At 30.7% G+C, this 72,089-nt stretch overlaps 1 protein-coding gene across 1 annotated transcript; it reads left to right on the top strand.

Annotated features, from left to right (window-relative positions):
• The first annotated feature begins 28,022 nt into the window (after positions 1–28,022).
• On the top strand, positions 28,023–35,441 carry LOC147801854 (zinc finger BED domain-containing protein 5-like). The gene is made up of 2 exons (XM_087154518.1): positions 28,023–28,466; positions 35,331–35,441. Exons 1-2 carry the CDS (start codon positions 28,023–28,025, stop codon positions 35,439–35,441), a joined length of 555 nt encoding a protein of 184 aa, XP_087010644.1.
• The last annotated feature ends 36,648 nt before the right edge of the window (positions 35,442–72,089 follow it).

A 72,089-nucleotide genomic window follows, 5' to 3' on the forward strand; every position in this document is an offset into this window, starting at 1 on the left:
GTATTTATGTTCACTGGTTTAAAACTAAATTTTTATATTTTAGTTCATTTAACGAGGATCAAATTAAGAAATGCAAATTACATCGTAGACTAATTGAAAAAATAAATTTGAAAACATTTAAAAGAAAGGCGGATATTCACTCACAGGGCCAACTTATTAACTATTCTGTGAAATTTCTGATCGTTATGGAAAAATATTTTTTTCTGCATTAAAGGAAAAAAAGATTTTTTTTGTTGCTATCCTAAAAGAATGATTCTAAAAGGAATCCTGATTTAAGTCCTAGTTGAGGTTTTTACATTCGAGATTTTTACAAAATTTATAATAAAATCTTATAAAATAGTTTCTGATAAATAACAGAAATATTTCTTTCAGAATGATCATCTGAACAAATCTCATTGATATTTTTTAGAATAAAATGTTGTCGATTGTCTTTGCATTAGTGGTGGAAATTAAGAAAATTTATCCACTGGCCATAGAATAAAATTATTTCCAGGTTAGGTTATTAAAGGTTGAAGTTATTACCAAAGGTTCAAATTGTGATGAACTATATTTTGGGTGAACTCAGAAACAAAAACATAATCAAATATCATAACTACATAATATCTTATTATATCGGTTGGTGGTCTACAAATCCTTTATAATAATTTTATAGTAGTTCTAGTCAAATTTTAATAATTTCGAACAAACTAACCACCTTTAATGTATTGTCCTGTAATTAATAACTGGTCAACATTGTTGTTCTTTTAAACAAAGATCAATGAGGAATAAATATAAACTTTTGTGGAATTATAATTAAATTTATAATTGAGTCATAAATTACGAAGAATTTTAAAATTTTAATACTTATTGATTTTCTCTCCAGCTATGTATTCCATCAGAATATCAAGTAGAATCTTTAAATGATGAGCAACCATTTATAATTTTTTAATTTTAAAAGGGAGGCTGTTTTAATCGAAATGTTATTTCAATTTTTTTTTCTTTTTTTAAATTTAGTATTAACTTGATAGACTAAGAATTTTTTTTCCATTCAAGTATTAACATTTAATAAAATTTAAACTTTTGATAAGTTAAATTGACTGAGCTATACGTTCAGAAGTTTTGGAGTTCAATTTTTTGCTTGCAATAAACTATTGAGAGCACTTAAATGCTGAAGAATTATAAAATAAACATCAAATATAGATATTACTTAATATAAATTAATATAAAATGAGCATTAATATAAATCTATAGTTAATTCCATTTATTTCTTGGCTGTCTGTGGTACTTTTTGTCTATGTCTGATCAAGCGTAACACTTCACTATCAGGTCCGTTGCCAGAATTTCTATTAAGTGGGCATCATGTATTTTTTTAAAATTGATATCTCAATTATTATATATGTATAAATGTATATTCAATAATTAATATTATTTTTTCGTTTTGAAAATCTTCTCAGGGATGGGGGGGGGGGTAGCCTCCTTCGATTGCAGGCTACAAATCTTGTGAAGACTTAAAAATTGTCGTATATTCCATTTTAACAGTGAGTTTAAATTGAAAAAAAAAAGAGATCACAAAGCAATATAAATAATAAACTAAACTTAACATTTTCCATGTTTTGATGTAAACTTTAAACTTTTAATCTAAAGAATCTTGTTTAGAAATTGTCCTGAAGAGGAATTGTTTAGAAATTCTTTTCCATGAAAAAATACACTGAAAAGAAGTAAGAGTGAAATTCAAACAATTTAACTCGGCAAAAAATAACATTGTCGAATTCTATTTAAGTGCATGTTATCGTAGCGTTACAAAATCAAACTCCCTCTTGTACTGCAATTTTTATATTTATTATTTTTTTTCACGTAACAAAGAGAAGGTAAAGCCTATTGTTTTAAACGTAAATAAGAAATACTTAAAAAATTTCTTCATTTCCTATGACAGTTATAAGTCTCTCGTTATCCCTCATATTATTTATCATAGATTAGTGTGAGGGATAAAACATCGATTTATACGCCTCCATAAGGCACCTTTGTTAAAATTTAAAAAGTGCTTAATCGATACTTTTCTGATTAAATTTTAGGGATTTTGTTTAGCGGTGCTAGTTTTACCTTACCGTTATTTAACCTTCATAGCGCATGAGCTAACATTAACTTAAAGAAAAATAACTAGTAAGAGTAGAATAAAGAAATATATAAGCAATAGCGTGAAGGGATAGAAAGTATCGTTATCAATATAAATAACGCATGACAAATGCTTCTCATATCTCTTTAATTACATATCTGCTCGGACATTGGAGGGGTGTGTGCGGAATTTTTACATGCCTCTAGCATGTCGGGCAATGTAATTTTTGAGCATGTATGTGTACACTTATTCAAAATTAATGACGTTTTTGATGATTGTCAAACTTAAAGGTTTAAACTTGTATAACTTATTGGAAATTTCTACGGTGAATCTTTTAAAATGTTAATATGCTATTAATAATCTTCTAAGAGAATGTAGCATAAGCCTTACTTCAAAGCTTGTTCTTAATTAACGTAAGTTAATCCATATATATATTTTTTAAGTTAAGGTTCCTCTAAAAATTTCAAGTGCTATCTGTTAGCAATGTTTTGGTAACGCTAATATAATATAAATTATGGAAGAACAAAGTTTGCGTGAAGTTTTTTTGAAAAATGTTGTATTGGGTCAATTATTGAAATATTTTCTTATTCACATTTAGTTCAAAAGTGAATACATCTCCTTGAATTATAATCTAATTTTTTTCGTATGAATCTTTAGCAATATTTAGTATTTTTGTTTTTTATAAGTTCACACACATTTTAAGTATTTATTTTTGTTATTTTAATTGTTCAAGCAGCATTTCGCTTTCATCTAATGATTATTTAAAAATCAAATAGAGGTAATTTAAGGTAAAATTACTTTAAATGAGCGGGAACAATTTTAGAGTTTAGAGTTATCATTAAATATTTGCATTTAATGAAATGTTTCAAATTTTCTACCAATTTACTTTAAAAAGTATTAAAAAATTTACACTTTTTATTTTAAATTTAGGCTTTTTTACTGCATTATTGGTTTCTTTTTAGAACGCTTACAGAATTAATATTTGCTTTTTCTATTCCTTATAGGATATTGATCTAATCATGAATAGTTTATACAAGATTCTTCATTTACATTTAACTTTAAATATAAAAGTATGATCATTATTACAATGAGTTATATATAAATTTCAAATTATATAATTAAAATATTTAAAAGAATATATACTTGAGTAAACCTTTGATGCTTTAGTTATTCAGGTTTTATTATAAAGATTGGAAGTATATATAAAATTGAAAATGTCTGTTCTCTTAGATATAAAGAATTAAAGTATTCAAGTATTTTTTTTTTGTAAATATTTTGTTATTTAAAGTTTCTGTATGTGGTGAGTCGATTTTTTAGGAAAATAAATATTTTATTGGTTTTTATCTGAAATCAGTATTATTACTGGTTTTTTAAATATGCCAAACAATTTCTTTTGTTCATTACCTCTTTTGAAACGTAGTATTAAAAAATCGTCTGTTTAAGGAAACTGCAATGTAAACTTTTTCGAAGTATCTTTAAATGAAGTCAACTGTAGGCCGAAATTTACAATTATTGCTTATTTAATGCTTTCTTTTGTCCTATTTTTTTTTCTTATTTTACGTGCCGGCTTATAAAAGTAATTTAAGAAAAAATTTAATCAATTCTGAAACGCAGTTTTTTTTCCTCGTGTTGAAATCTGTGCGTCAGCGCCGTGACATTTTTGCAAACTTACTTTAGTTTGTCTTTCCACAATGTTCTATTTGAAATAACTTCTTAGCCGGTAAAAGTATCGTTTTATGATGAAATTAACTGATTATTTATCATATAAAAGCTGAAATAACTTGGTAAAATGGGCAAATATAGTTTCAATCTATAAGCTGATCCATCTAATAAAAAAAATGGTTATTTGAAAAAAAATTACGCATAATGTATACAAGCATGCTTTATTTTAAATTTTGGTGTCAAACTTATTTTTTGCTACCATTTATTTAATTAATCGTGCAATATTAAATAATATTATTAAACTTTAAATTTATTCTTTAATCAGTATATGATTAGTATCAGAAATTGAAGAAATAGGAAATAAACAAAAATGAAATATAAAGACAATCACAAAAAGATGATTTTGAAGCTATATCTCTTGACGAACTAAGAAAACATTGTTATCTTTTAGTTTATCATGGCTTACATATTTTTTAAAAAAAGCTTATATTTTGAAGGAATTGAATTTTCGCAAAAAAAAAAGAAAAAAAAAACTGGAATAGCAGCATACAGAATAAATGAAAAAATTCGACATCTATGACCTAGCGAAGAGGTATTAGTATTTTTAAATAGCGCAGAAAATAGATTTATGATTTATGTTTCTGGCTATCGAATTTGATGATGCTATCAATAATTTAAAACACAATCTCTTAAGTTTATTCTTTCGATGTGAGTTCGGGGATCAAAAGCGCTTATATTTTATGCAAATTTTTTTTACAATATTCGTAGCGTTTTCCTGTGCTTTTCTCCCAAATAAACATTTTGTAGCACTTGCTAATTTTATGTATGCTTGAAATTCATCTGATTTTTATTTTTTACTGAAGGAAAATTTATAATAATTTCAGGTATTATAGTTATTTTAAGGATTTTAATTTTTCTTTATAATAATAAGGAAAAATAACAATAAGGAATAATAATAAAGAATAATAATCAAGAAATAAAAATAAGCAGTCATTTTATGTTTCAGTTTCAATGTAAGTTGATTTTTTATTTATGTAATTCCCATTTTTAAAGTAATTTTTTTTAAATTTTTTAAAATTCTTTTGGATTTTTTTACACAGATATAATTACGTACATAAAATATTACTAAAAAAAATACGTTATATTGAAGATTTCTTTAATAACATTTTACAATATAGTAAAAGTTAAATCTTTAAAATATCGCAATGATATTCTTCAATTATGAATCAGGAGAAGTTAATTCCCAGAAGTCGTGAATTACATTAGCATAAGGTTTAAAGATTTTTAATTGACGCGAAGAAATGTTCGCCCTTTCGTTGATCTAGCGCTCTCTAGTATGCACAGAATTTATTAGGAAAGTTTATAACAAGTAATATAGAATAGAAAAAAATGCTGCTTAATGTAGTTTTTTGAAAACTGAAAAATGTCTCAGATTTCAGTAGCGAAATATTTAGATAATTATAAAGAAATAAAATGAATAAATGAGAAACGTAAGTAATAATTTTTTTATTCAAATGTATATTTGTTTCAAACATTAGATACCTTATAATTCCAAAAAGTCTTGAGTTTGCTGACTCAAGTATTGTATTAAACTAATCGAACAATGAAGAAGAATATTCTGAATTCCATTAATAATTGGGGAAAGACAAATATATATTAATATCCATAACATTTTCTCCCAATCTAAAATCTTAAGAACAATTAATATTCTTGGTATACAAAATATTTAAGACTAAGAAAATCATGTCATTTTTTTCTCAATTGTTTCAGATTCGAAATTCTCCGTTTTTAATTCAGCAGGAAAAGCTGTCAAACTTGTATATGAACTTACAATGTCGAGTGTCCAATTCTAAAAATGACTTTGATTCCATCAGCCATTTAAATCGTTGTTTTAAATCGTTTATAGAAAAACAAATCATGCTTGAAGTTTCGTAATGAAAATGTAAAATAACTCGATATGTTCGACTAGACAAGGTCTTTCGTAAGAGAAAGGATATTTTCAGCCACTAGAAGATTTATTTAGTTGCTAATTGATTGCAAACAATTAGAAAAACAGATGAACACCAGGTATTATTCTGGTCTTAACTTGGAAAATCATTCCAGATATGATCTAAATTTTTAACGAAAAACATTTTTTATTGTACTTCATTTGATTAGAATGAGTTCTACCTTGTTACCTATAAAGTTTTAAATTTTAGAAGCATACACGTAATGGTCAAGTTATAAGTATATCAGTAATAAGCGACTTAAAATAGCTAATTTTTGAGCTGTGTAAAATTGTTTTTGATTTCTTTTAGAATTTTTTTTTCGTAACTGACATATTTAAGATTATGCCCATAGTTACTTAAATACATTTTAACGATTGCACAAGATGGATCCCCTGTTTTCCTTTTCCACCACAATGTGTTTCAAATCTAAAGCATAGTTCTTACTACTGTTATATGCTTGATGCATCTTTGTATTAACTTCTTTTAATTAATTGTTCTTTAATTGCTCGTGATTACGATGTCTAGCGATACTCATAGCATGCAAAAATTTAATGAGCAGTTCGTGGAAATTGGATATTCATATTCTTGTTTGCTGCCTGTTTTCAAAATTTTTTTATATGCTTGAGGTATTATGTTAACGGATCAAAGAAATTTTTTTGTTATTCTCACTCAATGATAAAACTAATTATTTCGATGATTGAAAAAACACAGAAAAAAAGGTTTCAAAGAAAACTATCAAAAACTGATGCCAAAGATAATGTTCGTTAAAAATAATTATGTGAAAATTTTTAAACTATTAATATAATAATGCCACTTGTTTTAAATAGACTTTCTTAAATATAATTAGTTTTTTTTTTAAATTTTTAAATTAATTTTATAGTAAAATTATCAAAAAAAAATTATTTGAAAAATTAAACATTTATTCTATGTTCTTTTAAAGAATAAAAAAATAGTGCTCATGACGCTTTAAGCTTTAAGCTTTTTTAAAATTAAAAAATTATACACTAAAAATTTCAGTTCCTTTTTTTTGAAAGACAGAGATTTATAAGATAAGACATGAATTGTATATTTTTACAGTGTATCACTTTAGTTATTTGCTACTTTCAATTACTAGACCAAATTTATTTTATGTTTTTTTAAAGAATGAACAAATAGTGTTTATGTAACTTTTATGTTTTAAGCCTTTTTAAGATTTAATGTATATTTAATATAAAATTAATGTATAATAGATTTAATATAATAACGCTTATTCTCTTATTTATGAGATGAGATTGAATTATATTTTTTGCAGTGCATCATTTTATTTATTTGTTAATTCAAATTACTAGACCACGCAGTTTCCATATATGCTTGCTGAATGCTAAATATATTCGTGTGAACTCTTAAAAAATTTATTTTTGCTCCTGATAAAGACCGATCTAGCGATGCTTATTATATGCATTAATTTTAGTAGGGCATGATAGTTTATTTTTAGAAGTAAATTCGTATTTATTCATTATTTTTTTTTTAAAGATTAAGTTAGGTGGCAAAGATTGGATATCATAATCGTTTTGCTGGCTTCCTCTTTCTGAGATTGTAGAAATTTTCGACGTTGCAAAGGTAAGTATTTAAAGGCAAGACTAGAAAAACGTATTTTCACATTATTTACAGTGAAAGTACATTATTTTAAAAAAAGTATCACTCTCCTAAATAAACATTTCATTAAAAATATCATTTAAAAAATAAAATAAAATATAAAGGACAGATTAGGTTCCACTGCATAATGTCCTTTTAATACAGCAACAAAATTGTCGAAATTGATGTCCAAAATTTTGAAATTGGAAAAAATTTCTTAGTTTTGAAATATTTAAGCGATAAATGCAATTTCTAAATATTGATGATTTGAAGGAACTAGTTTGTTTTTGAAATAACTGCAAATTTATAAATATAATAACTTAAATAACCTGAAGTAGTTATTATAATACATTAAAAGTTTAAAAGACTTAAGATTTTTAAAATCAATCATGCATCCGATGCATTCCAACAAATAATGTTTACATGTTTTATTGATTACATCAATGCAATATTTTTTTTCTCGTTCTTCTCACTCGATCATAGAACTACATATTTTGATAGTTCAAACTGTAAGAAAAAGATTGAAAACTGATGCCAAAGACAAGATTCATTTAACAAGAAATTATCTGAATAATTTTTAAAATATTAATATAATAATGCCTAATTGTTCTAAATTTCATTTTCTTAAATTTAACTTTATTTTTTTAAATATATCTTTTTTTAGCTTTTGAAATTATGTATGAAAAATACATCTGGAAAAAAAAATTTTATGCGAATTTTTTTAAGGAATTAAAAAGTAGTGTTGAGTCACTTTCATGCTTTAAGTTTTTTAAAGCTAAAGAAATAATGCACGCATGCTGTACACTACCAACATATTTTCTGAGAGTCTTGTGAAATAAGATTTGTATTTTTTATTGTGTGGTTTAATTACTAAGTGAAATATGGTTTTAATTTCTTAAATGAAAAAATAAAATAAAAATTCAAGTAAATAATTATTTTAGAACAAAATGTTGATGTATTTTGACTATTTTAAGTTGAAGCAGTGTTATTGATGGTTATTCTTCAAAAAATTTACTTCTTCTCATAGAAAACTTATGAACATTTTGTGAAAAAAATGAACGTTTTAAACTTCATGATCTCTTCCAAATATGCCTTACTTCGAGTTGGGTCATATAGCTGCAGATATTCTGAAAATAACTGTTTTATGTAAAAACTTATCAACATGCGATCCTTATGACGAGGAATTCAGTAAAACCCCTGCAGTTTGACATCATTGAAAGTGCGAAATGACAATAATATGAACTCAAAGAAACACCAAATAGTATTTTTAAACTCTTTGGACAAAACAAGCTTGAAAAGAAAAAGAAACGAATAAAAATTCTGGAAGTCTGATAACACAGTAATAAAGTAACTTATAGATACAATAAGAAAACAGCTTAGTTAACAAGATTAAAGAATACTGATGGCCTAACGATTCAAAAGACTGAGTGATTTAGTGATTGTCTACTGGAAATTTACTTCAGTTATTAAGTGCCTTTGTTGAAAAAGAAAACGAAGACACTAAATTTTTTTATCTTTTAAAAACAGCGAAAACCTTTGAACTGTACCGATCCCTTACGTGTGCAATGCCTAAACAGTTTGGCGACATTTGTTCATTTGTGCCCCAAATTTTGAACAATTACTTTAAAATTTCCAGTTACATTGAAAATTGAGATTGCACATTACCTAGAAATATGCTTGATAATAAAAGGAAACCCTAATTTCCTCCTGGCACCTGAGAATAATAGAAAAAGAATAAATAGGAAAAAGTTTGGAATCTGAGGTTTTAAAAAGGTCGAATAGAGAACGCATCTACACAAATTGTACTGCCAGTGAGAAAATTGAAAAATGTTCCACAAAATATTAGAGGAAGAAAATAGATAAAAAGAATTTAGCATTTCCTCAATTGATCAACAGTTAATGCTGATATAGAAATAAACTGTAACAGTTGTGTAGAATATGAAATGAAGCAGACTATTATATATGAAGAAAACGTACTTGTTCAGTGACTGCGCAATAGCAACTAGAATATGGTGCGAGTGAATTACCTAAGTGCGCAAGTAGAATCTGGACAGTTACGTGATGTTCTTTTGAATAGAATTCCCCATTGTTCCAGGAATTGCACCATAGTAACTAGAATATGGTGCGACAGAATCACTTAAGTGGCAAGTAGAATCTGGACAGTTACATAATGTTCTTCCGAATAGAATTCCCCAATGTTCCAGGAATTGCACCATAGCAACTAGAATATGGTGCGAGTGAATCACTTAAGTGGCAAGTAGAATCTGGAAAGTCACATAATGTTCTTCTGAATAGAATTCCCTGTTGTTCCAGGAATTTCACCATAGCAACTAGAATATGGTGCGAGTGAATCACCTAAGTGACAAGTAGAATCTGGACAGTTACATAATGTTCTTTTGAATAGAATGCCACATGTTCCAGGAATTGTACCATAGCAACTAGAATATGGTGCGAGTGAATCACCTAAGTGACAAGTAGAATCTGGACAGTTACATAATGTTCTTTTGAATAAAATGCCACATGTTCCAGGAATTGTACCATAGCAACTAGAATACGGTACGAGCGAATCACCTAAGTGACAAGTAGAATCTGGACAGTTACATAATGTTCTTTTAAATAGAATGCCACATGTTCCAGGAATTGTACCATAGCAACTAGAATATGGTGCGTGTGAATCACCTAAGTGACAAGTAGAATCTGGACAGTTACATAATGTTCCTTTAAATAGAATGCCACATGTTCCAGGAATTGTACCATAGCAACTAGAATATGGTGCGAGTGAATCACCTAAGTGACAAGTAGAATCTGGACAGTTACATAATGTTCTTTTGAATAAAATGCCACATGTTCCAGGAATTGTACCATAGCAACTAGAATACGGTACGAGCGAATCACCTAAGTGACAAGTAGAATCTGGACAGTTACATAATGTTCTTTTAAATAGAATGCCACATGTTCCAGGAATTGTACCATAGCAACTAGAATATGGTGTGAGTGAATCACCTAAGTGACAAGTAGAATCTGGACAGTTACATAATGTTCTTTTGAATAGAATGCCACATGTTCCAGGAATTGTACCATAGCAACTAGAATATGGTGCGAGTGAATCACCTAAGTGACAAGTAGAATCTGGACAGTTACATAATGTTCTTCCGAATAGAATTCCCCAATGTTCCAGGAATTGCACCATAGCAACTAGAATATGGTGCGAGTGAATCACCTAAGTGACAAGTAGAATCTGGACAGTTACATAATGTTCTTTTGAATAGAATGCCACATGTTCCAGGAATTGTACCATAGCAACTAGAATATGGTGCGAGTGAATCAAATAAGTGACAAGTAGAATCTGGACAGTTACATAATGTTCTTTTGAATAAAATGCCACATGTTCCAGGAATTGTACCATAGCAACTAGAATACGGTACGAGCGAATCACCTAAGTGACAAGTAGAATCTGGACAGTTACATAATGCTCTTTTAAATAGAATGCCACATGTTCCAGGAATTGTACCATAGCAACTAGAATATGGTGCATGTGAATCACCTAAGTGACAAGTAGAATCTGGACAGTTACATAATGTTCTTTTAAATAGAATGCCACATGTTCCAGAAATTGTACCATAGCAACTAGAATATGGTGTGAGTGAATCACCTAAGTGACAAATAGAATCTGGACAGTTACATAATGTCCTTTTGAATAGAATGCCACATGTTACACGAATTGTACCATAGCAACTAGAATATGGTGCGAGTGAATCACCTAAGTGACAAGTAGAATCTGGACAATGGCATACAATATGGCAATGTTTTTTTGAATAGAATGCCACATACTTCAGGAATTGTACCATAGCAACTAGAATATGGTGCGAGTGAATCACTTAAGTGGCAAGTAGAATCTGGACAGTTACATAATGTTCTTCCGAATAGAGTTCCCCATTGTTCCAGGAATTGCTCCATAGAAACTAGAATATGGTGCGAGTGAATCACCTAAGTGACAAGTAAAATATGGACACTACATCATGTTCTTCGGAATAGAATTCCCCATTGTTCTATGAATTGCACCATACCAACTAAAATATGGTGTAACTAAAGAGAATCACCCAAGTGGCAAGTAGAATCTGGACAATTACGAAATGTTCTGCTGAATAGAATCTATTGTTCCAAGAATTGCACCATAGCAAGTAGAATATGATGTAGCTAAAGAGAATCTCCCAAGTGGCAGGTGGGATCTGGACACTTACATAATGTTCTCTTGAATTGAATACCGCACTGTTCTGGGAATTGCACCATAGTGACCAGAATATGGACAATTACTTAATATTTCTCTCAAATAAATACCAGATGGTTTTACCAGAGCTACATCATAGGAATTAGAATATGAATAGTCATTTAATTTTCCTCTAAAATAAGTACAGCGTGTTTCTAAGGGAATCACACCATTACATTTAGAATATGGACAGTTACTTGTTTCATTAAAATAAGTATCGCATAGTTATGCAAGAATTAATCTTTAATACTAGAACTTTAATACAATTACTTATTGTTTCACTAAAATAAACGTCATTTGATTCTACAAGGAGTGAACCATGGCAACTAAACATAGTTAAGAAGAAAACAGATTTTAATTTTTATAAAAAAAGTTTGTGGCGCAGATGGATTTTTGACGCAGCTTTTGAACTTATACTTTAAAATCTCTAATTTTAGAAACCATTGAGAGTAAAAGAAAAACTGCAAGAAGAAATAAGATTTTATGCATTAAAAAGACGGAATTCGGAGCATTCGGAATGGATTAGTTTGATAATCCATCCCACAAACAGAACAGAAGTTGAAGAGAGCAGAAGAAACAAACAGAAGTTGACAGTTAAATTGTCAGTAGTTCCAGTTTTGATTTGTACGAAACAAAATGAAGCGAGAAGATTATATGATACAAAAAGTGATATTGATTATATGATATATAAAGTGATACAAAAATTGATGATGTTCAAAAGTAGGAGCTCAAATTTTGGTTCCGCTATCCAGGACTAATAAACCCTTAGGTTTGCAAATAAAATAAAACCGAAGTTACTAGTCAAATTATTTTTATTGCTTGGAAAATGTGGGGGTTGTATTTTACCATTCATTTTGAACAGTATTTTACCATGCACGTCATCACTGTCCAAGGAGCCTTTTGACAAACTATTGGTCTCAGTTTTTGAATTTTCACTCTGAAATATCCAGTTTAATAAGTCTTAAAAAACATGAATACAAGATTTCTACCCTTAATTCTAGGCCAATATTATAACAACATATCAGACAAAAAATAAATTGGAGGATAACAGATGTACAGATAAACTAGTAGTAAGAATAGCCTGAATTCCTTTGAAAGAAAATAAAGTGATTAATTATCTTTTGATTGGAAAGACAGTGTTCGAACAGTTAAAGTGATTGTATCCATTGGATGAATACGGAATGCACTATAATTTCAGAAACAAAGAAAGAAAAAAAAATATATATTGACCAAATTATTTTAGTCGTTTGAATCTGTAGTTCAATAACGTAGCACCATACTGTATGCCCAATTGTCTATGAGATGTCCAAAAAATTTATCTACAACTAGGGGATATTTCTGCCACAGCTTTAGATTTGGCTCTATAAAATATCCAGCTTTAAAAACAATTGAAATTAGTCAGTCAAAAGATACAATTTTAAATGAAGAATATTTAGAGAAACGATAAGGGATTTATTGTTTCCTTAATAAGTTAGTTGAAGAAAAGTTTATAATTAATAAAACTTTTGCTGAATCCGGCCATGCAGATTCTATCTTTGATAATAAAAGAAAGGGATGCCAATAGTGACTTTATAAATCTTGTCTCAAACAGACCTCCAGTGATTTTATTTAATATTTAAATTGACATTTTAATTATTATTTAAGAAATAAAGCTATTAAATGTCAAAAGTTGGCTTAACCATGTGCTCTGAGAAACAATTTGAGGTGAAAGGCATTCAACAACAGTCTCACCATCCTGATACTGTTTTTGATTGAAAGAGTTCCTATATTGACTTTCTAAATCATCCCAGTGACTTCGTAGGACTAATTTGGAAAATGCCTCAACATTTTATTTCATCTTTAAATAATTAAAACTGCTAAAGCAATGATTTTCACTGAAAAACAGACTGTTGAAGTAAAATTATTTTACAAAGTACTAAAGAGTTCTCTCAAGATTTACTCGATTATGTGATAAAAGCAGCCTTGACCCAACTCCCAGACGTCAAGTGTTTTCCCCATTTTACCGAACTATTGATGTCAAATAACAGAAGCAACGAACTAAATAAAATGGGGTTATTTAAAAAATTAGACTGTTTAAAAAATTACAGAACAATATGCTTTGATTAATTTATTACATTCTCTTTCCTTTAAATGCTTTTAATGTTAAAGTGTTTTCTATGTAAATGTAAGGAATATTTTGTAAATTTTTTAATTGTTATGGAGGCATGTGAGAGTTATTGTTAATTTAAGTACACATTTTTTTGTCATATTTAAAATGTGGTATATATTATGTTTTACTTACTTAGTAGAGAAAACCGTTAATATTATTTTTTTAGTAGCAAACTAATTTAAAAAAATTTTTTTTGACAGATTAATAGAAAATTTTAAAATTTTACATTTAAATTATATACTTATTTTTAATAAAAGAATATCCAATCTATCAAAAGAAAAAATGGGTATAGTTTCTTTTTCTAAATTCTTTTTCTTTTTTTCTTCCTTTTTTTTTCTTCTTTTGTTTAAATTTGCATTTTTATAAAAACATATTGGTTAGAGATAGAGTGGAAATTCTTTTATATTTTGAATGTAATGTTTTTATGTCTATTTACATCCCTTGTTTTTAGTTGGTTCATTCCGTTAAGAAAATCCATTCCACCCCATAAGAAAAAAAAAGATGGGGCATAATTTCTTATTCAAAATTAGTTTTATTTTTTTTATTTTCTTAAATGTGTTTATTTTTTTTTTTAATTTTGTTGACGGACTGAATGGAATTTCTTACATTTTTTTAATGTAATGTTTTTATGTCTATTTACATCCCTTGTTTTTAGTTGGTTCATTCCGTTAAGAAAATCCATTCCACCCCATAAGAAAAAAAAAGATGGGGCATAATTTCTTATTCAAAATTATTTTTATTTTTTTTATTTTCTTAAATGTGTTTATTTTTTTTTTAATTTTGTTGACGGACTGAATGGAATTTCTTACATTTTTTTAATGCAATGTTTTTATGTCTATTTGCATCCCTTGTTTTTAGTTAGTTCATTCCGTTAAGAAAATCCATTCCACCCCATAAGAAAAAAAAAGATGGGGCATAATTTCTTATTCAAAATTTTTTTTATTTTTTTTATTTTCTTAAATGTGTTTATTTTTTTTAAATTTTGTTGACGGACTGAATGGAATTTCTTACATTTTTTTAATGTAATGTTTTTATGTCTATTTACATCCCTTGTTTATAATTTCATAATTGAATTGGCATAATTTCTTATTCAAATTGCTTTTTTTTTTATTTCCTTCAATGTGTTTTTTTTCTCTTTTAAATTTCGTTGACGGATTGAATGGAATCTCTTACAAATTTTAAATGCTTATAAATTTTATATATTATATATATTTATACTTATTGAAGTCATGAAATTTTAGTGATTAATTTTTAGTCTTTTTTTCCCATTTAGTAACCATTTCAATATCATATTTTTGTCATAAGCACAATTACTTTCATATACACCCGTAAATGTTTTAGTTCTTACAATTTGTAATCGAAGAAATTCCATTTCATCCAATGCAATAAAAAAGTGCATTTAAGTTCTTTTTTCTTTTATATTTATTTTACTAACATTTATAAAATATTAATAGTAGCCGTATTCCATTTTATTTAAGTATGCTATTATTTTGATTTTTTTTAAATTTGAAATGCTCTTTAATAAAAAGACGGACCATTTTATTTTCTAAATTTGTTGAACTATCAGTTTTAACTATTTGGTTAATATTTATTACTTTTCTACAATCAACAATTTGGCCTCCATGAAATAAATTCTTCTAATTTCTTTGTAATTTTTATGTTTTCCAGATTGTAATGGTTTGTACACAATCATAATCTAAACATCAGCACAGTTTGCTAAAAAAAATTAAAAGAAAATTAAAGAAAAAAAATAATAATAAAATAATAATAAATGATTTAAAAAAAAAAAAAAAAAGAGGAAAGAAAGAAAAAAAAAAACTTGAACAAAAACTATAAAAAAAAAATTTTACAGAAGGAAAAGCAAACTGTCTATTATTGTATTTTGTATAATATTTTGCATGCATTGTATGTGTCTTCAACCTAAAAAAAGTTTACAGCTTTTATGCCTCTAGTTTTATATTTAGTGTACAGTACTGTGTTGAAAAATTACTTTCATTATTTTATTCTTTACATTTAAAAGATGAAAATATTTTTTTTAAATTTTATACACAATTTCTAGAATTTTTAATATTAAAGTTATTTTGAAGACTTCTAAAATAGTTTTTTAAGTACCTATAATTGTTTTTTACTTTGTGAATGGTTATTTTTTAAGCATTTCACATTTTTCAAACTTATATTGTTAAAAGAAAATTTTGAAAATAGCAGAAATAATATATTTTAAATAAATATTTTGTTTAAAAATGTTCATCTTTGCATCAGTATTTATACTTTTTCTTAACATTTATAATTATTTGAGTGAGTTGTATTGTGTACAGTCCGTGGTAATTTAAACTAATAAATTTTCAGGTAAAAGTTAGATTTTTTTACAAAATAAATTTTTTATATAAATTAGTTGTTTATAATTCTATTAATAAATTTTTTCTTCAAAGAATATCATAAAATTGTCTAGTATTTTTAAATACTCTAATCTACTCTTTCTGAAAAGATTTGATTTGAAACTATAGATTCGAATCAAATAACTTAAATCAATAAATAAAAAAAAACAGTGAATCGAATGCGTGATTGATAAGTGAATTATGTATATTTGGATTTCAGTATTTAAATTTAATGAACAGTACCATTTGATGTTATTAAGAGGATGTTTTTCAAAAGTGGAACCTACTGTAGTCTAATTTTAAGTAATTGTCATGAAATTGATAAAATGCTTTTAAAAGTAGAGGGGGGCTTCGGGTGTGGAAAGAATATGTTATTCCATTTACTGGAAGATTGGAAGCCAATCAAAAAGATTTTGGGGTTGACGTATATCTAACAAATCTGTTTCTTAAAAGTAAATCCTAATAAACCCAATTTGCTAATTCACTTTGACAAAATATTGGAACTATTTTTAGTGCCAACACTCAAAATTAAGCCTTAATGAGCGTACGCTAGACAACGGCAACCTTTATCGCGTTTTGATTATATTAATTTGACAAACATAAATGTCAGGTTCAATTTTGTTGTATAAAAATCAAAAAAACATGAAAACGAAAGAAAAATAAACGAAAAAATGTAAAACAACGTTTTAAAATAATGCATCAAAATATGAAAAAACATCATACTTGATATGCAAACTGCATGGTCGTTACGTTTCTATGTGAAGAATTGCCTTTAAATTTTATTTAGTCGAATTCCTGTTCATGCATAATTATGTTTATTATACAATTTTCTACTTAAAATATTTTAAGTGAAAAATTTATTTATTTATATTAGTTTGAGAAATTGTAATTATTTTTTTATAAAACATATTTTTTGGTTAGATTTTGTAGTTTTCTGTTTAATGTTAAAGTTCTTTTTTTTTTCAAATAGATGGAAATCAAAATTTTTCTTATCATATAAAATCTCCAAATATAATTTTGGTTAAAAAAAGATTTTTTTCTTCTTATTTCTTCATTTGGTTATTACTTTAACTAGTGATATTCATCTGATTAATCTTTTGGTGCTATTGAATCTGAATTGAGAAATTCTGGCAAACTAAGCAAACTAAAATTTAATTGAAACTGAGAATTTTGTTTTAATCAATCATGGCATCTTTGCGTAGGTTTTTTCTACTTGCTTTTGAACTATTTAAACCTACTTTAAATTTTTAAAATATTCTGAAATTTGGGGAAATTGCCACAAAAAAAATTTTCTGAACTAAGGTTTCTCTAGCCACTAAGATGTTTCTTCTGAAATATTTTTAACGCCAGGTACATTATAGTATTATGCTTAAATGTGGTTCGAATTACTTAAATGAAAAAAATTCCAAGAAAATAATTTTTTGGGAATAAAATGTTGATATATGTTAACTATTATAAGTAGAAGCAGAGGTATTGTTTGTTATTCTTAACAAAAATGTTATTTTTCTCAATGAAAATTAATGAACGTTTTGTGAAAGCTGAAACCTTAGACGATCACCCCCAAATATGCCATGCTTAAATCAAACAGCTTTAAATTAACTTCGAGTTGGGTTATGAAGCTGCAGATATTGTGAGAATTATAACTGCTTTATGCAACGAGCCATCGATATACATTTCGTATGACGATGAATTCATTAACATCACAGATGAGAACAAGAGAAACTCAAAGCAGCATCAACTCCTAAATCTCTACCAACACAAAAAGTTTCAAGTAAAGAAATACAAAAAATGGTAGTGCCCAAAGAAAGGATCTCAAATTTCAGTTCTTCATCCAGGAATCTTAGTTGTGCAAAGAAAAAAATTGAAAATACTAGTCAAATTATTTTTATCGTTTGACACAAGAGAGCTACCTGCACTTGAATCTTTTAGAACAGTGGTTTACCACTCAGTCATTGACACAAATTATTGACCATCGCTTTTACCATTGAAAAAAAATGTTATCTTTTGATTAGAACAACAAGAAAGATAACAAAAGTTATCTTTTGATTAAAAAGATTGTGTTAATAAAAATAGTGAAATTGTTGATATGTAATCCAAATCAAGTGATGCGTAGAGAATAAACTTTTCAGAAACGAAGAAAAAAGATAGTAAGCAAACTATTTATGTTGTTTGGATCTGTTGTTCAACAATACCGTGTACCTTCACGTCCGAGATGTCCAAGAAATTTATCGACAACGAGAGGATTCTTGCCACAACCTAACGTTTTTCACTCTAGAATATCCTGCTTTGAAATATCATTAGTCAAGAACATTCGAAAAGAGGAAATTCTTGTTTCCTAAATAAGTTGGCGAAAAAATTATGGGCAGTAAAACCCATTCAGATACTGCCTAGATACAAAGGGATTTATGTTGTCTTTCCAAATCCTGTCCTAAGCAAGCCTCCAGTGATATCATGGACAATTGTTCTGCAAAATACTTACTTGAAAAATTTCTTGAGATCTTACTTGATATTTAAAAAATAAAATCTACTGAAGCTAAATAAATATTGACTCAACCATTTTCATCGAAAAACAGATATTTTTTTGTTAAAGACATTTTAAAACTGATGGAAGTGAATCACCCAAGTGACTGCTACATTGTCCCAAGAATTGTACAATATCAACTATAATATGGTGTAACTAAAATGAATCAAACAAGTAGCAGGTGGAATCTGGACAGCTACATAATGTTCCCCTAAATTTAATGGCACATTGTTCCAGAAAATGCTCCATATAAACTAGAATATGGAGTAACTAAAGTGAATCACCCAAGTGGCAAATAGAATCTGGATAGTTCGAATAGAATGCGACATTGTTCCAGCAGTTGTACCATAGAAACTAAAATATGGTGTAACTGAAATGATTCAACCTAGTGGCAAGTAGAAGCAGGACAGTTACATAATGTTCTTCTTAATAGAATGTCACATTGTCCCAGGAATTGTACAATATCAACTATAATATGGTGTAACTAAAATGATTCAACCAAGTGGCAAGTAGAATCTGGATATCAACAGACTTAGATCTATTCAGACATAGAATGCCACATTGTTGTAGAAATTGTACCATATCAGTTACACTAGAATATGATGTAACTAAAGTGAATCATCCAAGAGGCAAGTAGAACCAGGACAGTTAATGTTCCCTTGAACTGAAAGCCACATTGTTCTGGGAATTGCCCTATAGCAACCAGAATATGGTTGACAAGATAGTTTTCTGGCAGGATTTACTCGATTATCTGATAAAAGCAGCTTTGACCCAACTCTTACGTCAATTATCTTCTCCATTTAACCTATCATTTTCCTTCAAATAACTATGTAAACCCATTTTTGGCATAGAATAGAGCTAATGCACTAAATAACATGGGGGTGAAAAAAAAACATTAGACAGCTAACAAACACACAGAACCTCCTTGTTATGGCATCTAGATTTACAAAGCTTGCATGTTATTGTTTATTACATCCATTTCTGTTTTAAATATATTTATGCTCTCCTGTCATATTCTGATTTTGATATTTATTGCTTTTTTTATTCACCAGAAGAATGTTGGCATTATTCTTTTAGTAGCCAATTAGTTTTTTTTTTAAAGCAAAAAAAAAATTTTTTTTTTGACAGATTAATATTTATTTTTATCATTTTACATTTACTTCCTTACTTCGTCCAAAATAAGTCGTCAATCACACCTTAATATCATGTATTTATGAACCAGTTTTAATTATTTTTAAAAACAGAAAATCTGTTTCACCATGTCAAAGAAAAAAAATTTGGCTTAGAGTTTTTTTATTTTAAAGTATTTTTTACTATTTTTATTTCTTTGATTTTGCCTTTTTTTAAAAGAAAAATTATTACAGCCTGAGTTTATATTCTTATATATTTTGAATTTAATGTTTTGTATCTATTTAAATAACTTAATTGTAGTTAGTTCATTCTATTAAAAAACTCCATTTCGCCTCATCGAAAAAAAAAGTGCATGAAGGTTTTTATTCTAAACGATATTTTTTTTAAATATTTAATTTCTTTAAATGTATTTTTTAAAGAATTTCATTGATTAACTGACATATTCTTACACATTACATATTTTGGATACGTTTATACTTATTCACGTCATTAATTTATAGTTATCTCATTTCAATATCTCTCATAATTTTTTTATGCATATATATATGCATTTTTACTATTTTTAATAAAGGAAATTCTTTTTAATTTCATTTGTGTTTAATTTTATAACTTTTTTGAACACCATTGCATTTCGTTTATTCATTTATGCTCTTAGAAGTTTTTTCAACCAAAATGTCAATAATTAAAACACGTTTCATTCTGTTTTCAAAATTTTATGAACTAGGAATTTCAACACCTTTATTTTTAATTATTAACTGTCTACATTGAATAAAGCGATATTGTAATGTTATTGGTATTTTTATGTTTTTCAGATTATAATTGTGTGTAACCAATTATGTCAACAACAAAATGGTTTGCTTAAAAAATGGAAAAAAAGTAATAAAAAAAAAATAAATGGAAATATTACAAAAAATTAAAGAAAGAAAATATAAAAAAATATAAAAAAAAGAAAAAATTTAAAAAAGAAAATATAAAAAAAAGAAAATATTTAAAAAAGAAAATATTTAAAAAAGAAAATATAATAAAAAAAGAAAATATTTAAAAAAGAAAATATAAAAAAAGAAAATATTTAAAAAAAAATATAAAAAAAAGAAAGAAAAAAAATAATAAAAATAAAAGAACATAAAAATAAAAAAAAATGAAATAAAAATAAAAAAAAATTTAAAAAAGCAAACTGTCTTAGAATTTTGTATGATAGTGATTGTTTTAGTGATTTATCTTTTATTTTGCATGCATTGTATTAACTTTCAACTGAAAAAGGAACTGAAATTTTTTTTTATTTTTAGTGTACTGTATTGAAAAGTTACTTTAATTGTCTTATTAGTTATATTTAAACGATGCATCACTTCTAAATTGTTTTGTTAACATTTTCTAATGTTGAAAAATTATTATATTGACTTCTAAAAATTTTTTTTAAGTATTTATTAATTAATAGTGATGGGCTTTTTTTCAAGCATTTTACACGTTATAAACTTTTTTTGTATCGTCAGGTCAAAATTAAAAGTAGTCTTGATTCTGTAACCTTTTTTTTTAAAGTACTTCTTTGCATCAGTATTTGCTTTTTTTCCTCATTATTTACAAATAACTGAGTGAGATACCAATGTATAGAATTCGTAATAATAATTGAAATTGCGAAATTTTCGGTAAAAGTTATATATGTAACGAAGTAAATTTTATATAAATAATAGTGTTGCTTAAAACGAATTTAAATGATTCTAAATCTATGAAAAAATGTTTTTCTCGAAGAATATGATGAAATTGTGAAGCATTTTTAATGCTTTAAACTATTATTTTTTGAAATTTTCATTTGAAACTACAATTGTAAATTCCAATCATGAAATCATCAATGAATCATTTGAATCACAATTAATGATTCAAATTCAGTAATGAAAAAACAATGAATCAAATGGGTGATTGATTAGTGAAATATGTCTAATTAGATCTCAGTATTTAACTTCAATGGATAGTACAATTTTAGGATATTATGATAATATTTTATGAAAGTGGAACCTACTATTTTCTCATTTATAAGTCTTTGTTACTAAAATATAGAGCGGTTTTAAAAGTAGAGTGGAGCTTTAGTTTCGAAGAGAAAAAAACAAACATGATATTCCATTTACTAGAAGACTGGAAACCAATCAAAAAGATTTTTGGATTGACGTGTATTTTAGAAATTTATTCAAGTGTAAAACTTTTTGACACAAATTTTCTACTTCAGTTTGGCAAAATATTACAGCTATTTTTGGTAGCAATACTCAAAATTTTGCTTAAATGAGTGTATGCTAGTCAACGGTGATCTTTATCACGATAAACTATTTATCTGACACATTTAAATATCAAGTTTTTCCAGAGTGAATAAATATATGAATATTTAATTAACTCATTATTTCCATAGTAATTTCTCAACTGAAATACCCGTTCACTAAAGATTTTCCTTCAAAAATGTGTTAGCAAAATTCTTATATCCTTTAACAGAATTCTGAAGTTGGATTGTAAGAATACCCAAATTAGAAAATAATTATAAAACTTTCTGCTTTAAAAATGAAAATAAAAAAAAAACTAAAATAATTAATATGATCAAAGTGCATTGATCTTAAATAGAATGATAGATCTTAAATAGAATGCATAGATCTTAAATTGAAATAGAAGGGGTACATTTTTTTTAATATAATTTTGTGTATGCGTTTAACGTTAAAGATTTTTTATAAAAAAAGAAAATTCTGAAGTTTTTGATTTAGCAAACATAAACTTTTTTGAACAAAGTAAGCTCATTTTTTTTCAAAGTAAATTTCTATTTCTTAATAAAATTTCCAGTCCACGTATTTTAAGACTTCACTAAAAAACTGTTCGGTAATTTCACCCTTTTATCTTAAAAATTCTTATTTTTTTATTTTTGAAAAAAGCATTTCTTTCACGTGTCCTATACGAGTCGGTGGCGGAAAATATTTTTTCTCTTTCTGTTAATAAACCACTTTGGCTTAAAAATTATTTTGGCAACTAAAGTGCAATAAATCGAATAGTCAAGTGAAATTAAATTCAATACAAAATTATAATATAGAATATAGAATTATATTGGACGTAGTAGCCAACGGCATTCTTAAAAACTTTGTGTTAATACTTATTTCCTGCTGTTATATTTATATATATTGAAATTGAAACTTTTATTTTTCATAAGACGTTTCTTTAGTTATTTTGCTTTCGGTAAAAAAGCAAATTTTGATTCTCAACATTTAGACGTCCTTCTTATTTTTAATATCGAACTCAGCTACTCAGTTAAGAAGACGAGAGCAATTGTGTCATTTACTAGAGAGCCTAGAATCGTGATTATTTTTAAAGACACTTTTATGGGCAATGAAAAAATAATGAAATCATGATAAATAATGAATCTTTTATTCCTGCGGGAGGTCTGCATAATAAGTCCTCTCCTAAACTACTCTTAAACCGGTATTTAATCATTTAGATTGAATCTAAGTAATTTAAAACCTGTTTATACAGGTTACTAACGGTTTAATTCGATTTATACCGGTTAATTCATTAGATTGCTGAAACGGATTAAACTGTTTTTTAATATTTTTTTAATAAGTATCAAATTATCTATGAAATGAAGCTGGTTAATATTTCTTAGATGAATTTCAAGCATATTAAAAAATAACTTTATTTCGTTACTTTGAAAGTTGTTTATAAATACAAATTGTGATGAGCAGGAGATTAACTTTTAAAAGATCTGATAAGGGAAAATGTAAAAAATTGATGAAAGATTTGTATAATTGAACAAATATTTTGCTTTAGATTTAATTATAAACTTATTATTGCCAATTTTGAAGCATATAACTTATATGATTTTATAGCTCTGGTAAATATTCATTTTTATGATATAAATGCCCTCAATGCTTAGCAAAAAACACTTCGAATATGCATATTAGTTTTAAAAATTGCTAAGGATTATTTTTTAAAATTTTTCGAGTCAGTAACTTTTTCTAACTTTATTGAATAAAGTTTTTTCTTTTCTTTCAAATTATATAATTGAAGACTAATCATGTACTGTTATAATTTCCATTTTTACTGTCATTTTTTTGTAATTCTTCTATTTTTATGTAAAATTGTACGCAAATGCTTAAATCAACTTTAAAAACATCTTTATTATGAATAGTTCATGAGTATTGACTTTAAATTATTTCTTGGAAAATTTAGTTTTCCAAAGAAAATATTTTTACAACACTTTAATGACAGTTACCTAACTCTGAGAAACATTTGAAGCACTTTTTTAAAATTTAAACTTAAAATTAATATGCAAAAATATTAAAAAATATTTTTGGATTATCCAACTTTTGAAATCAAATATTTTGAACATAAATTATGAGAATGAAATAATAATGGTTACAATTTACAAATTGTGCATAGTACATTTCGGAATAATGGTTTGTTTATGTATTTTATTGTTATCATGATATATTTTTGTTTGCTTACGTGGCAACTTCGATGCATAATTAGTTTTTGCAAAATTAGCTTGTCTTCGATGCATAATTAGTTACTACATAGCTTCATGCCTATTTTTGTGTTATTTAAGAAATAAACAGCGAAAGAATTAAATTTTTCGTGAAAGGATCTTCGTGAATGAATATAAAATGTGTCCCCTAAGAAAATTTTTACTTGAAGGGCCTGGCTTTCTCGAAACGGAATGGATAGAACAGTTGCTAACGTAAACAAAAGCCACATTTCAAAACCCAATTAGGAGCAAGATACCCACCTTACGTCACTCGCAGGCATCGAAATGATCAATGGTTTTAGTTTATTTGTTTATTTTTTTTAATTTTTCATTCAAGAAGCCTTTTAAATGCTTTATTGGTAATATTTCAAAAAAGAGTAACCGGTGTTTTGTTTAAGCGTGCTTCCACTCTTTATAATTCAATTTTTAACCTGGGATTAAAATTGACATATTAACTAATGTAAAAGCATTTTAAACCATTCCTAAGTTAGCCATATTGCCAAAAGAAAAGCGATGTTCTAAATTGATTTTTTTTCCATGCAAATGTGCCTCAATACTGTGAGTTTAATATTTAACAAATAATCATAACAGTTGTTGACTGTCTTTGCTAAAGTTTCAGTTTTGTGTTTTAAAGTAATGGTCGTATTGCTAAAGGAAATAAAAACAACCAGAATTTAATTGTATTTTTTACACATATCCGAGACGTTAAATTTAATTACTATAAGCAACAATGAGCAGTTGAATATTTTTTTAACTGCTGCAAATATGGTAGGAATTTTTAATCGATGATCAGTTAAGCATATTGTCAAAAAGAAACCAATAATCATATAGAGGTTTTTTCTTTATATATATATAGCACAAAAATAAAATAAAATAGAGAATTTTTTTAAAGGAAAAACATAAAGATACTCTTTAGGACGCATTCCTTCACGATGGTGATTAAAATTTGAAAAATTAATGTCCTTAAAGAAATTTTATGCTGCTATAAATAAATCATTCATTAATCAAATTTTTGAAAGAGTGATTTAGAACTCTTGTGAATGAACCAACTACAACTAATGTCAATGAACTGTGAACTACTACTGTGAATGGACAACTTGAGTATAACCACATAGATAGCCCGATGGAGGTGAAAGAAAACCATAAACAATTTTTTTCTTTCTTTTTGATTATTTTTATACAATTAACATAAACAATTGTAATCTGTCATTCCTATTGCAAAGGCAAATTAGACGTATGTAAACATATTTTCAAAAAAGGTTTATCCTGTTTTTAACCAAATACTTCGAAATTCATTGAAATAAATCGCAACTCACTTAATTTGAACAAAATTATGTGTCCGATTCTTGCAAAATTCTTTGCCATACCCGGTTTAGAATTTTATTTTTTTTACTCGCAATTATCCTTATTTTCAAGTCTATGCAATCTGAAAATAATACAAGTGATAGAAAAAAATAAGTTTCATAGTTACGCATTGTTTATATTCAAGTGTTTTAAATGATGATACTCAATATATATTTGTAAATATCTCGAAAAATTGAGTTGTCTACGAATGGCTATTTTGATCTTTAAATCGTAATATATCAAGAAACAAAATTCCTGAAATTTCCAATAAGTTATTCGAAATTTAAAATCCTAAAATTTTAGTAAAGCTGAATTTGCGCTAAGTAAATATGAAATTTTCTAAATTTTGTCAAATTTTTGTTTCTTCCTCTTATCTGAAAAGCTAGAATTTCAGCATAAATAAAGCCTTGATTCGTAAATATTAATTCTACAAAATTGCCTCCATTTTTTTTGCTACTATTAATTCATGTTTCTACTATAATTTCTACGATTTTTTTCTGAATTAAAATCTAGCTTGTGAATAAATACAAAATTCATTGTTTACTCGGATTAATTCAAAAAACTATGTTATTGAGCCATTTCTGCTGCATCGAATGGCACAGATTTTGATTTTTTTCGACTAGAAATCGAGATGATTTTTTTCAGTAATTCAAGCCTATCGAGATTTAGAAACTGTTAAATTTAATCGGGATTGAATTCCGGAATTTAATAACCCTTTTTAATTCACATTTTTACTCTTAATTTCTACTTTCATTTCTCTAGGAGAAATTATCCCGCACACTTGTAGCTCATCCCGCATACTAAACTCTTCTTAGGTTTGTAAGGCTACTGGCCGATATACGCAATTATATTTTATGAATTTAATGATAATCCTAATGTGAATTACGATTTCTGCAAACACGGTTAATTCCTTCCAGTTTTGGTTGTTCTCTGTTTTGTCAGTCTTGGGTTTGTTTGTAAAATCTAGTTTTAAAAAAAATGTGTTATTAATTCAGAATTGATTTAAGTCGCGACTAATCATATTTATATTATAAATTGAGTTAACCGGGTTAGCCTGATTGTTAAAGAACTGTACTCACAATTATGAGAACGGAATCCAGGCGACTGCAGACCCCGTGTATTAAATGGTGACTGGTGCACGTTAAATCTGTCCGGTGACGAAGTCTTCCATGCTCTCTTAACAAACTGAGGGTGCTGGATGACATATGAGTGTAGAATTCTTGGCCATAGAGAGTACCTCCAAAGCCTTAATAGCCCCTAAGACAACAACAACAACAAATGTTAAGTAAACTTTTTTGACGTCATGATTTTCTAATAGAGAATTTGAAAAAAACCCATTTTTAATCATGGACTCAATTCCTTTCTACAGTTATATACAGACAGCCTTTGAAATAACCGATCTCATGACCTTTGGATTGATGGTGTTCTCTAAACCAGGGCTTCTTAAACTGTGGGTCGCGACCCCCAGGGGGGTCGCGAGACTACTGAAAGGGGGTCGCAAAGATCTGATACTTTTCAATCATTATAAATAAAATTTTAAAATTAGTATTCACACTACGTACAAATATAAATACAAATAAAAATCATACAAAATACTATTGTAGTTTTATTATAACTATTTTTTGAAAAAAGTGGCAATGCAAAACTGTTATGTAGGGCCTATAAATGAAAATATGGAAGTAGCATTTAAAATAATAAATACAACGCGCTCCTCGATTTTCAACTGAACGTTCGACATTGATGTCTGGCCGCCGGCGTCAGTGTTTGCAAGATAACTTAGTGATTATAAGTACCCAGACGCCGCGTCGCCTTACAGCTTACACATACAATACGGAAGCATAATAAAGCTAGGCTAGGCGAATCGGCATATTATTTTTATAAAAGAATAATAAAAAAAATTAAATGAAAGCTTCTTTTTCGGCGTCTTTGTGATACGGTGCCTTTGTGCGCTGCACACTTTGAACACGCCATGCGTAGGGGTTGTTGATCTGATCGTAATTTGTTGTCATTGCACTGGTAAAGATTCGAGTGTAGTTATTTTTCTGTTTGTACTTCAGTTTGGACTCAGCTTTGTCTTCGTAGTGACATGTGTGTATTTACTGTGTAATTTTCAGTTGGTGTTTTTAATTATTACGTTAAAGTTCAACTACATTTTGTTTAATTATTTATTATTATTTAACCATCATGGATAAATGGCTAATTAAAATTCCAACTAATAAGTCTGCCACGCCGTCACAACCAAGTTGCAGTGCTTCAAATCCGACTTCTAGCAAAACAAAAAAAAAAGAAAATATGACGAATCATATTTGCAGTATGGCTTCACATGCTCTTCTCACAACAATGAAGAACAACCAGTGTGCTTAATTTGCAAAGAAGTTTTGGCTGCAGAAAGCATGAAACCGTCAAAACTGCAACGACATTTGAATATTAAACATGCAACGTTATCGAAAAAGCCAATAGAATATTTTGAGCGTCTTTTGCAAACATCAAATAAAGAAAAGAACACTTTGGAGAAGTATGTTACTTTGAATGATAAATATCTATTGGCATCGTATGAAGTTTCGTATTTGATAGCAAAAACGAAAAAGCCTTTTACTATTGGAGAGCAACTTTTACTACCTGCAGCTATAAGAATGTCTGAAATTGTTCATGGAAAACAGTATGCTGCTGAAATTAGTAAAATTCCATTATCAAATGACACTGTGTCCAAAAGAATTTCAGACATTAGCAATGATCAATTTCAACAGCTTCTTATGAGGCTTAAAGACAGCTCAAAGTTTGCAATACAACTGGACGAGTCGACAGACATTTCAAAAATGGCACAGTTGTTACTTTTTGTAAGATATATTTATGAGGGAAGCATTCCTGAAGATATACTGTTTTGTCGTCCTCTGGAAGGTCATACTCGTGGAAAAGATATATATAAAAAAGCAAATGAGTTTTTTGAAAAAGAAGGATTAAATTGGAAAAATTGTGTTGGTGTGGGCACGGACGGTGCTGCAGCAATGACCGGACAAGATCTTGGTTTTACAGCATTTGTTAAAGCTGGAAATGATCATATTACATTTACACATTGTATGATTCACCGAGAGGCACTTGTCGTTAAAAAAATTGCACCAGAATTAAACACTGTGTTTTTTGATGCAGTCAAAATCATTAACTTTATTAAAAGTCGAGCACTTAATAGTCGATTGTTTAAAAATTTGTGCATTGATATGGATTCGGATTATACAAGTTTATTGCTACATGCTGAAGTTAGGTGGCTATCAAGAGGTCGAAGTTTGAAACGATTATTAACTTTAAAAGATGAAGTTCTTATATTTCTAACAGAGCAAAATTCTAATTTGGCCGATTATTTTCAAGATAATTTATGGCTTCTCAAGCTATGCTTTTTGGCAGATATTTTTGATAAAATCAATGATATGAATTTATCAATGCAGGTAGTCTGCGTTAATATGTTTATGCTAAAAAATAAACTTGAGGCCTTTGTTAAAAAAATTCTTATATGGAAGAACAGAGTGGAAAGTGGATCGCTCGAAATGTTTCCATTTACTGACGAGTATATAATTAGTAACAATATTTCAAAAAAAGATACTCCTATAACAAAAATTATAGTTAATCATTTGAAGGATATGGAAGTTTACATGCATAGGTATTTTCCCAATGATATCGATACACAACAATGGATTTGCAATCCATTTTCAATTGAAATGGAAGAAATTAATTTTTTAAACTTAAAAGCACAAGAAGAATTTGCCGAATTAGCAAGTGATACTACCTTGCGACTTAGATTTTCTCAAGTGCCTGTGCATGAATTTTGGATAGAAATCAAATCAGAATATCCCCTACTATCGGAAATGGCAATGAACAAATTACTGCCATTTTGTACAACATATTTATGTGAATCAGCCTTTTCCACATTAACTTACATAAAATCAAAATACCGTTCAACTTTAATAAACGTTGAAAATTTATTACGATCTGCACTAACTCAAATTGAGCCTAGATTTAATTATTTGTGTAAAAATAAACAATCACATCCGTCACATTAATATTGTTTGATGTTAATAATATGTTTTTATTAAAAAAATTGTTACAAAAGTTTATTTTTTCTACTGAATATATAGATATAGTTTTATGTTTTCTTATAAAAAAATTGTTACAAAAGTTTATTTTTTCTATTGAATAAATATATATATAGTTTTATGTCATTCTATTTATTGTGTTTTATTACGACCGATATCCCGTCAACGTTTCTTATATATATGTGAAATGAATGGGTACGTATTCTTTAATCCTTATTTTATTTACATTGTAAAATAGTGCGATATTACATCTACATCTACGGTTAATATATATTTCATTATATGGAGGAGGGGGTCGTTTAAAATTTCCTGAGCTTGAAGGGGGTCGCTATATAAAAAAGTTTAAGAAGCCCTGCTCTAAACGATAATTACTAGTGCAATAGTACTTGAACCTGCCAATCAATAAATGAACCTTATTTTGTAAATTGTCGCATTGATTCTCCCACTTGTCAAAAATTACAAAATTAGTTATTTATTACGACTAGTTTCAATTCGGTACTTCTAATTGGTATAGATTTTTTTTTTAAACTTAGAAATGTTATATTCATATGGATAAATTTACCAAAGCTAATAATTTTTATAACTACTAATTCTTTTTTCCCCCGAATGTTTAAAAAAAATATTTTTAAAATGGTTATGTTCTCATGTCTTTTAATTGTTGTTTAATTCTTGAACTTAAAATATATTCATGTTTTTAAAAAAAAAATTACATTCCGGTTATTTTGCTTGAAAATAATTATTTTTAGCAAAATTGCATTCACATTTAAGAAAAAAATATTCGTTTCTGTAAGGTTACATACTTCAAATCTTCAACTCATCAAAAATAACGGCTGTTTATTTTAGAACTGTTGCCATAAAGTCATTAAAAATAAGAAAAATTGATTACAGTAGTTTTGATCGTTGCGCTTATGATTAAAATAAAAACAAGCATAAAAGTTTAAATCGTCTAATGGTTGCTTATCTTCATTTCTGATAGATCTCTTACAAGTGAAAATAATTTCGGAATTGAAAAAAATTATCCTTTAAGATTTTATGCTAAAATATATTTTCAAAAACAGTTTTTTATTTATTCAAATGAGAACAAATCACTCATGATAATATTTTATTTCAAACACGTATAGTTCCTACTATAAAGTTAAATATTGTTTTAATTATTAAACTCTTTCTTTAAAGTCGCCTTCAACGCTTTAATTTAAATGTGAAGGATAGACAAAGTTTTTAGTTGATTATACCGAAAAAAATTGATGGTCAAATATACACCATGTAAAAAATAAAAATAAAAAGACTGGCAATTTTCAAATAGGTTTGAAAATATCTAATTTAGTCTTTCAATATTGATTTTCCAACAGTTACAAATCTATCATTGGATTCGACTCCATAAGCATTTCCATTAATTTGAACCAAGGTTTATCCCCTTAAATATAGCTCTTTATATATGCTCTGTGATCTGTGAGAAAATGGTGCAATTAAAAAATTTTATTGATTGCATCAATTAATTACTTTGAAAATAAGTATTAATGTAATTATGTAACGTCATGCAAATGTATGATATTAAACTACTAAAAATGGAATGGAAGTGTATCATTATTAACTACCAAAAAGAAGACTAAAATAACCGAAAAAACTCATTTCATTGATCTATTTTTTTTTTTAAACTTTCGAAATGGCAAATTTGTGTTACTCAGACTAACCACAGTTTGACAAACATTTCAGTTTAGAATAACTTAGTTTACTCATTTATAAAAATAAAAAAAAAACTCACTATAAGGGAAAGGCAGTTTAAAAAAAATTTAGATTTTTATGCCAGATAAGGATAATTTCTCTTTAAATTGAATAAACTTTATGAGTCAGAAAAATATCTTCAGTATTAAAATAATAAGTTCATTGTTTTAATTATTGTTTATGAAAATAATGAATGGGTAGGACTTTCATTAACGTCATTCTTTTTTGAATCATTCTTTTAACATCACCTTTTTTTGAAAAAAATTTTAAGTCGATGCCTACTTTGTACAAATGTATCACTATATAAAACTATTAAATTTTCATTTCGTTCTTTATTTTTATTCAGAAAAATTTGATAAGATTTCTAAAATGTTATTTCAAATGTGCTGTTATTTTTTACACACTAGGTAACCTAGTAATGAAATTTTGCTTATTGAAATTTGTTAAAACAGCTATATATCTTATACAATGAAAATCAACATAGAATTTAAACACTCTTATAGTAAAATGCTTTGTAAATGTTTAAATTGAAGGACTTTTTTTTTTAAAAAAAAGTATAGGTTTATTTAAGTCAACAAACCTGGAATTGTAATGAAGCATTTATAATTTTGTATGCAAGTGAACTAGCTTGAATAAATCTCAAATTAGTAGAAATATTTTTACAAAATATGTCTTTAGATTTGAGCTAATAGTTGTATTATCAATTAAACTAATTCGAAAAGTCAATTCGAAAAGTCAATTCGAAAAAGCTTAGCAGAACTTTTCAGAAACTATATTCAATCTAGTTCGGGGGAGGGGATAAAATAAAAACTTACAATAATAAATTTTAAGAAGCAGCTATGATAATTTTTTTTAAAACTTTCTCTTGCAAATTTTCCTGTTAAATGTTCTCACTTTTTAATTAAGTTTAATTTTCATAAATTGCTACATTGCCCAATGATGGAACGAGTACTAATATTTTATGTTACACCAAAGTGTGTCAGATTTGAAAGAAAACTGATTTCGTTAAAACTGATTTCGTTCTTAAAACTGCATTTTAATTTAAATTTTCCCTTTCGTCATTTTGATTTAATAGAAAGCCTTTTTTTTATCAGTATAGTTATAAAGAGGTGATTAATTAATCAGTATTAATTGATATGATGGATATTTGTTTGAAATTACAATCGAATTTATTTTTGGGTTTATTTCTAACAGTAGTGAAAATATTTAAAATATCGGGTTGGAGTAAAATTAATTTTGATTTGCCATTGTTGTTTGATTTGTAAATACTTGCTATAGTATTTACAATGGTTTTGAGCTTTAATTATCGAAATGTATAGCTTAAATATTGAAAATTTTGATCCCAAAAAAATTGAGCAGTTAATTAAAAATTAAATCAATCTATCTTTATCATTTCAATCCTAATGTATAACAGAACTATTATAGAATGTCTTTGCGAAATAAAATTCAAATTCTTGTTTGTTTTTAACATTAATCAAATTCCTTTATTTAAACATTATGTAATGTCACTAGGTATGCAACTATTTATATTTCTGAAGATTTTTTACACAAATATTTGCATTCAATCGTATCGTGAACGCTTCCCATTTTTAGTCTTCGGATTCAAAATTTTAAAATCAAAATCATTTTTTTCTTTCAATTTAAACAAGTTTTAATACATTTTTAACCAATTAGTACTTCTACGTCTTTTTTAGAGACTGTTCTAAAAATGAATTAATAGCAAACAGAAATGATGTATTTTGCGGTATAAATTTGAGTTAAACTATTTGTAAGTCATTCATAAATAGTTGTATAATCAGTATAATTAATATAGTCATTTTATTTTCGAAAGTCTACATTATCAACTGAAAGTATAAAGGTTTTATCTGAGTCGATAATAGTTTTTAACTTAAGCGTGCCTTGGATGTTGAAGCAAGTACATTCTCGAAAAGTTACATATAATGTTCCCCAAAGTCAAACGTCATACTATTCTGACTCTAAATGTAGATTTTTTTACATTTCTGTACATTTATACATTGTACATTTTTGAAAAGTTACGTATAATGTTCCCCAAAGATGAACGCCATACCTTTCTGACTCTAAATGTAAATTTTTTTGTATTGTTTTTTTCAATATATTGGTTTTGGGAGAACTCCTTGGATTCCCCACTCTCTTAACTACACCGCCAAGTTATTTTTTGACAATGTACGAAAAGCGAAAATTCAGTTATTTATTAATATTTATGCAAAAAATTTTTTTTTTATTTACCTAAGCAATTATTTCAAGCAGAAATATTTTTAAAATAATGTTAATAGATTTATCATATTATTGAAAAATTAAGGCATACATTATATTGAGTCGCAATGGCTGAGTGGTTAAAAACTTAACTGTCATTGTGAAGGAATGAGGTTCGATCCCCAGCGGCTGCTTGCAGTACGCCCAACTTCAGATCGATGGATATAAGCTTGCCTCGAAATTAAAGGCAGCCTGAGTGCTAAGCTAATCGCATTGCCTTAGTCATGCTGTAGGTTATTTAATTGCTGAGCCTTAACCTTCATGACTCCCCCCCCCCCTATCCGAAAGTTGGTGCTTGCAGATTTGTTTTGAGAGAATTTTTTAAAAAAGCGCATAATTAATAAGTAATATATGTGAGCATCAGTCAATTTAATTATAATGTTTCAGCTTTTGTAAACATTTATAAGTTTATGATAATTGTTAACGTAGAACAATTTAATTTAAATCATTGACTGCTATATGAAAATAAATTTCATTGCAGTTTAGCAGAAATTTTTATTCACTCAAATAAAATTATTTAACTTTAACGCAAGGGAAAAAAAAATTTTTTTTAAGCATAAAAACTTGCCTAAATTTTGTTTCGCTTTATTAGTTTAAAACCTTTTCATTTTTTCTCACTTCAAACGAGTAAGGGGTTAAAATCAATGTCGAAATTTCTCAACCATGCAATATTGCATTGGATATTTATCTTCCCTTGCAAGTTGTACCTAAAGGTTTACTAACTCAACGAGTATCTTTGTTCTTGATTCGAAATTATTAGGTTATGATATTGCTAGGTCGGAAAAAGAACTATAAAAATGACAGAGAGATTTGCTGAATTGCTTTAACTTTTGCAAATATTATTTTAAGAGTGGTAGTTGTTTTTTATTTAATTTTTTAAAAAAAATTTTACTTAGGGAAAAAATTTATGGCTTAAAATTATTGCGCAAGAAAAATGTCAGTCCTTAATTTAGATTTAATTTTAATACCGCAGGTTATGGTGTTTTATTATTTATAAAAAATGAAAAATTCTAAGCCTCAAAATTAGATACTACTTCAGTTTACACGATAAATCAACCTCTAAAAGCCATTTTCTTTCCAATCCAAATTGTTTATTAGTACAAAGTATGAGAATCGCCATGGTTAACAGGATAGCGGTGGTTGCAAGTTAATTAAAAAGAACACGAACAACAATGGTTTCAAAAATAAAATTATGGAGAAGTTACTGCTTATGTGAGAAAGGGGTAATTGCAGCAACAGTGGATCTCAAAAATGTCCGAAATAACTTTTGAGTTAAATCCAACGTAAGGATGTGGTGGAATGATGTGGGGAAAATCTAATTGAGGTATGTTTCATGGAGAATTATTGCTTGTGTCGAATGCATGAGAAAAATAAGAAGGGTTTCTAACATGGAATTGAGAATGTCCTTGAAAAATTTCATTTCTCTAACAATGAATGAAGTTATGGAGTTACACGGTCTACTCAATGAACTCAAAATAATATTTAGACTTTAAATGCAATATAAATTTACCTTTTTCTTTACTTTTCCTTAAAATTCATTAAATTTAAAATTCATGGTTGTTTTCAAAAAGAAGTGAACAAAGCAAATCTAAAAGTGAAGATGTTTTTGTGTTTTTGCAGGAGCGGACCGTTTTCACTGCGCGCGAATTCAGCGATGCGGATGAGAACCTGATTGGTGAAATACATTTACCCATAAAAACTCACCAATCAGGTTCTTGTTCTCATCCATGATTTTTTCCGCATGCAATGAGAATGGCTATAAAATGGGGAATATCCGTCAATGCGGAATATCGGAGGTTAGGCGTTTGGACGCACTACCAACACCTACTAGAACACTACTCGATGGTACATCATCGAAGAGATTTCAACTCTAAAGTAACTCTACGACAGTGAGATTTCTCGATGGTGTTTTCATGAAGTAGTATTTTCATGCGTATGACCTGCGATGTTTCACTTGTATAGAGGGGGGGGGGCTATGGTAATTCCAATTTCATCCTAATTCATTGTATACAGGTGAGCACATCAGATAGTTTTATATTTTTTTCTTGCCAAAACACAAAAATTGTCTTTCTATTAGATTTGATTTCTTATTCATGCGTAATATTAAATTAAGGGAAGGTCAAATTTTAAATTTATTTATAATTTTCCTGTTTACTTCCTGTTGCACATTTCACTCACTAACTTTTGCATTTCTCACTTTCTTTTTTAAATTTCACTTTCCTTTGCATGTTTCCTATTTTTTTAAATATTGATTTTTTTTTCATGAATATTTTATTTTGTAATATTCCGAGTTATTTTATGACATGTTTTTTCTTAAAATTTTTAATTTAGGTATTTAATTTTATAAATTTTTTTATCCTTTTTTCTCATTTTTAAACCTTAATTGTCTTTTTGCAGTTTCTTTGTAGATTTTATTTATTTTCATTAATTTAGTTCTATATATACATTATTTCATTTCACTTATTATTTTTTTCATGAGTTGTGAAACTAAACAATGCTTGTCATTTTCTTGAAAAGGCACAATCAATTTGCTGTCTCTTATAAAATTTAACGAAGAAATTATTTTTTTACTGAAGTTTTAATGTGATTTTCTAATATTTTCAATTATATTTTAATGGATTACAGGTATTTATGTGTATTTTCTCATTTAAAGCTTAAGTCTTACGAAACTCTAGACCGGTTAATACAATGTTCAAATGTTAAATTTTTACTATGCGTTTAATTAAATAAGAGCATGTGATGAATTCTATTAGCGACGAATTATGCTCACGATAGTTTTTACTAAATCTCACATCACGATTTAACAAGTTTTTATGATAAGGTAACTATAAAACATTGAAATTTTGAATCGAACTCAGAAGACAAATTTCGGAGAGAGGAACACTAAAAACAACTGTAAGTGACACTCAGGAGTGTCACGGAATTCATGATCTGTATTTTATTAGGGTTATTGATTTTTAAGTAATTTGGCTTTGGATGCAGTAACAAAATTGGAATTCTAACCTGTTACATATTTAAAACTAGAGTTCATTATCGAGACTTAAAAGTTATATATTTAAAACTACAGTTGACATATATTAAATTTATTCTGGTTATATTGAATTTTTATGGTATATTAAACTTTCTGGTTAAAAATAAAACTACCTCAAAAATTCTTTTCCCCAGGGGATTTGTTTAAATCTACAATACGGTTTTTTTTGTTGTTGTAAAATATTTCTTTTTTTAATTTATATTTCGAACTGTTTTCAAATACCTTGAGTTCTTGAAAGAAAAAAACTCACATATTTATTTACGAATTAAAAGTAATTTTTAAAATTTAAAAAAAAACTGGAATGAAAGTATTTCTGATTTTTAAAATTTTTTATAAATTTGTAACTTTAAAGATTTCTGAATTCAAAAAAAATGTGTCATAAAAAAAAAGATTTGATATGTATAAATAAGAATTGTAGATTTAAGCAAATACGGAGCTTCACGCACCCGGGTGCCCCAGTGACGTCCATCTTCTTTTATGTTTGCATTTTCTGGCATTAATCTTGATTGATGTCATTTGTAACTTTTTTCTACGTATTTTCTTGCAAATAATTGAAATTTTGCTATTTTTCAATTTTTTTAAAGAATAATTCTTAAACATGCAACTCAAAAAATTTTGAGGGCTAAGTTGCTAAAACATGCTGTTCGATTATAGATAACTTCCTTCATATACTTTCGAAATTGATTTACGTAATTTTTAGATCTCTATAACAATATTTTTTTGCATGAAAAGGAAGATGGACGGTATTTTATCTCTTTAAGACAAAGTGTGACTGAGTATTTCATTTTAAATAGTTTTTTGAGTTAGTTTTTACTAAGGGAAAATTAGATTACAAAAGATGACAGTCGCATTCTTAAAAGTAACTGCATCAATCCATTAAAAAATTGTTATACAGACTTGTTAAAATTTTTTTTTAAATATCTTAATTTTTGTATGAAATATAGGTATGTTCATTTTGGGTGTCTGAAAAGATAAAAATTAAGAGAGTTGCTTCATTATCCAATTTTACTTATTTAAAAAGAACAATTCAGCAGATCAGTTTTGTTTAAAAATATTTTTGATGTGAGAACGTTTAATGTTTTTAAAAAGGATAAAAATAAATATGTGCTGTTTTTTCCAATGTACTTTAATTTTTAGAACTTTCTACTGCATTTACTAAACTGTTTCATTATTGTTTTTTTTATGTATGGGAATTCAAATACCTTTGGAAGGAATTCTAATACATAACTTCTTTTTTTCTCAAAAATATTTAATTATTAATATTTCAAGAGTATGTGTTTTAATGAGTGGTGGCTTATTTGTTCAGCCAAACAACATAGAGCCAATTCATCTGAAAATTGTGCCTCATAATTTTTGTGTTTTGGGTAAAGTAAGTATTTTCATATCAGAAGAGAGCATTGAATGTTGCCCGAAAACAAAATTTATTACACTTGTTTTTGTTTTTTTTTTTAATAATCGAAAGTTTCTGTGTATTTAAAGAACTTTGTAATGGAAGTATGGCAATCAGTTCACGTGTTCTTAAACACACTTAAAATTTCTGACCGGCTTAATCTGCTCCAGAGGAAAATATCTTTGTTTGAACTGAAGTAAAAACTCATCGTGTACGTTGAGACAAAATTATGAACCATATACTATTCATTAATGTACATTATTTAAAAAAAATATTTAGGTAATGAAATTCCCTTCTTCTTTTAAGAAAATAATTTGTTCCACTTGGAAGCGGAAAATAAAAAAAGAGCTTCTTTAAGTACAGAAACTTTCTATTAATAATTTTTAAATTTATGTATTTATATATTGTGAACATGTAAAAGTATGGATTTTTGTGAACTTTCAAATATACTGATGTAATGTTTCAAAACGTTTTCAACTTATAAAATTTAGGGTTCTTTGACTATTGGATCCAACAAAGCAACATAAAATTAATATTTAATGATAAACATAAAACTTATTTATTTCATAATAAGTTTAAAATAATTGCATTTTCCGTGAGAAAAAATGAGTTGATTAAGAGGTAGTTTCTTAATCACAATTTTTTTGTTAGTCACCCTCTGGCCGGTGTGACGGTAAATTTTACTTTACATTTATAATGCTCATTTTTTTTTGGAAAAAAGTCTAATCTGTTTTTTTTTCTAAAATGCGGGATTCTCTAAAATTTAAAAAAAAAATTCTTTAGATTATTGAGTATGATAATTGAATGATTATTCGATCATCACATTTAATACACAACAAAACCATTTACAGGGTGCGTAGCGTTTTTAAAAAGTGATTAAAGGTGCTTATTTTTGATTTACGTTTTTTAAAAGCCCTTATTTGTGTTTTTTTTATTTGTGATGTAAAAAGTGTTTAATTTTCTATCTTTTAAAAAGAGATGTTTACTTTGACGTATCGATTGTTGTTTTAAATTACAAAAAATGCATTATTTTCGCAATTTTCTCTGCAATATTTATCAGAAACTAATTATATTACCATGATTATGTCAAGTTTTTGAAAATGTTTTTGAATTTTACTGATTTTATGTTTATAAATTAAGTGCTTTAAACGATTGAAAAAATTATTTTTGTTACTGCGCAAATCCTAATTATGATTTTTTTGGAAGGTGATTAAAGATAATTTTGAGTGCCTGAAAAATACGTAAATGGTGCTTAATTTTTGATTGAAAAACTGGCTACGCACCCTGCATTTAGATATATTTTATTCAGCTAAGTATTTCCTCATACCATTTTAAATATTGTTCACGAAATTTTGTTTCATGTTATTTATAACTAAACTACGAGTACCTTACCTTTTGCATGTGCGAAAGGAGATCATTCTCACTCTAATTTTAAAAGAAGGTTGAGCTCCTTCGTTATTTAAATGCATAATTACAGCTTTTGCACTTATGGGAATTTAGATACATGATTAATTTGTCTTATTTCTTTTTGTTTTTTGGTTTTTAAACTTTCAGCTCAAAAACTTAAAAGGAAAAAAATATGTGACTCTTTTTTTCAATTAATTCAACTAAAATAATATACGAACTTCAAAAAGATTAGAAAAAAAATAATAAATATTGTTGATGCTATAACCAAGCAATGTGTTACTAAAATTTCTCTATATTTATTATTATAAAATTCTTGTTTTAAATTGATGTGGTTAATGATTTGGCAGAAAATAATTCTATTTTATCCATTTATTGTACATTTTGCCACATTCCAAAATTTAGAAAATAAAATTTTAATGATAGATTTAATTAAATGTAATTTTCCTTCTGGATTTGAAAAAAGCTGATTAAATTATTTCATGGCAAAGCAGAGTATGATTACTTACATCTTGAATCATCTTGTTCTGAAACTCGAGTATTTACAATATTGTGTTAATGTGAATGCATAAATGTAGATGAGTTATGTATATAAGTATACACAATTCATCATATGCATATCTTAATGTGTTATTGATTGGAGAAGAAAGCTTTCTCCAAATTTGTCTAAAAATAATGTTTTAAAATGAAAGTTTCAAAATTATATGGCCCAGATATGCAATATATAGAAGTAATAATTCTAAAACAAATTAATGCACATAAATCTCAAGAGGCTCAACCTGTTTACCTGTTGTAATTTGTACTTAATTGATACATGGTAAAAAAGTTTCTTTGAATAAGGAAATTTAACAATTATGCTTTTAGAAAACTAAAAAATTATCCTCTAAATGGTTAAGGAAAAAAAACAACTATATATTTTGAAACTTTCCATTTATTCTTATATTTTTTCTATTAACAATCGTATATGTTTATTTATGCTTCTACTATGAAGTATTTGTTATATACTTATTATATTCTTTTGTATTTTTATAAGTAGAAAGCATCTGAAAATGTGTTAGTTAGTCTAGCATTCAGTTCAGGGGTTTAAAATTACTCATAGACTGATAAAATCGGATTAGACTGTTCGCGCAAACCACCCCCAACACCCCGAGGCAAACATCCTCTGAAAGACCACCGAAGAGAACCTTGTTCATAAAATGTAATTAATTATTAACGTTGATTAGTTGTCTGTGGGATTTACAAAAATCACCAATATTACTACTTTGTTTTCTTATAAACTAGATGGCTTTGTTATTAGCATGCTATTGCTATTTTAAATGAATAGCTAACAATTGAGTTTGGCTCTATCCAAGACAGAAAAAATATTAAGTTTTTCTCAATCTTTCGAGATAATATAAAACAGGAAAAGCATTTTAAAATTTAATAATTTTGAATCTAATTTGAATTTTTTTAAATTGTAAAGATTTTACTTTTTTTTCTAAGAGAACATGGTTACAAAAAAATTTAATTAGTCGAATTTTATTTCGTTAGTTTTTCATACATAATGGAAAATCGGTCAATATAAACTATTTACTAACTCTTAAAATAATACGAAATTTAAATGAAATAAGACGTATTACGCACTTTCAGTCTATAAAGTACGTGTCTGCAAAAATAATCAAATAAATAAAAATTTTTAACTCCCCTGCTATATGTTTTTCTAAACTAAATAACGCTTCGCAGAAAAAGTAACAATAATAATATTGAGCGCATTAATAACATTTTGATATCAGAATGTTTTTTTTTTTTAAATCTCTAGAAATATGCAGAATTTTATATTGTTTTATTTAATAGTTTTAGAGTTAGGTAGTAGTGAACACACTTAACGAAAATTTTCCGAAACAGCAGAAATAACTTTATTTTTTCTTAAATATAGAGAGATTTCTGTCCAACGCGTTTATCTTCTTTGCAAAAATTTTCATAGTTTGAATAATTTTAATTGGAAAATTGAATATTTGTAATGAAATCATTTTGCTCTCAGATTGAAAAAAACCACAAGTTTTGAGTTTTCAAAATTTTAATTTTACAATTCGTCAACTAATATCGTAAGTATTTAACTGAATTGAGTTATGAAAGAGAGATATAAATTATCATAGAGACATGCGTTAATTTTGAATTCTAAACATATAGTATTTTTCGTGCGTTTTAATTAAGAAAATAAAGTTTGTTCATCATGAGCATGTATGTTCCAATAAAAAATTGGCTTTATTTTTACTAATAAATCAAATGTTAAAAAATATAATTTAAATCTAATTATAATCCAATTCATATATTTGGAATGGAGGGGTAATGCTTGGTAGCTAAGATTCGAAGGCCAGTTGGAGCTAAATAGTTCGATCTAGAAATTGTTTTATTTAACCAAGATATTCATTGTTCATATAAATCTCAAAAAGTCATAGATGTTCTATTTTCTTTATAAAGGATTTTTTTCCAGAAAAACTGTTAACCATCTGGTTTTACCCAACTAGTAGGGTATTTAAAAACACTAGAATTTCATTCTATTTTGTAAGACAAATCTAAAAATTATGCATGTAATTTACATGTTGTGGGAGTCTAAGTCGTAGTCGAAGGGGAGGGGAAAAGAGGAAAAATTGTCCCATATCGGCTGAGGGCCCATGTAAAATTCTTTACAAAAATATAGTTTTTATTAAGGTTCTTTTTTTTTCAAAAAAAGGAAAGAAAATAGCAAAGATTACCTGTATGAAAATGCAAATTTTATATAAAGGGTATTCAAAAATTCTACAAAATATGAAAATCAGGCTTTTTGTGCATTGAGGATAGGACTCACAAACGATTTTGTCCGGTAACCCGTAAAACCTTTGTTCAGCTTTGAATGTAGTTTTCTTCTTACTCTGCTGCACTGCAGCTTTTGTGGGCTCAGCATAGATACACATCAAGAAAGAAGGCACCGGTAGTACGAGCGGATACGGTAGTACGGTACGAAACGGAACTGTACTAATTATCGGGTTAAATCCGTATTGTTAAGCTCCTTAGTCAACATATAACAAGCTGGACAAAAAATAATTTTTATAACTGTAATCATCAATAAATAAGGATAGCTTGAAAACGAAGGAACGTTAACTTAATTAAACTAACTTATCTACACTGAAGTCGTGAATTTATCATCAACAAGAAGCCAATATGGCTTATTGACTAGTAAAGTGTAATATACAGTTTGTCTGCAGAAGACATAACTACGATAATTTCCCTAAAATAGATGTGCCTGTTTTACCTCACTCCCCCCTATCTAAATATTATCCAATTTATTTATATATGTTTATGACAATAATATATTTTCCAATTAACATAATGCATAAGTTAATCGAAATCGGAATATTGTTAATGTGATTGCACTTTATGGAAACCGTTTATCAACTCTGATGATTAAAATGTAAATTTAATTCCGAATTAAAATATTCATCACCAAGCTTGCGCCTACTACTAATGCTTTATATTTATTGATGCATACAATTAACTAAACAAGTGTCTAAACATTTTGGTAGGAAATTTAATACTGCAAGAAATTTTTTCTTTTGTTATATTTTGTTTTCGAAACGAATTTTTCGTTGTAGCCTCAAACCCTGTAACCCATGGTCATTTTGTATTTTATTCAGATTGCCATTTGGGCAGTCTAGTCCCAGATGCCAAAAGGGCTGTCAAAGTTCAACAGTCTACCTATTTAATTAATCTATGGAAAAACTTCTCTGAATGCTAAGCTAACTTGATTAATTCGAGAAAGTCTGTTTTATGTCATAAAACAGAAGTCAATACTTTAAGTAAATATGGATAATGAAGAGATTTGAATGTCTTCTGAGTTCTAGGTTAAAGGAAACATAAAAATAGCAAATGTTTATCTAAGATAATACACAATAAAATAAACATTCAAACGAACGTTTAGCGGAACTGAATAATTGAATAAAAATTTCCTCTTGAAGAATTCTGGAGAAATTTTTCTATTTCCTCTGGATTTATCCACAAAATTTTTATTTACTAATTTATGATACTGACGTTCGAATCGCAGTGATATCAATCGTAACAGTACAAAAATTGTGGAAAGAAATATACAGAATCTCGAAAATAACAGATATGTTACACATAAGCTATTTATGACACAACATTAGAAAAAGACAAGCTATTTTGACACAAAAAAAAATTAAATATATTTCCCAAATTCACTCGCTCTTAAGTTAAACTATCTTACTATTAAAAAAAGAATTGAAAAATAAAATATGTGGACAAAAAATATTTTTTGATGAATTGTAATGTAAGAAATGCATATTTTGGAGCTTGAAATTTAGTTTTACTTTTTTTATTATGTAAACTATCCGAGGAAATTTACTTAAGTGTCCGTGTTACATCGCGTTTTAATTCCTGCTTTAAGTGAGAAAAAAATTTTACTGTCAAAAACAGTTTAAAGATTTGACTTAAAATCGACTCAATCCACTTGAAGGAATAATTTTTTAATGTAATTTTTGATAGAATTAGATCCCTTAAAGAAGAAAAAAGATTTAAACACCCTAAATCTTAAACCCTTGAAATATTTTCTTTTGCAGTTAAATTTATAAAAATGGATTGAGCTAATTTAAAACAAAATGCATGTTATCAAATTTCAATTTTAAATCTTTGTATCTTTTCTTTCTTATAATGTATGACAAAGTGGAGTTTGAGAGTTATAACTATTACAACTGCTTTAAATTCTAAGATATTATTTTGCTGTAGCTCAATTTTTTATCTCCATTTTAATTTTATGATTATATTTTCTTTTTAACCTTGATTACAAAAAAGTTTTCAAATATTTTTTCCTTTTTTTTCATTCTCCAAATTTAAGAGAAAATAATTGTTGTTAATTTCAACATAATCATAAGTCTACTTACTACCTCTTTAAAAATGAATACAATGGTTATTAAAGTTTTTATTTCATTTCAGGCTCTAATGTTAATTTTATTTTCCAGGTAAAACTAATAAATATTTTAGATTCATTTTAGTTCACTAAAATACTCAGTTCAACTAATAAAACCGTGTCAATTAATTTTATCCACGAGAATGAATGGCTTTGTGACTGCTACTAATAGACAGAGAGGAAGACAGCAGAAAATCTTCAGAAAACACTAAAAAGATCGTCTTTTTTCTAAATTAGGTAAGTTTGATGAATCTTTTTAAACTTACGATAATCATACCTGCCAATTTGTCCGATCGTTGAAAAAGATGTTTACAAAGTGGTTGTAAAACAATTAAATTCGTAAGAATTTTCTTTAACCAAAATTATTAAGACATCTCTAAGCAGAATTAGCCAACAAATAGATTCTAACTACATATTTTTAAAAAAAATTCTTGATTTGTCGTGGTAGTTTAAAATATTTCTTGAAACTTAAGACTTCACGATTTAAACCCCCGAAATGCTACCACTAAGAAAATTATATCTCAACGGCCGTACAAGTTAGCAGCTATGGATAATGTACTCTAGACAATACATTTTGTAAAATTCGTTTTTTAGGAAAAAATTCATAGATATGTTTACCAAAACAGTGGATGGCGAGGCGTCAAAAATACGATGTTGTTAGAAAACGGAATAATCATTTCTATTTTTTCGGTACGAACCACGAAAGTCTATTTGATTTCTGTGATGATTGCTGTTGACGTCTACAGCACGTCATTGACAATTTTGTGTCAAAAGCACTTTGACGTGCGAAATACGTCTTTCTAGCGCAAGTAGTTGAATTGAAATTTAAACTTGTGAGTAAAAATAAAGAGTTAAGTTATCACAGGATGAAAGAATGTCAAACTCATTGCAAAATATAAAACACAGAACTACTTAACTTTTGATTTAATAATCAGATTTTCACTTACGCAATCAGAATAGAATATTTCAATAGGCTCTGTTAGAATTGTATGTACAGTCTGCAAAAAAAAAAGATATCACCCTGAATAACTTTTGTTCTAATGATCGGATTTTCACGAACTAAAAGTCTATGTTAATAGTTCGTGGTGGTGACCTCAAATATGCTCGTTAATTAGTGCTAACTATTAATTATGTTACAAAATCACACACAAAAACGTACTTTTTCTGAATAGACATATGTCCCGCAGTGGACTGATCGTTAAGACACGGTTCCCAGCAGATCACCGAAGTTAAGCATCACTGACTACGGTCAGTGTGCGGGTGGGTGACCACTTGGATCAGCCTGCGTAGGGACCGAGTGTGTACTGTATGGGTCCTCTTTAAACTGTTCTACCGTAAAGTGCTCGACTTCGCGTGCAGGTCGTCGGGCTACCGAAGCGGGTGTGCCATCCCCTCTGCAGAGGATCAAAATTGCGATGGCATGTCTTCGGATCATCCTCAGGGATGTTTCCCAGACCGTCGCCAATAGCCCATTGTGCAGCTCTAGTGCGACGTAAATGAACAACAACAACTGAATAGGCATATATTTTTATTATGTATTTGGAATCCTGACCCTTAAAATAGGGGTAAAATTATGAAAAAATTGGGTCGCAATAAAGGATTATATATATTTGCCGCAAATGAATATTTCAAGATATCCCATGGACTAAATCAAAAGAGGAATACTTAATTTTGCTAGGTTTCTAAGCAACCAATCTATAATAAAAATTATGAAGAAACTATAAAAAAGTTTATATAATGTTAGGTGATTGCTCGGAGAGGTTCAATTAAATAGTTAATAGAAAATATCACGAAGTTTCTAGGCAATTGACAGTTTTTAAGCTGATTTTTGACCAAAAAGAAAATATTGTTTTTTTTTAATCTCCTTTGAAAAGAAAATTTGAATCAATTTATGAATTATTTATTATTTTCTAAGCTTTTAGAATTTAAATACATGAATTTTTAATCTGACATTATTTAGATTTTTTATGTTGTTTTCACTATATTTATGCGAAGATTTCATACTAGAATCAAATTTACATAACTTATTAAAATTATATACAAAATTTCAGGAATAATCATTTTTACAGCTTTAATCGAGTTTTCTAGGCAAGAAAGTTTGAAGAAGCAAAAAAAAATGCTTGAAAAATGAAAAAAATAATATAGATTCTATAGTAACTCGAATGCACATTCACAAGGTTTTCTATAATTTACAATATTTCTTTTTTTTTATAACTCAAGGAATTGCTGAATGTTAAGTGGCATTTTAAAAACATTGAAATATATTATTTTCAAAAATAAGATATTGAAATAATATGTTGCATACTGTAAGATTCATTGTTAAAAAAATCGTTTCATTTTGAAAGTTATTTAGGTTACATGGTTTCCTTTGGATAAATATGATTTGCAAATAGCATCCTCATGTGATAACATCATCATACATTCTGAAATTCGTCATAAAATGCCACACAGCAGTTCTTCAATTACGATATGTTACATTTACCCCCAAATACTGCTACTATAATTTTTTTTGTTATTTTCTTACATATATCTGATACGATACTTTCTTTTTAAAGAGAGCTCGTAAGATCCTTAAGATACTGACATGGGGGAACAAAAACTTAAAAGCTAAAATATTCAATTTCATTAACTCAAAATATCTGCTTTCAAAATTTTAATTTTAAAATTAAGAATAACTTTTACAATATTGATACTCATGTTCTCTTAAGCTGTTAAAGACCACATGAATCATGTTGAAATATTAAAATGCATATGTTTACTTTAACGAGTTAAAAATCCTGATCCAAATAATGAACAAGACCCAAATGTGAAACAGTATAATTGATGATAAAACTCAACTGGCTTCAAATAAATATGAAGAGGAAAGTAAAAGTGGACATGTTTCAAGCATTCAAATATAAGCGCCCGTTCTCAAGACTTGTCAGGCGTGAATGACTTGTGACTTTAACTATTGGACTCTCAAAACATGTCTATTTTTATTATCATCTATTATTTTATAAATCAATGAAGTTTTTATATTTTTGATTCAGTTTCTTGGGATTATCCATATAGTAACAGAGAATATTAAATTATTTCACTCGGTATTAAAATAAGTTTTACGTAAGATAAAGGCATAGGTAGATAGGCGTTCTTAGATTGAAAAAATAATAATTCATTACTTTCTAAAAAAATCAATACAGTACAATTTTTCTTTAGCTACAAAATTTAACGTTTTTTAAGGACGTAAAAAAATTACGTTTAAAATTGAAATTTCAAAAGTCGAATGTGAAAATGGAATGTCCCCTAGCACCAGGAATCGAAAAAAAAAATAGTTTCAAGGACAGCTACTTCAAAGAGTGTTAGCGTTTCCGACCTACTCGAAGTTGTTTGAAAAGGTATTTTTTATCTATCGATTTCAAAGTTTATTCTACATATATTTTAGGGTATAGTTTAGGAGTATTTCGATCGAGTTTATTTTTACACCCTTATTTGTTTAAAATTATTAAATAATTTGCTTAAAATAAATTATTCAAGCTATATGATTTAATGCATTTATAGTATAATAGTAAACGAGGGCTTCCATCGCATATCCTTAACCTTGATACCGCTATCATTAAATAAATGGAATAAGCTTAGATAAATAATAGAAGTTAAGTTTTCCCTCGTTTTAATTTTCAAGGAATAATATGTTTCGATCAAACATATTTCATTCTGGAAATAGCGAAATTATTGAGTAGGTTCCTCGTGGCAATATCATTCTTATCCTCCTATGGCGAAATATAGAAAAAGTTGGTTTTCTCAGTCTCTGAAAAAAGTATGTTAACCTTCTCGCCGCGTATTTTTTTTTTCTCTTTATCGAAATATGTTCGAAATTCGTATTTTTCACTGAATTTTTTTTTAAATCAGAAGATTGGCCCGATTATTTTTATTATCATTACAAATTTCAATTTTTAGTTTTTGCTGCTTAACAAAATGAGGCATTTTCCTAACTTCAAATAATATTTTGGGAATCGTGCTAAAGTTAAAAATTAAATAAAATAGTTTAGTGTATTATCCGGAAAAAAATCTAAATGGCATCTACAAGAAAGACTAAAAAATATGATGAAATAATTAGTTGGATAGTTCTGTGAATCGCATGTGGTCCGTTAATTAAAAATTTAATTTCACAACTAAGATGTTGGAACGACATTTAAGATATTAGGATATTTTAAGACGCTTTAAAATCGTCAGCTCTTTATGATCTGTATCTTGGTAATGACTTATAAAACATTAACACTATTTTAGATAATCTATGTTGAAGTCACAGGAAACAAAAAAAAAAGACAATCAATAATTTTATTCACTTTCCGAAAAAAATAGTATGCTTAGTAAACAGTCAGCTGTTCTGCATCAAATAATTTTAAACAGCGGAATGTTCTTAATTTCTTAACAACGTTTTATTCATAGCTGGCAGACAATAATTCTAAGTTTTCTTTAAAAAAAATTGACAGTAATTTAAAAATGAACTTTACTTTAAAGAAAACCTAAATTAAAGTACTAAAAAAATTGATTAGTATTTTAATGAGGAAATAATATACGTAGTTTGCGTGAAGAATAAGATTTTTAAAAATGTTAAAATTTAATTAAATAGTTGGTAAAAAAATTCTGCGAAACACTCCCGGACTGGTGATTAAAAAATTTATTTTAAGATTAAGACGATGTTTAAATGTTGAGAAATTTTAAGATGCTTAAAAATGTTGACTACGTATTCGTATTAAATAGTACATTATATATTGAGGAAATAGTTAAAATAGTTGAAGAATAGTTTATAATTTCAAAAAAATAAAAAGATTAGCAATCAGTTATTAGCGAAAAATATGAATGAAAGTTAACGCTGCTCGCACGAAGTCAAGTTTCTCGTAAATTAATCGCATTTTAATATTAATCGCCCCATTTAAATATTTCTCCATTTTCGCCAAATAACTTTTTTAAAAATAATTAATTTTAATTTTTCTCAGCTTCTACTAAATAAAAACAGTTGAAACTTTAGATTTTTCAATTGAAAAATATGTAGATTAATATGGTATAAGAAAATTCATACCTTATAATTCAAAATTTTTTCATCCTCAATTTAATTAAATAAAAAAAATAATAAATAATTATAAAAAATTATTTTTTTATGAAATTATCTTTGGATAAATGAGATTTATTGAGTGGTTTCAATTTTTTATTTTTTGAATTGCTTAACTAGTTTTTAAAGTATGACTAAAAACGCAAAAAGGGAAATTGACATTAAGGTGTCCAAACTTTGAATCGCTCTCCTGACCAAACGGTGGGGACCACATTTCCCAGATTGCGGCTACCCCCTATATTTTGAAGATTAAGAATCCAAATATGTAAAAAACAGACACTTACTCAAAGAAAGTACGTTTTGAGTCCGGTTTCGTAACTTAATTAATAGTCAACACTAAATAATTAGCATGTTTGAGGGCACTCTCAGAAACCATTAAGATCGGTACTTAGTACGTGAAAATCCGATCATTAGAACGAAAGTTATTCAGGGTGATATTATTATTATTATTATATTTTTGTCTTTGCAGACTTACTTTCACTTAGTTTATTGAATTAACGACAAAGTTTCTGCCGTGTGATGGCAATATTTATATTTCTTTTTCAGTTAATGTAAATAATAGCGTTATCCACGCATGTAATTAGTGGGTAATAACTCTCTCTTATATATATATATATATATATATATATATATATATATATATATATATATATATATATATATATATATATTGATAGATAGCACATTTAAGACTAAAGTTCTGCGACTGACCCATGTTTGAATTCGTGTTTTGCTTAAGGGGCAATTTTACAAAATACAGCGATTATTTTTTTATACCAAAATTAAATGGATTCTGAATTTAAGTAGATGGATCAAATATAAATGAGACTCATTTAATTGCACGACACGATCCCCGTGGCACATGGGTGAAAGCCCTTATATAGCAAGACGGAAAAGAGAAAAACCTGGTACGTAAAACATTTCATTCCAGCATTTTTTTCGAAAAAAATGAAATATCTGTAACTATCAAGATTTCTTTTATAATTCTGGCATATATATAAAACTGCTTCTTTTCCAAGATAAAGTAGATATTGTTGAAAAATTTAAAAAAATAATAAGTAAACTCCTCCCCAAAACTAGCTATAACTGAAATGGTTTTACTACCAGCCTTTCCTCTTTTCCGTCTCGCTTTCACCCCTGCCGTGGCAGAACTCGGCGACATTGTCGCAGAGCAGAATGTTAGAGTTTTTGGAGAAAGATTTTTTATTTGGGAAAGGAAAAATTTTCGTTTTCCTCTCTGCACAAATTTTCAAAAAATATTTTTATTTTCTGCAGAATTTTTTTTTTCAAATATGTCTTTCTTGCGCATCAAAGAGGAAAGAAATAATCTTGATTTTTCTATTCTCATTTGAAATTTAAAAAATAAAGAAAAAAAAAGTTAATTATTGGTTTTAGCTAGAATTTGAAATTAATAACATAAAATAAAAAATTCAGAAGGTTCGAAAGTTTAAAAGATAGTTCGGTCCAGAAATGATGCTCTTTCTTTCATTTGTTTTCCTTTAAGGAACACCATATTTTACATACACTTAATTTGAGCATCTCTTTTTTAAAGAGTCCTACTTAAGTGATTCGTGATCTTTATTTTGGGAGTCCTGCACGGATTTTACGATTTTAATTTATTATCGTTTAATTTATTTGCGAATTTTAATTTGTATAATGATTTACGAAATTCCAAATCTCATTTTTCCGGCTACAAAATACGAGAATATCATCTATTATATTAGGATTAAAAATATACTACTTTTAAAATTTTAAATTTTGATACATTTTTATTCTATACTTTCTTCTAAAATAACATTTTTGTTACTTTAAATAAACGTTTTGTAATTGGCATAATTAAAAGTATCTTAAAACAAAATATTAGTGCTAGAGAAGTTTGTCGCAAAAAGCCCGAAAAAATTCTGCCAGGGGGGGGGACTATTTATATTCTCATTGTCATGGCATCAATATAACTTTATCTAGAATCTAAATAATTGTTTGGCAGTATTTAGTTTTTGATAATTTTTTTTGAGTAACTTTAATCGTAAGCGAGCGGTAACTTTACTAATGCAGTTGCTCAGAACATAATAATTAAATTTTTAACAAGAGGTCAAGATGTCAAATCTATTGAAATTTTGAGCAGATTGCTTTCTTTATTTGGTAATGATACCCACCCTGCCCGAGAGCTCAAGCATGCAAATGTCACAAGTTATTTAAACAAGGCCGTTAATAAATGGAATATTTGTCTCATATGCTCTTCGACCAAGAGCGAGTTTTATGACAGAGACGACAGGAGTGTAATGATAGACCTTATTCAGAATGACCGACGAAGGAAAGTTCGAAAACTTAGTGTGATGACAAAGATGAGTTATGGAAGTATGCAAAGCATAATTAATGACAATTTGGAATATCGAAAAGTCTCAGCGGGGTGGCTACCTAGAATTTCAAACAATAAACAAAAAGATGCAAGAAAAGACATTTGTCAAAAGCCGAAGTAACACAACAAAAGTTACAGACATTTCCCTGGGTTACAGTTAGTCATCCTCTATACAGTCTGGATCCATTATTTTCAGATTACCGTTTATTTGGGCCCCTTAAATAAACTTACTGAAAACTTAAAAAACTCGGAAGTTTCAACACTCACTACAATAGTTGATAGAATCAATCACTTTAAAAACCATAATACAACGAATCAAATGGTATAAAATATTATTACAATTAAAGGGAAAAATATAATGTCATTTATTGATTTTTAGAATCAGGTCATTAAATATTAGCCAACAAATTAGTTGATAGAATGAAAGAAACAAACTTTTGAACTTGAACGACATGAAGCCGTTTATGTGCTCGTTACTTAGGAAAAATGGGGAAAACACTTGATTCTTCTGCACTTTAACTGAGCACTTCAGTTATTCTGCAAATTATCTTGATAGAGATTCTCGACTCCGAGATCTTAGTTTTCCTTATGTTAGAAAAATTAAGAAGGGGAAGACAAAACTAATCCATTGAAATGCAATTATTATATTGCTCTTACGACATTAAAATGTAATGATTGCAATTTAATGATCTTTAATTTTCCCTCAGGATATCAAGAAAAATAAGCAAGAAGCCTTGTAAAGACCTAAAAGTCATTAATGGTAAGGTAAGGTAACTATAGGTAAGTTTTACTAGCTTAAAAAAAGTGAGACTGTAGTTATTGAAGAAATGGTATGATACTGTTCTTAAGGTAAGCTTAGTAATAATACTAATTATAAGGTAAGTTATTTATTTATCCTGAACTATATTCAAAGTAATCGTATAGCTAATCTAATATTGCGCTTTTTGTGCGGGTAAAAATTTTTTATAAAAAAGAGCAAAATTTGGTCAGGTTTTTTTTTCCCGGATGGTAGATTTTTGGGTAATTCGAGGGATCCCGTCACACATCCCGCTGGTAAAATCGCAAACCTACATTCCTACGTTCGCCTTAGATTACATGCGACGAAATTCGGTCGTTCCGTCATCTGATTGCGTTTGCGTTTCCATACTTTTGTTACTTTTTTTTGTCTTTTCCATTTCTCATTGTGTTCTAAGACTTTTCCCACTTTGTCTGACCATGTTTTTTATCACTTTTCTGAATTTTTTTTTTTCCAATTTGCCTTTTCCACGTTTTATTTAATATTGTTCATTTTCCAATTTTTTTGTTTATTTTCTAAATTTTTTTCCAATGATGCATTTTAATTTTTTTTTTTTTTTACTATTTCTCTATTATGTTTTTCTTCTATTTTTTCCCATTGCGTGATTGTTATACTTTATCCTTCGTGTTTTTTTTCGACATTTTTTTTCATTGCTTACTAATTTTTATCCATTGTTTTTTTCCCATTGTGCTTTCTCTATCTTTTCCATTGTGTTTTTCAAATTTTTTCCATTGTGTTTTTCAAATTTTTTCCATTGTGTTTTTCAAATTTTTTCCATTGTGTTTTTCAAATTTTTTCTATTGTGTTTTTCGTTTTTTTCCAGCGTATTTTTATCATTCTGTTTTTTATTTTTTATTTTTTACATTGTGTTCCTCCGATTTTTCCAGTGTGCTTTTTCTAATTTTCATGGTTTTTTTTCCATATTTTTCAATTGAGTTTCTCCAATTTTTCCATTGCTGTTTTTCAGATGAGTTTTTTTTTTCATTTTGTTTTTTAAATTTTTTACAGTGTTTTTTTTTCCATTGTGTTTTTTTTTCCAGAGTGATTTTTTTTTCTTTCAATTTTTCCCTTGTGTTTTTTCCATTGAGTTTCATTTTCCAATTTTTGATTGTGAATTTTTGGGATTGATACTGATTTTCCAATTTTTGATATTTTCCATTGTGCGATTCTTATACATTTCCCTTCGTATTTTTTTCTATATTTTTCTTCAATGCTTTCTATTTTTTTTCCATTTTTTTTTCTTCTTTTCGTTTCCATTGTGTCTACTAATTCAGCTTTTTCCATTGTTTTATCCCAATTTTTTCCGTTGTGTTTTTCTAATTTTTTCCGTTGTGTATTTCGTTTTTTTCCAGCGTATTTTTAGCACTCTGTTTTTTTTATTTTCATTTTTTGCATTGTGTTCCTCCGATTTTTCCAGTGTGTTTTTTCTAATTTTAATTGTGTTTTTTCCATTTTTTTTCAATTGAGTTTTTCCAATTTTTCCATTGCTGTTTTTCAGATGAGATTTTTTTTCATTTTGTTTTTTAAATTTTTTACAGTGTTTTTTTTAATTTTTTTTTCTATTGTGTTTTTTTTTCGAGAGTGATTTTTTCTTTCTTTCAATTTTCCCCTGTGTTTTTTCCATTGAGTTTCATTTTCCAATTTTTGATTGTGAATTTCTGAGATCGATACTGATTTTCCAATTTTTGATATTTTCCATTGTGCGAATCTTATACTTTTTCCTTCGTATTTTTTTCTATATTTTTCTTCAATGCTTTCTATTTTTTTTCCATTTTATTTTTTTTTATTTTCATTTTCATTGTGTCTACTAATTCTGATTTTTCCATTGTGCTTCCTCCATTTTTTCTCAGTGTTTTTTTTTCTTTTTCATTTTGTTTTTAAATTTTCAGTGTCTTTTTTTATTTTTCCATTGTGCTTTTTAATTTTTTCTCGAAGGATTTTTTCTTTAATTTTTTCCATTTTGTTTTTTCCGTTGAATTTCATTTTACAATTTTTTATATTGAATTTTTAATATTGTTGTTGATTTTCCAATTTTTGATATTTTCCAGAGTGTGATTCTTATATTTTTTCATTCGTATTTCTTTCTAAATTTTCCTTCAATGCTATCTGTTTTTTTTCCATTGTGTTTTTCGAATTTTTTCCATTGTGTTTTTCCTTTTTTTCCAGTGTATTTTTGCCATTCAGTTTTTTTTTTAATTTTATTTTTTCCATTGTGTTCCTCCGATTTTTCCAGTGTGTTTTTTCTAATTTTCATGGTGTTTTTTTTTCTTTATATTTTTCAATTGATTTTTTCCATTGCTTTTTTCCGATGTGTTTTTTTTTCATTTTGTTTTTAAATTTTTTACAGTGTTTTTTTATTTTTTCCCATTGTGTTTTTCTTCCAGAGTAATTTTTTCTTTCTTTCAATTTTTCCCTTGTGTTTTTCCATTGAGTTTCATTTTCCAATTTTTGATTGTGAATTTTTGAGATTGATACTGATTTTTCAATTTTTGATATTTTCCATTGGGCGAATCTTATATTTTTTCCTTCGTATTTTTTTCTATATTTTTCTTTAATGCTTTTTATTTTTTTTCCATTTTATTTTTTTTTCTTTCCTTTTCCATTGTGTTTACTAAATTCTGCATTTTCCATTGTGCTTCCTCCATTTTTTCTCAGTGTTTTTTTATTTTTATTTTGTTTTTAAACTTTTAGTGTCTTTTTTCATTTTTCATTGCGGTTTTTAATTTTTTCTAGAAGGATTTTTTCTTTCATTTTTTCCATTTTGTTTTTCCGTTGAATTTCATTTTCCAATTTTTTATATTGAATTTTTAATATTGTTGTTGTTTTCCAATTTTTGTTATTTTCCTGAGCGAGACTCTTATATTTTTTCCTTCGTATTTTTTTCTAAATTTTCCTTCAATGCTATCTAATTTTTTTCCATTGTTATTTTCTTTTTCGGTTTTTTCCATTGTGTTTACTAAATTCTGCTATTTCCATTTTTCCGTTGAGCTTTCTCTATTTTTTCCATTGTGTTTCTATTCTGTTTTTTTCTTCCTCAATGTTTTTTCGCCATTTTTTCCAGGGAATTCCAGTGTATTTTTTCTATTTTCCATTGTGTTTTTCCGATTTTTCAATTGTTTTTTTTTCCAGTGTGTTCTGTGTGCTTTTCAGTGTGTGTTCATTTCTATTTTTTCCATCATCAGTTATTTTTCATTTTCAGTGTGTTTCCATCAGCTCTGTTAGTGTAATTTCCATTGGTATTTTCTCGTTGCATTTTTTATTGTTTTTTTTTGTGTTCTCTATTGGTTTTTTTCGGTGTGTATTCAGTTGATTTTTTATCAGTGTCTTTTCCATTGATTTTTTAAAAATGTGTTTAACTTTTATTTCCATTTTTTGCATTGTGTTTTTCTTACTATTCGGTGTGTTTTCAATTCATATTTTTGGTATTTTCCATTGGTTTTCTTTCAATATTTTTATTTTTTTCCCAGTGTGTTCAGCTTTTTTGGGTGTTTTTCATCATCCATTTTTTTCGCAATACTTAGTTTTACAGTTTCTTCTTATTTTTGTTTAAATTTTAACTTTCTATTTTTTATTACAGCTGATAAATTCCATCCGTGACTTTCGTAGTGGTGTTTTTTATTATTTTTTATTTTTCATTTTTTTCATTTTTTTTGTTTTTTTTCTTCTAATTTTCAAGTTTTTTTTCCTCTCAAATTTTCAAGTTATTATTTTCATTACTTATCAATTTTTCTTCCTCTTTTCATTGTTTTTTAGGTTCTAGTTTTTTACAATATATTTACCTTTTTTTTGTTCTTTATAATTCAAGTGTCTGGTCATGTTTTGTCACCCCATTTCGTACTTTTTTCTTTTTTAATAGTCTCATCGCTTTCCAACGCATATCAAGTTTATTTATTTATTGTTTCAAATTATTGCCGAATGTGTCAATAAGATATTTCATTGAATGTGTCAATATCAGTATGTCTTATAGATTTTTTATCAGTGTATTCAGTTTTATTTTCCAATTCTTGATCCAGTTTTTTCGATTCATAACATGCATGCCTCGTGCAACCGTTCATTCAACTCGTGCTTTGACTTCTTGTTTTTCGTACTTTTCTTCATTATTTTTTCAAGTGACAAATTCCCCATTCCGTGTGTTTGTCTTTTCGTTTTTCTATTTTTTCCCCATTAGTTTTCAATTTTTTTTAGTTTTTCAGTTTTTTTTATGCATTTTTTATTTAGCTTTTCATTCAATGTGTCTACCAAATTTTTCCGAATTAATTTTCATTTTGTTTTCTAGTGTTTATCTAATATGTTTCACGGCACTTCATTCAATTTCTTTCAAATTTTTTCCCTCCAATGTGGTTTTCAGTCCCAGCTTTAATAGATTCAAATATTCACATCACATTTTCTCTTCAATTCATTTTCATGTTTCCTGTGAACAGAAAAAAATGGTTTATTTTTAATTCTTATTTAATATATTTCAGCTTTTAAGGATTTTCCAGTTTTCAAAAGTGAACTTCATGCTATCAACAGGGGTCTGGAATTAGTTATGCACAATAACCTTAGTTTTGAAGACCTTTGGATACTCACTGTTAGCCACAGCTTCCTGCAAAATCTCAAAAACATAACCAATATTGTCGGCAAAACCAGTATTTCCATCCTAAACTAATTAAAACTCTTGTCCCTTCAGCATAATATTCACCTGCAGTGGATTCATTCTCACGTTGGTCTCTATAGCAACGACTTAGCGGATAGCCTGGATAAAGAGGATTGCAGCCTACCTCTTCTGATCTCACCTATCTTGAACTTTACTCCCTAAAGAAATCCCAGCTTCTCAGGGACTGGCTGCTTCCTCCCACCCACAATTGGTATAAAGGAAATAATCCTGGAGTTTCTTTGACTCTTCCCTTTGAAAGGAGAGTCTGTACCCTCCCGCCTAGCTACTGGTCATCTAAAGGGTTTACTATATTCCTAAGGAACTAAAACCTACTCCCTCTGCTATCAATGCTTCCGCCGATCATATCCTGGACTGCCTTGGTCTTCTCTGGGAAGACATCTACTCTACTCCTCTTTTGGTCTTCGAATCCTTTGAATCATTGCCTGAATCATTTTCTTTGAGCAGATTAAGAGAAACTGTTGCTTTTGAAGGACAAACACTGTAAGTAAAACGTTGCATTTTTATTTTTCTTTCTTAACTGTTTTATGTATTGCAATTCTGAAATTTTGCACACCAGTCATGTAACCGTTTTTATAATAACTTATTAGAGATTCCAGCTCTCTTACGAGGGCTGCTATTTATATTTCTGGCCTTGGCAACAGTAAGTGTTACTAGGCGACCGCAGACGATTTTAATCGAAAGTTTGATATTTTTAAATATAAATTCAGCAGACGATCTACCATTATAGCTTCATTTGTGTTGTTGACAATAATTTGAAAAGTTCTTCTCTTTCAAAAAATGGAATTGAATCGTGAACATTTTCGTGCCATTATTTTTCATAACTTTCGACGTCGATTGTCAAGACAAGAGTGCTCCGATGATACTCACACAGAACTTAATCAACATAAATTTTTTTATAAACACACGAAATCTTTACCGTTTTTTTCTTTTAAAGAGAAAAACATTTTCAAGAACGATCTCAATCAGAATTTTTGAACTCAATAAAAATTCTGTTAGTAATGAGGGTTTACCGTTTTAAATAAATAGACTTTCTAGCACAAAATTTGGTTTTTATATTTTAATACTTTTACTACGTATTCTATTCATATCTTATTAATTACTTTACATTTTATAGGAGAGGATGTTCTCTTTATATGATGCAGAATAGTATTTTGTGATTCATCATGGCTCTGGTAAGAATTCTATTTCAGTGCTTCAATAAATTTTCAGGCCATTCAACTATAACGACAGCACCTAAATTTGGAAAGGGATTTGGGATTTGATCACTTTTTCAGGCAAAGTAGACGGAAGGCTATGAGAGATGTCTGATAACAAAAATTGAAATAAATTCAGGCTCAAATTTACTAATATATCATAAATTACGTATTTTATGAAAGTTTCAAACACGTCTTGTTTATAAATAAGTTTGGATTAAAGGTACGACAAGTAAGATAGTTTGGTTCCTATCGTCTTAAGATTTCTAATTCAGCCCCCAGTTGTGAGAATTGTTAACATGAGACAACAAAAGCCCATTATTTTCTGTTGGGGTCAAGAGATACTACAATGGACTTACTTCACGGCTCTCGTATAGTTTCTTATCTAGTTTATAGATTTTGTGTTAATATCCTCCTCAAGATTTTAAAAGCATTTTAATTTGTAATACAATAATTTATTTACGAAAGCCAGCTCTAGGGTCGATGCGGGCCAGGGTGCGGAATTCATATCGCACAGCCATTGACAGGATTCGGGCTCTTTTCACCTCATTAGTGGTCCCCTGCGCCATCACAGCTCTGATATAGGTTCTTGTCTATCTTATAGATTTTGTTTTATTAATATCCTCTTCAAGATTTCTTAAGCATTTTAATTTGTAATACAATAATTTATTAATGAAGCCAGCTCTAGGGTCGATGCGAGCCGGGTGCGGAATTCATATCGACCAGCCATTGACAGGATTAAGGCTATGTTCATCTCATTGGTGGGAGAAAACTCTGTCCCCTCCGCCATCACAGCTCTGATATAGGTTCTTGTCTAATTTATAGGTTTTGTGTTGTTAATATCCTTCTCTAGATTTTTTAAGCATTTTAATTTGTAATACAATAATTTATTAATGAAGCCAGCTCTAGGGTCGATGCGAGCCGGGTGCGGAATTCATATCGCCCAGCTATTGACAGGATTCGGGTCCTGTTCACCTCATTGATGGGAGAAAACTCTGTCCCCTGCGCCATCACAGCTCTGATATAGGTTTTTGTCTAGCTTATAGGTTTTGTGTTATTATTATCCTCCTCAAGATTTTTTAAGCATTTTAATTTGTAATACAATAATTTATTAATGAAGCCATTTCTCGGGTGGATGCGAGCCGGGTGCGGAATTCATATCGCCCAGCTATTGACAGGATTCGGGCCTTGTTCACCTCATTGGTGGGAGAAAAGCCATCTCTAGGGTGGATGCGAGCCGGGTGCGGAATTCATATCGCCCAGCCATTGACAGGAATCGGGCCCTGTTCACTTCATTGGTGGGAGACGAGCCAGCTCTAGGGTCGATGCAAGCCGGGTGCGTAATTCATATCGCCCAGCCATTGCCAGGATTCGGGCCCTTTTCACCTCATTAGTGGTCCCTGCGCCATCACAGCTCTGATATAGGTTCTTGTCTAGTTTATAGATTTTGTGTTATTAATATCCTCTTCAAGATTTTTTAAGCATTTTAATTTGTAATACAATAATTTATTAATGAAGCCAGCTCTAGGGTCGATGCGAGCCGGGTGCGGAATTCATATTGCCCAGCCATTGACAGCATTCGGGCCCTGTTCATCTCATTGGTGGGAGATGAGCCAGCTCTAGGGTCGATGCGAGCCGGGCGCGGAATTGATATCGCTCAGCCATTGTCAGGATTCGGGCCCTGTTCCTCTGCTCACCTCATTGGTAGGAGAAAACTCTGTCCCCTGCGCCATCACAGCTCTGATATAGGTTCTTGTCTAGTTTCTAGGTTTTGTGCTATTAATATCCTCCTCATGATTTTTTAAGCATTTTAATTTGTAATACAATAAGTTATTAATGAAGCCAGATCTAGGGTCGATGCGAGCCGGGTGCGGAATTCATATCGCCCAGCCATTGACAGGATTCGGGCCCTGTTCACCTCATTGGTGGGAGAAAACTCTGTCCCCTGCGCCATCACAGCTCTGATATATGTTCTTGTCTAGTTTATAGGTTTTGTGTTATTAATATCCTCCTCAAGATTTTTTAAGCATTTTAATTTGTAATACAATAATTATTAATGAAGCCATTTCTCGGGTGGATGCGAGCCGGGTGCCGACTTCATATCGCCCAGTCATTGACAGGATTCGGGCCCTGTTCACCTCATTGATGGGTGAAAACTCTGTCCCCTGCGCCATCACAGCTCTGATATAGGTTCTTGTCTAGTTTATAGGTTTTGTCTTATTAATATCCTCCTCAAGATTTTTTAAGCATTTTAATTTGTCATACAATAATTTATTAATGAAGCCATCTCTAGGGTGGATGCGAGCCGGGTGCGGAATTCATATCGCCCAGCCATTGACAGGATTCAGGCCCTGTTCATCTCATTGGTGGGAGATGAGCCAGCTCTAGGGTCGATGCGAGCCGGGTGCGGAATCCATATCGCCCAGCCATTGACAGGATTCGGGCCCTGTTCATCTCATTGGTGGGAGATGAGCCAGCTCTAGGATCGATGCGAGCCGGGGGCGAAATTCATATCGCCCAGCCATTGACAGGATTCGGGCCCTGTTCATCTCATTGGTGTGAGATGAGCCAGCTCTAGGGTCGATGCGAGCCGGGTGCGGAATTGATATCGCTCCGCCATTGTCAGGATTCGGGCCCTGTTCCTCTGTTCACCTCATTGGTGGGAGAAAACTCTGTCCCCTGCGCCATCACAGCTCTGATATAGGTTCTTGTCTAGTTTATAGGTTTTGTGCTATTAATATCCTCCTCAAGATTTTTTAAGCATTTTAATTTCTAATACAATTTATTAATGAAGCCATCTCTAGGGTGGATGCGAGCCGGGTGCGTAATTCATATCGCCCTGCCATTGACAGGATTCGGGCTCTTTTCACCTCATTAGTGGTCCCCTGCGCCATCACAGCTCTGATGTAGGTTCTTGTCTAGTTTATAGGTTTTGTGTTGTTAATATCCTCCTCTAGATTTTTTAAGCATTTTAATTTGTAATACAATAATTTATTAATGAAGCCAGCTCTAGGGTCGATGCGAGTTGCGTGCGGAATTCATATCGCCCAGCCATAGACAGGATTCGGGCCCTGTTCACCTCATTGGTGGGAGAAGAGCCAGCTCTAGGGTCGATGCGAGCCGGGTGCGTAATTCATATCGCCCAGCCATTGACAGGATTCGGGCCCTTTTCACCTCATTAGTGGTCCCCTGCGCCATCACAGCTCTGATATAGGTTCTTGTCTAGTTTATAGGTTTTGTGTTATTAATATCCTCCAAGATTCTTTAAGCATTTTAATTTGTAATACAATAATTTATTAATGAAGCCATTTCTCGGGTGGATGCGAGCCGGGAGCGGAATTCATATCGCCCAGCCATTGACAGGATTCGGGCCCTGTTCACCTCATTGATGGGTGAAAACTGTGTCCCCTGCGCCATCACAGCTCTGATATAGGTTCTTGTCTAGTTTATAGGTTTTGTGTTATTAATATCCTCCGAGAGTTTTTAAGCATTTTAATTTGTAATACAATAATTTATTAATGAAGCCATTTCTCGGGTGGATGCGAGCCGGGTGCAGAATTCATATCGCCCAGCCATTGACAGGATTCGGGCCCTGTTCGCCTCATTGGTGGGAGAAAAGCCATCTCTAGTGTGGATGCGAGCCGGGTGCGGAATTCATATCGTCCAGCCATTGACAGGATTCGGGCCCTGTTCACTTCATTGGTGGGAGAAGAGCCAGCTCTAGGGTCGATGCGAGACGGGTGCGTAATTCATATCTTCCAGCCATTGACAGGATTCGGGCCCTTTTCAACTCTTTAGTGGTCCCCTGCGCCATCACAGCTCTGATATAGGTTCTTGTCTAGTTTTTAGATTTTGTGTTATTAATATCCTCTTCAAGATTTTTTAAGCATTTTAATTTGTAATACAATAATTTATTAATGAAGCCAGCTCTAGGGTCGATGCGAGCCGGGTGCGGAATTCATATCGACCAGCCATTGACAGGATTAAGGCCATGTTCATCTCATTGGTGGGAGAAAACTCTGTCCCCTCCGCCATCACAGCTCTGATATAGGTTCTTGTCTAGTTTATAGGTTTTGTGTTGTTAATATCTTCCTCTATATTTTTTAAACATTTTAATTTGTAATACAATAATTTATTAATGAAGCCAGCTCTAGGGTCGATGCGAGCCGGGTGCGGAATTCATATCGCCCAGCCATTGACAGGATTCGGACCCTGTTCACCTCATTGGTGGGAGAAAACTCTGTCCCCTGCGCCATCACGGCTCTGATATATGTTCTTGTCTAGTTTATAGGTTTTGTGTTATTAATATCCTCCTCAAGATTTTTTAAGCATTTTAATTTATAATACAATAATTTATTAATGAAGCCATTTCTCGGGTGGATGCGAGCTGGGTGCGGAATTCATATCGCCCAGCCATTGACAGGATTCGGGCCCTGTTCACCTCATTGATGGGTGAAAACTCTGTCCCCTACGCCATCACAGCTCTGATATAGGTTCTTGTTAGTTTATAGGTTTTGTGTTATTAATATCCTCCTCAAGATTTTTTAAGCATTTTAATTTGTAATACAATAATTTATTAATGAAGCCATTTCTAGGGTGGATGCGAGACGGGTGCGGAATTCATATCACCCAGCCATTGACAGGATTCGGGCCCTGTTCATCTCATTGGTGGGAGATGAGCCAGCTCTAGGGTCGATGCGAGCCGGGTGCGGAATTCATATCGCCCAGCCATTGTCAGGATTCGGGCCCTGTTCCTCTGTTCACCTCTTTAGTGTTAGAAACCTCTGTCCCCTGCGCCATCACAGCTCTGATATAGGTTCTTGTCTAGTTTCTAGGTTTTGTGCTATTAATAACCTCCTCAAGACTTTTAAAGCATTTTAATTTCTAATACAATTTATTAATGAAGTCATCTCTAGGGTGGATGCGAGCCGGGTGCGGAATTCATATCGACCAGCCATTGACAAGATTAAGGCCATGTTCATCTCATTGGTGGGAGAAAACTCTGTCCCCTCCGCCATCACAGCTCTGATATAGGTTCTTGTCTAGTTTATAGGTTTTGTGTTGTTAATATCCTCCTCTAGAGTTTTTAAGCATTTTAATTTGTAATACAATAATTTATTAATCAGGGGTCTGTCCAGGCCGAATTTACTACCGTTTATCGGTACCTTCACAAATTCAACTTTAGGAAAAACGGTAGTTTCACAAATTCAATTTTAGGAAAAACGGTAGTGTCACAAAATACTTTTTCTTAAAATTTTATTTTTGCATCCCTTAAGAAACCATAAGTCCATATTTTTGTGTTGATTTTTTAATATAATTTTTAATTTTTCACAAGTGATATCTAAATTTTCACAAATTAGCTACCTCTCAGAAAACCCTAGGCAGACCCCTGTTAATGAAGCCAGCTCTAGGGTCGATGCGAGCCGGGTGCGGAATTCATATCGCCCAGCCATTGACAGGATTCGGGCCCTGTTCACCTCATTGGTGGGAGAAAACTCTGTCCCCTGCGAAATCACAGCTCTGATATAGGTTCTTGTCTAGTTTATAGGTTTTGTGTTATTAATATCCTCCAAGATTTTTTCAGCATTGTAATTTGTAATAAAATAATTTATTAATGAAGCCATTTCTCGGGTGGATGCGAGCCGGGTGCGGAATTCATATCGCCCTGCCATTGACAGGATTCGGGCCCTGTTCACCTCATTGGTGGGACAAGGGCCATCTCTAGTGTGGATGCGAGCCGGGTGCGGAATTCATATCGCCCTGCCATTGACAGGATTCGGACCCTGTTCACTTCATTGGTGGGAGAAGAGCCAGCTCTAAGGTCGATGCGAGCCGGGTGCGTAATTCATATCGCCCAGCCATTGACAGGATTCGGGCCCTTTTCACCTCATTAGTGGTCCCCTGCGCCATCACAGCTCTGATATAGGTTCCTGTCTAGTTTATAGGTTTTGTGTTATTAATATCCTCCTCAAGATTTTTTAAGCATTTTAATTTGTAATAAAATAATTTATTAATGAAGCCATTTCTCGGGTGGATGCGAGCCGGGTGCCGAATTCATATCGCCCAGCCATTGACAGGATTTGGGCCCTGTTCACCTCATTGATGGGTGAAAACTCTGTCCCCTGCGACTTCACAGCTCTGTAATAGGTTCTTGTCTAGTTTATAGGTTTTGTGTTATTAATATCCTCCTCAAGATTTTTTAAGCATTTTAATTTGTAATACAATATTTTATTAATGAAGCCATCTCTAGGGTGGATGCGAGCCGGGTGCGGAATTCATATCGCCCAGCCATTGACAGGATTCGGGCCCTGTTCATCTCATTGGTGGGAGAAAACTCTGTCCCCTGTGCCATCACAGCTCTGATATAGGTTCTTGTCTAGTTTATAGGTTTTGTGTTGTTAATATCCTCCTCTAGATTTTCTAAGCATTTTAATTTGTATTACAATAATTTATTAATGAAGCCATCTCTAGGGTGGATGCGAGCCGGGTGCGGAATTCATATCGCCCAGCCATTGACAGGATTCGGGCCCCGTTCATCTCATTGGTGGGAGATGAGCCAGCTCTAGGGTCGATGCGAGCCGGGGGCGGAATTCATATCGCCCAGCCATTGACAGGATTCGGGCCCTGTTCATCTCATTGGTGGGAGATGAGCCAGGTCGATGCGAGCCGGGTGCGGAATTGATATCGCTCAGCCATTGTCAGGATTCGGGCCCTGTTCCTCTGTTCACCTCATTAGTGGGAGAAAACTCTGTCCCCTGCGCCATCACAGCTCTGATATAGGTTCTTGTCTAGTTTCTAGGTTTTGTGCTAATAATATCCTCCTCAAGATTTTTTAAGCATTTTAATTTGTAATACAATAATTTATTAATGAAGCCAGCTCTAGGGTCGATGCGAGCTGGGTGCGGAATTAATATCGACCAGCCGTTGACAGGATTAAGGCCCTGTTCATCTCATTGGTGGGAGAAAACTCTTTCCCCTCCGCCATCACAGCTCTGATATAGGTTCTAGTCTAGTTTATAGGTTTTGTGTTGTTAATATCCTCCTCTAGATTTTTTAAGCATTTTAATTTGTAATACAATAATTTATTAATGAAGCCAGCTCTAGGGTCGATGCGAGCCGGGAGCGGAGTTCATATCGCCCAGCCATTGACAGGATTCGGGCCCTGTTCACCTCATTGGTGGGAGAAAAGCCATCTCTAGTGTGGATGCGAGCCGGGTGCGGAATTCATATCGTCCAGCCATTGACAGGATTCGGGCCCTGTTCACTTCATTGGTGGGAGAAGAACCAGCTGTAGGGTCGATGCATGCCGGGTGCGTAATTCATATCGTCCAGCCATTGAGAGGATTCGGGCCCTTTTCACCTCAATAGTGATCCCCTGCGAAATCACAGCTCTGATATAGGTTCTTGTCTAGTTTATAGATTTTGTGTTATTAATATCCTCTTCAAGATTTTTTAAGCATTTTAATTTGTAATACAATAATTTATTAATGAAGCCAGCTCTAGGGTCGATGCGAGCCGGGTGCGGAATTCATAGTGCCCAGACTTTGACAGCATTCGGGCCCTGTTCATCTCATTGGTGGTAGATGAGCCAGCTCTAGGGTCGATGCGAGCCGGGTGTGGAATTGATATCGCTCAGCCATTGTCAGGATTCGGGCCCTGTTCCTCTGTTCACCTCATTGGAGGGAGAAAACCCTGTCTCCTGAGCCATCACAGCTCTGATATAGGTTCTTGTCTAGTTTATAGATTTTGTGTTATTAATATCCTCTTCAAGATTTTTTAAGCATTTTAATTTGTAATACAATAATTTATAAATGAAGCCAGCGCTAGGGTCGATGCGAGCCGGGTGCGGAATTCATATTGACCAGCCATTGACAGGATTAAGGCCATGTTCATCTCATTGGTGGGAGAAAATCTGTCCCCTCCGCCATCACAGCTCTGATATAGGTTCTTGTCTAGTTTATAGGTTTGGTGTTATTAATATCCTCCTCAAGATTTTTTAAGCATTTTAATTTGTAATACAATAATTTATTAATGAAGCCAGCTCTAGGGTCGATGCAAGCCGGGTGCGGAATTCATATCGCCCAGCCATTGACAGGATTCGGGCCCTGTTCACCTCATTGGTGGGAGAAAACTCTGTCCCCTGCGCCGTCACATCTTTGATATAGGTTCTTGTCTAGTTTATAGGTTTTGTGTTATTAATATCCTCCTCAAGATTTTTTAAGCATTTTAATTTGTAATACAATAATTTATTATTGAAGCCATCTCTAGGGTGGATGCGAGCCGGGTGCGGAATTCATATCGCCCAGCCATTGACAGGATTCGGGCCCTGTTCATCTCATTAGTGGGAGATGAGCCAGCTCTAGGGTCGATGCTAGCCGGGTGCGGAATTCATATCGCCCAGCCATTGACAGGATTCGGGCCCTGTTCATCTCATTGGTGGGAGAAAACTCTGTCCCCTGCGCCATCACAGCTCTGATATAGTTTCTTGTCTAGTTTATAGGATTTGTGTTGTTAATATCCTCCTCAAGATTTTTTAAGCATTTTAATTTGTAATACAATAATTTATTAATGAAGCTATCTCTAGGGTCGATGCGAGCCGGGTGCGGAATTGATATCGCTCAGCCATTGTCAGGATTCGGGCCCTGTTCCTCTGTTCACCTACCACATTGGTGGGAGAAAACTCTGTCCCCTGTGCCATCGCAGCTCTGATATAGGTTCTTGTCTAGTTTATAGGATTTGTGTTGTTAATATCCTCCTCAAGATTTTTTAAACATTTTAATTTCTAATACAATTTATTAATGAAGCCATCTCTAGGGTGGATGCGAGCCGGGTGCGGAATTCATATCGCCCAGCCATTGACAGGATTCGGGCCCTGTTCACCTCATTGGTGGGAGAAAACTCTGTCCCCTGCGCCATCACAGCTCTGATATAGGTTCTTGTCTAGTTTATAGGTTTTGTGTTATTAATATCCTCCTCATGATTTTTAAGCATTTTAATTTGTAATAAAATAATTTATTAATGAAGCCATTTCTCTGGTGGATGCGAGCCGGGTGCGGAATTCATATCGCCCTGCCATTGACAGGATTCGGGCCCTGTTCACCTCATTGGTGGGAGAAAAGCCATCTCTAGGGTGGATGCGAACCGGGTGCGGAATTCATATCAGCCTGCCATTGACAGGATTCGGGCCCTGTTATCCTCATTGGTGGGAGAAAAGCCATCTCTAAGGTGGATGCGAGCCGGGTGCGGAATTCATATCGCCCAGCCATTGTCAGGATTCGCGCCCTGTTCACTTCATTGGTGGGAGAAGACCCATCTCTAGGGTCGATGCGAGCCGGGCGCGTAATTCATATCGCCCAGCCATCGACAGGATTCGGGCTCTTTTCAACCTCATTAGTGGTCAACTGCGCCATCACAGCTCTGATATAGGTTCTTGTCTAGTTTATAGATCTTGTGATATTAATATCCTCTTCAAGATTTTTTAAGCATTTTAATTTGTAATACAATAATTTAAAAATGAAACCAGCTCTAGGGTCGATGCGAGCCGGGTGCGGAATTCATATCAACCAGCCATTGACAGGATTAAGGCCATGTTCATCTCATTGGTGGGAGAAAACTCTGTCCCCTCCGCCATCACAGCTCTGATATAGGTTCTTGTCTAGTTTATAGGTTTTGTGTTGCTAATATCCTCCTCTAGATTTTTTAAGCATTTTAATTTGTAATACAATAATTTATTAATGAAGCCAGCTCTAGGGTCGATGCGAGCCGGGTGCGGAATTCATATCGCCCAGCCATTGACAGGATTCGGGCCCTGTTCACCTCATTGGTGGGAGAAAACTCTGTCCTCTGCGCCATCACAGCTCTGATATAGGTTCTTGTCTAGTTTATAGGTTTTGTGTTATTAATATCCTCCTCAAGATTTTTGAAGCATTTTAATTTGTAATAAAATAATTTATTAATGAAGCCATTTCTCGGGTGGATGCGAGCCGGGGGCGGAATTCATATCGCCCTGCCATTGACAGGATTCGGGCCCTGTTCACCTCATTGGAGGGAGAAAAGCCATCTCTAGGGTGGATGCGAGCCGGGTGCGGAATTCATATCGCCCTGCCATTGACAGGATTCGGGCCCTGTTCACTTCATTGGAGGGAGAAGAGCCAGCTCTAGGGTCGATGCGAGTCGGGTGCGTAATTCATATCGCCCAGCCATTGACAGGATTCGGGCCCTTTTCACCTCATTAGTGGTCCCCTGCGACATCACAGCTCTGATATAGGTTCTTGTCTAGTTTATAGATTTTGTGTTATTAATATCCTCTTCAAGATTTTTTAAGCATTTTAATTTGTAATACAATAATTTATTAATGAATCCAGCTCTAGGGTCGATGCGAGCTGGGTGCGGAATTAATATAGACCAGCCGTTGACAGGATTAAGGCCCTGTTCATCTCATTGGTGGGAGAAAACTCTTTCCCCTCCGCCATCACAGCTCTGATATAGGTTCTAGTCTAGTTTATAGGTTTTGTGTTGTTAATATCCTCCTCTAGATTTTTTAAGCATTTTAATTTGTAATAAAATAATTTATTAATAAAGCCATTTCTCGGGTGGATGCGAGCCGGGTGCGGAATTCATATCGCCCTGCCATTGACAGGATTCGGGCCCTGTTCATCTCATTGGTGGGAAATGAGCCAGCTCTAGGGTCGATGCGAGCCGGGTGCGGAATTCATATCGCCCAGCCATTGACAGGATTCGGACCCTGTTCACCTCATTGGTGGGAGAAAACTCTGTCCCCTGCGCCATCACAGCTCTGATATAGGTTCTTGTCTAGTTTATAGGTTTTGTGTTATTAATATCCTCCTCAAGATTTTTTAAGCATTTTAATTTGTAATAAAATAATTTATTAATGAAGCCATCTCAAGGGTCGATGCGAGCCGGGTGTGGAATTCATATCGCCCTGCCATTGACAGGATTCGGGCCCTGTTCACCTCATTGGAGGGAGGAAAGCCATCTCTAAGGTGGATGCGAGCCGGGTGCGGAATTCATATCGCCCAGCCATTGTTAGGATTCGCGCCCTGTTCACTTCATTGGTGGGAGAAGACCCATCTCTAGGGTCGATGCGAGACGGGCGCGTAATTCATATCGCCCAGCCATTGACAGGATTCGGGCTCTTTTCACCTCATTAGTGGTCCCCTGCGCCATCACAGCTCTGATATAGGTTCTTGTCTAGTTTATAGATTTTGTGTTATTAATATCCTCTTCAAGATTTTTGAAGCATTTTAATTTGTAATACAATAATTTATAAATGAAGCCAGCTCTAGGGTCGATGCGAGCCGGGTGCGGAATTCATATCGACCAGCCATTGACAGGATTAAGGCCATGTTCATCTCATTGGTGTTAGAAAACTCTGTCCCCTCCGCCATCACAGCTCTGATATAGGTTCTTGTCTAGTTTATAGGTTTTGTGTTGGTAATATCCTCCTCTAGATTTTTAAGCATTTTAATTTGTAATACAATAATTTATTAATGAAGCCAGCTCTAGGGTCGATGCAAGCCGGGTGCGGAATTCATACCGCCCAGCCATTGACAGGATTCGTTCCCTGTTCACCTCATTGGTGGGAGAAAACTCTGTCCCCTGCGCCATCACAGCTCTGATATAGGTTCTTGTCTAGTTTATAGGTTTTGTGTTATTAATATCCTCCTTAAGATTTTTTAAGCATTTTAATTTGTAATAAAATAATTTATTAATAAAGCCATTTCTCGGGTGGATGCGAGCCGGGTGAGGAATTCACATCGCCCAGGCATTGACAGGATTCGGGCCCTGTTCACCTCATTGGTGGGAGAAAGGCCATCTCTAGAGTGGATGCGAGCCGGGTCCGGAATTCATATCGCCCTGCCATTGACAGGATTCGGGCCCTGTTCACTTCATTGGAGGGAGAAGAGCCAGCTCTAGGGTCGATGCAAGCCGGGTGCGTAATTCATATCGCCCAGCCATTGACAGGATTCGGGCCCTTTTCACCTCATTAGTGGTCCCCTGCGACATCACAGCTCTGATATAGGTTCTTGTCTAGTTTATAGATTTTGTGTTATTAATATCCTCTTCAAGATTTTTTAAGCATTTTAATTTGTAATACAATAATTTATTAATGAAGCCAGCTCTAGGGTCGATGCAAGCCGGGTGCGGAATTCATATCGCCCAGCCATTGACAGGATTCGTTCCCTGTTCACCTCATTGGTGGGAGAAAACTCTGTTCCCTGCGCCATCACAGCTCTGATATAGGTTCTTGTCTAGTTTATAGGTTTTGTGTTATTAATATCCTCCTTAAGATTTTTTAAGCATTTTAATTTGTAATAAAATAATTTATTAATAAAGCCATTTCTCGGGTGGATGCGAGCCGGGTGAGGAATTCACATCGCCCAGCCATTGACAGGATTCGGGCCCTGTTCACCTCATTGGTGGGAGAAAGGCCATCTCTAGAGTGGATGCGAGCCGGGTCCGGAATTCATATCGCCCTGCCATTGACAGGATTCGGGCCCTGTTCACTTCATTGGAGGGAGAAGAGCCAGCTCTAGGGTCGATGCAAGCCGGGTGCGTAATTCATATCGCCCAGCCATTGACAGGATTCGGGCCCTTTTCACCTCATTAGTGGTCCCCTGCGACATCACAGCTCTGATATAGGTTCTTGTCTAGTTTATAGATTTTGTGTTATTAATATCCTCTTCAAGATTTTTTAAGCATTTTAATTTGTAATACAATAATTTATTAATGAAGCCAGCTCTAGGGTCGATGCGAGCAGGGTGCGGAATTCATATCGCCCAGCCATTGACAGGATTCGGGCCCTGTTCACCTCATTGGTGGGAGAAAACTCTGTCCCCTGCGCCATCACAGCTCTGACATAAGTTCTTGTCTAGTTTATAGGTTTTGTGTTATTAATATCCTCCTTAAGATTTTTTAAGCATTTTAATTTGTAATACAATAATTTATTAATGAAACCATCTCTAGGGTGGATGCGAGCCGGGTGCGGAATTCATATCGCCCTGCCATTGACAGGATTCGGGCCCTGTTCATCTCATTGATGGGAAATGAGCCAGCTCTAGGGTCGATGCGAGCCGGGTGCGGAATTCATATCGCCCCGCCATTGACAGGATTCGGACCCTGTTCACCTCATTGGTGGGAGAAAACTCTGTCCCCTGCGCCATCACAGCTCTGATATAGGTTCTTGTCTAGTTTATAGGTTTTGTGTTATTAATATCCTCCTCAAGATTTTTTAAGCATTTTAATTTGTAATAAAATAATTTATTAATGAAGCCATCTCAAGGGTCGATGCGGGCCGGGGGTGGAATTCATATCGCCCTGCCATTGACAGGATTCGGGCCCTGTTCACCTCATTGGTGGGAGAAAAGCCATCTCTAAGGTGGATGCGAGCCGGGTGCGGAATTCATATCGCCCAGCCATTGTCAGGATTCGCGACCTGTTCACTTCATTGGTGGGAGAAGACCCATCTCTAGGGTCGATGCGAGACGGGCGCGTAATTCATAT

This window comes from Parasteatoda tepidariorum, chromosome 11, assembly GCF_982258835.1.
Source record: "Parasteatoda tepidariorum strain Cologne lab strain chromosome 11, Ptep-v5.0, whole genome shotgun sequence".
In the NCBI taxonomy this organism is placed as follows: Eukaryota; Metazoa; Arthropoda; class Arachnida; order Araneae; family Theridiidae; genus Parasteatoda; species Parasteatoda tepidariorum.

Bases quoted from the DNA above. Each gene is read 5' to 3' on its own strand.
- LOC147801854 (XM_087154518.1), top strand. From the start codon at position 28,023: ATGAAACCGTCAAAACTGCAACGACATTTGAATATTAAACATGCAACG. The intron at 28,467-35,330 runs GTAAGATATATT...GTGTTTTTGCAG, and splicing joins TGGCACAGTTGTTACTTTTT to GAGCGGACCGTTTTCACTGC.